Raw genomic sequence first — 72,089 nt, 5'->3', positions numbered from 1 at the left:
TATATATATATATATATATATATATATATATATATATATATATATATATATATATATATATATATGTATATGGATATATATATATACTACACAAAGATTATATACATACAATAGTATATATATATATATATATATATATATATATATATATATATATAATATATATATATATATATATATATATATATATATATATATATATATATATATATATATATATATATATATATAGTTATGTAGGTCATTCTGCACCAATACCAGTTTATTTGTCAAGTATAGTCTGGAACATTCTTGGAGGTAATGTTTACTTAAATTGCAGAATAATATTTTTAGAACCGTAATTAGCAGACAATTGTAGTCTCTGAAAATTTTCATTAAATATTTGGCGGTATACTAGATTAGTCAGCCTTTGGGATTTTCACTTCACTTTTGACTGTCGACAGTTCATTTTGTTCTATAAACTCTGCACGGTTGAGACATGAAACACGCCTGTGGTCATAGAAGGACTCACTTTCACTCATCAGCATTTGTCTGAATTTGACTCCCTGGAAACTGTAATTTAGGAGATTTGTAATGTCCTAGGTAAGCTCAGTTATGTTATTTTTGCACTGTTTTGCATCTTTCAGTTAATTTCCCCTTAACTTCCTTATTAGTTTTAATAATATCATTCTTAAAAAAAATCGCCGATTTCACCTGCCACTTGAAACAGTATATTTTGAATAATATTTTAAATATTTTAATTAAGGAGAGATTACAGTGTGTGTTTATCGTTCGATTACATCATATTTCCTGTTGTCTTTCGTGCTGGAGTGTTAACAACAGGTTCATGAGTTAAGTGCACGCAAGTTCCACTGGGAAAAATGCTTGATGTACAACAATATAGACACGTATACTGACTATGCACCTTTGTAAAAAATACAATTACAGTGTACACTTGGCGTGCAAATTTCTGCATTAAATATACACTTGTTCTGCTTAGATACATGCTACGTATATTATCGTATTGATATGTTCCATATACAAAGATTACGTGTACCACTAATTCCGTGTTCCATATATGTAATAATATATATGTAAATATACTGATTATACATATAGACTTTTGCCCAGTTCCTGCCTACACCATGGCAATTGGTTAAAATATATCAAATTTCCCATTGTTCCAAAAAATTATCGGTGGAAATAGGTTATGATTGGTACTATTTTCCTATTCTCAAATGTTTATCACCTCTGTAAATAAAATCACAGTTGTCATGAAATAAAGTGACCACTTCCATACATACAATTGCTGTACGACAGATTGACTACATTATCCCCGAATCTGTAAAGGTAAGACATTTTCAATTATTTAGTTTGTTAGAAAGATTTGTTCATGATGATCTATTACATGGGTATTGCAATTATTGTAATCAATACACTTACAGACAAGAAAAAACAATAATTTTTTCGAGAATATTATTGTAATTATTAAAATTCTTTGTGCGCTGTCGATAGCTCATGAAATGATTAAGCTTTTAATTCTGCCGCTCTAGTATTGCAAGTACTTGAACTGATCTACACTGATCGATTTAAAATTTGGTTTCCTGTTTGAGTAATCATGTGAATATGATTAATAAGATAACGACAAAATGAAACGAAAAGATCATGACATAACTGCTATCCTTTTATGATCTTTCGGGTGTGTTACCGCGAATGAGCTCTACAAGGGTTTGACTTTGCTTTGGTTGTCTTTGGCATATTTTTTGAAAGAGCAATTCACATAATATTTATATCTAAACAGCTCTATTCAGCGAATATGTTAGCTTATGAACATGGCTTTTATTTGCTTAACAAAGTTTAAAGTTTAGTTCTCTATTAAAGAGGCACTCCCACCTGGTAACATTTTTAAAGCACATTTTTTTAATGCCAATGGTCGATATCTGACATGGCGACAGCGCGCGGATGGCGAGATATCGATAAAAATATGTCATTTCCCGAGCGTATTTTTCACATCCCGAAGTTTTACGATCGTTTCTGATTTTGACCCGCAATCCCCCGAAGGTTTGTTGTTGTGCTGATTGACGACATTTTAGGGAGTCTATAATACGTTCGAACGACGCAATGAATTCACTTCCCACTGCAAAGACATTATATAGAGCATTATGCCTTTACCTCAGGTAAGTTTTTTCAAACGTCTCCTTAGTTTTTGTCGTTTTCATTATTCTAAATTAGTTGTATTATATTTTAACCAATACCACATAAACATCAGTTTTTACATATTAAATATTAGCCGCCTTGGATGACTACATTTTGTCGTCTGCCACACAGTACGTGTGGTTCGCCGCGCGGTGTCTATGCATACCACGCGGCGGCCACTATGTATCGACCGCACGTAACTGTGCTAGTCACATATGGCATGCCAATTCTGGTGGTATCAGCAATTTTTTTTTTCGTTTATTCGCCAAGTAAGTAACACTCAGCTTTCTCCCACGGGGCATGACCGATCACCGACGCGAGTGGTACTGTGACGTACAGCAGCGTCAGCGTAGACTATACTCCATAACTTAGTTGACAATGGCCCCAGTGCCGAACGTCCGATGTTCGAAAGCTGAATTTAGGTGGGCCACCAGAATTCAAACTTTCTCTTTTTTTGCAGACATATTTTTATCGATATCTCGCGATCCGCGTGCAGTCGCCACATCAAATATCGACCGTTGGCATTAAAAAAATGTGTTTTAAAAGTGTTACAAAGTGGGAGTGCCTCTTTAATGATAGCGTCAAAAATAAAATGTTACATAAACCTTTTTAGACAATGATCAAATGGCTAGTTTCATTTAATTTAATTTAATTAACATTACATCTATAATTGATCAAATTTAAGTTAGCATTTCAATTCAATAGACCAATGCTTCTATGAGGCAATGCAAAACAGTCCTTCGATGATGGGAAATTAGTCTTTATTCGAAGAGCAATTTACGTCTTCAGCTATATTCTATCCTAAAGCTGCCTTTGTAAGACATATACAGCAGGAAAATACGGTGAAACAAACTTCAATTATGCCCTGTAATTTCTCTTTTAATAAATAAATAAATAAATGGATACGAAATGTTATATAAAATATAATTTTAGACCATGATCTGTTGGGTAGTTTCATGATTTATTTCAAAATTAGAAAAATACTATAATTTTATTTACATTACTCGTAAAACTTAATGAATGTATGTTTAACACGATTTGAACTAATTTTGGATAATTGGATGGTGAAGTAATGTCGATTTAATCTGCAAATGTAACCTTAACTACTTTTCTTATTAAGTTATACGCTTATTTTTATGAGCAATTTCTAATATCGCAACACTCAGCTATATGGCACCTAACACTTTTCACACATTTTGAAAAATATGAAAATCCAATCATCCCAAATTAGTTCCAATCATGTTGTTTGCATTGTAATGATTATCATACATGTCGCACTGATATGATGACGGAGTCAAACCTTAAGTTTGAGAAAGGCTAAAAAAGGCGCATGCAGCACTTAGCTGATGCTGGTGAATGGTTAAATTTGCGATATACATGATAAAATTTCATGGTAATTTTTAAAAAAGATATCTTGGTTTTGTGATATGACAAAGACATACGCCTGCAAAACATAAAACTAACAATGTAACATAAATCACTGCTTGAGTGAATTTATATGCAAATTTGTGTCAAAATTGACAAATCGTCGTATCTATGCCAAACTTTCTGTTTCTCTTTCTATGCCAATAACCGAAAACTATGTTTCGGCCCAGCAATATGAGATTAACAATATTTGAACATGTCGATTAAATTGAAAGAAAAACAATCGGCAGCATGAAAGGAAGCCTTGATCTTTCACAGAGGAAGTAAAAGTGCGTATTATTTGCTCATCATAATGCAGAATGGAATTTCTCTTCAATTGTCTGACATTGTCGATTATTGAATGATGTCGAACTTATAAAAATGAAGATAATATGGTGGCTGTAAATAAAAATTTAACGCTGAATGAAGCTACGGCATAACAAGTTTTTGTATTCACAATAACGGTACGATTTCTGAAACGCTATCACCCTAGTGTATATCTGTAGCTGAGATCATCAGATACATCAATAAGCATTCTGGTTGACAGAAAGAAATCTTTTGGGATAATGGGATAGTGTAGTAACGTTGGTTAAATCTGAATGTATGACCATCTGTTTTGTTTGCAATACACTTGTTTTTTATGGGTATTTCCAATATTGCAACTCTCAGGGCACATGACACTTTTGATAAATAAGTTCCAATTGTAATAGTCGAGCCAGCGGCTTACGCATGCGCATATTCATAATATACTATGCGAGAAAACGGAAGTGTACCCTACTTTCATGGGCGCCGCCATGTTTTTTTAGTACTCGTAAATAAACAAATACGAAACAAATTACTATTATATAACATGCTATTTATAAAATATACCTCATTTATTAGCCAGTAAATGTTATTATGCACCATGTCGCTGATACAAAATATCGTTAATATTTATAAAGAGAGAAAACTGTCGTGCATGTGAACAGGGGCATGCGCAAAGAATGCCAGGATTGAATTTTAGAAAAGTGCCCCCTGTGTAACGATGGCATAATACGTCCCTTGTTTAACACAATAGGCTGTTATCATGGTAAAAATTGCCAATTTTTGTCCAACGTTTTTACACATTACAGAAAATCTATACCTGCACTGCTAGCTGCTGCAGGGTGTGACGTCGTGTACGTACGTGAACTGCTTTCATCAGAGGGAAACTGGGCATGCATAGTTGTCACACAAACGTATATGAAGAAACAATTAATGCTATTTTATCATGAATCAATACAAATATGATTGCCAATCTTAACCCTGGCGCGACACCAAGGGCTGAGCCCTATATAATATTATTATATAGGGCCTTGGTGTCGCGCCAGGGGTTAAGATTGGCAATGCTATTTGTATTGATTGATAAGATATAATTAATTGTTACTTCATATACGTTTATCTATGCCCACCTTCCCTCTGATGAAAACAGTTCACGTACGTACACGACGTCAAAACCCTGCAGCAGTGCAGGTATAGATTTTCTGTAATGTGTAAAAATGTTGGACAAATATTGGCAATTCTTACCATGATAACAGCCTATTGTGTTAAACAAGGGACGTATTGTGCTATCATTATTATTGCAATGGTAACCTTACTTCCCACCTTCCACTGCAAGCTGAAAACTAGAGCATTCCGTCTAAAAACTGGCAATTTTTGAATCTAGTTATTGACACAGGGGGCGCTTTTCTAAAATTCAATCCCAGCATTCTTTGCGTATGCCTCCGTTTTCTCCCATTTTCAATTTTTTATGCGGGATATTAACGATATTTTGTATCAGCGACAAGGTGGATATTAACACTAACTCGATTATAAAAGATATATTTTATAAATGGCATGTTATAAAATAATAATTTGAACGTTTCGTATTTGTTTATTTACGAGTACTAAAAAAACATGGCGGCGCCCATAAAAGCAGGATACACTTCCGGTTACTCGCATAGTCTATCATGAATCTGCGCATGCGTAGTCAGTAAGCCGCTGGCGCGACTATTTTAACTAGATTACTGGAAAAACACTCTGCAAAATAAATCAAACAAGGTGTTGCGAATGTTTTTATGGGTAATTTGCAATATTGCAACTTTCCACAATAGGGCACCCAACGCTTTTGATAAAAGATCCAATTGTTTTCTCCAAAATAAGTTCCAATCGTGTTAAAACAAAATTAATGGAAAAATTCTTCAAAATAAAACAACTAGGTGTTGTGAATGACACAGTCCCCACCTTTACTTTAGATAACTTGATTAGATTTAACTGAACCTAAGTCAAAATGGTGTAGCACTTCCATTGTTTGACTGTAGAGCATAGGTACATAGAGTCACTGCCAATTCGCTTGGGTTTCAAGCTGTGCCAGACAATCATCGATTGACGATATATTCAGTACAGCTTAAGCCTGCAAATTGGTATGGATTTAAAATTTTGCCAGACTCCCGCCGATTGGCGAGATATTCAGTACAGCCCTAACCTTCAAATAGGCAGGGATTTCAGACTCTTGCCGTTTGGTGAGATATTCAATAAAGCGTAATCCGGCCAATCTGCAGGGGATCTGGTACTGCTAGAAATGCTTGCAAATTGGTAGGGATTGCAATCAGTACTAGACTTTCTGCAACACATGGAACAGGGAAATTTGGGTGTCATGTCCTTGGGAAAATTAAAAGATCTTAGAAAGTAATATCCTTTACACTTTTTATTGCACAATTTTAATAATTTCAGTAGATACAGTGTGAAAAATACTTGCTTGAAGTTCTTTGGTCAAGTTCTCTCTCGCAAACATGTTGAAGAGTAGCTGTATGATATGGCACTATGTCCTTGTACCAAGTGTGAATGAAATAGGCATAGCCGTATGTAATTGCAGCCATATATGACGATAGAATTACTTCACGTCCATATACATGCCATGGTGTGTTGTACTATCTTTATACTGAGTTTGCACGCCATGTCGGCGAGAAAGTGTTTCAGACGGATTGATGTCACTAAGAACACGATTTATCCTCTAACAAAATCATGACAATTTTAGAATGATTTAAGCACCAGCGTTTGATATTTCAAGATTCGATCAGGAACACTACAGGGTTTGTTCAAGGAAAGGAAGATCCATTTATTTTTTGAAGTTTAATTTGACGAAATTTTTAGTAAAAAATATAATGAAGTACACACGATATCATTTGCCGCAATACCCTATCATTCAGAAAATAGGTATTTTAATGGGGTTATGAACTCGGCTGTTTGCAGAGAAATCAACGTTTGCAGGCGTTAAATTCATGTCTTTACCTTTAGTCAATCGATCGTCACATTGTCATTTGAAAGTTGAAACGTACACATTATTTAAATTCATGTTTGTCTATGGAATGATGTACTTTTGTCCTCAGTGTTCTGATTGGACCGTCACAATAACCTAACCTTTTGTTCTGGGGTCCCTGCTATAATAAACGTCATCAGCCAGCGAAGTTAGGATGATATCCCTTCTCATTAAGCATTACCAAAACTTTCCTTGAATACCATGCGTTTGACAATGGTCGGTCTGAGTCCGTGTCATGCAAATTATCCCACTCAAGAAACGGTCGTTCGCGGGACAACATATCAAGCGGCCCCTTTTAAGACCCATGTATCTGTGAACTTGCACAGAAAGCTTGATCCATTTCAAAAAAACTGGAGCTTACTCATCTTGCAATCAGAACTAGACTTTCTGCAACACATGGAACAGGGAAATTTGGGTGTCATGTCCTTGGGAAATGTAATAGATCATAGAAAGTAATATCCTTTACACTTTTTATTGCACAATTTGAATAATTTCAGTAGATACAGTGTGAAAAATGCTTGCTTGTAGTGATCCGAAATATTATGTTAAAAAAAATTTCTTCATACATAGATGGTGACATCATGTTAGTCAGACATCCAGGAACGTACAAGGTACTCAGTTCTCAAAACGAGAATTTGCATTTCTCTAAATGTTGATACGACTCAATCATTTCAACAGATGAAAGAACACTTGTTAAATTTCAAATCAATGCTTTGGTCAAGTTCTGAAAAGAATGTTTGTACCTAAAATTGCCTCAGACATAGAATTCACCAATGAAAGGAAAAATATCCTTAGTTGTGTGAATACAATGATTAAAATGACATACAGTACAATCAAAAAGATTTTTTAAACTTAGCCAGTCTACAGTGCTAGAGATAGCCCTTGTGCACTTGATTTGACGAAAGTAAGTATGACCGATGTACCTCTGCTAACGAAGTGCATTCGCTTTTGATGTCAGGCCTTATCATAGGAAATAAAGAAACAAGCACATGATTTATATCAGTCCAGGTATGCCTACGTATTGGCTCGAGACTAACGAATCTGCTAACAGCTCTCTCTCTCTCTCTCTCTCTCTCTCTCTCTCTCTCTCTCTCTCTCTCTCTCTCTCTCTCTCTCTCTCTCTCTCTCTCTCTCTCTCTCTCTGCCTGCCTCTCTCCCTCGCAAACATGTTGAAAAGTAGCTGTATGATGTGGTACTATGTCCTTGTACCAAGTTTGAATGAAATAGGCACAGCCGTATGTAATTGTAGCCATATATGATGATAGAATTACTTCACTTCCATATACATGCCATGGTGTGATGTGTTATCTTTATACTGAGTTTGAGAAAAATCGATCAAGCCATGTCGGAGAGAAAGTGTTTCAGACGGATGGATGTCACTTAGAACACGATTTATACTCTAACAAAATCATGACAATTTTAGAATGATTTAAGCACCAGCGTTTGATATTTCAAGATTCGATCAGGAACACTACAGGGTTTGTTCAAGGAAAGGAAGATCCATTTATTTTTTGAAGTTTAATTTGACGAAATTTTTAGTAAAAAATATAATGAAGTACACACGATATCATTTGCCGCAATACCCTATCATTCAGAAAATAGGTATTTTAATGGGGTTATGAACTCGGCTGTTTGCAGAGAAATCAACGTTTGCAGGCGTTAAATTCATGTCTTTACCTTTAGTCAATCGATCGTCACATTGTCATTTGAAAGTTGAAACGTACACATTATTTAATTCCATGTTTGTCTATGGAATGATGTACTTTTGTCCTCAGTGTTCTGATTGGACCGTCACAATAACCTAACCTTTTGTTCTGGGGTCCCTGCTATAATAAACGTCATCAGCCAGCGAAGTTAGGATGATATCCCTTCTCATTAAGCATTACCAAAACTTTCCTTGAATACCATGCGTTTGACAATGGTCGGTCTGAGTCCGTGTCATGCAAATTATCCCACTCAAGAAACGGTCGTTCGCGGGACAACATATCAAGCGGCCCCTTTTAAGACCCATGTATCTGTGAACTTGCACAGAAAGCTTGATCCTTTCAAAAAACTGGAGAGCTTATTAATCCTGCTTCTAACTCAAAGCTACGATCTCCCTTGTGCCTCCATTTATCTGTTCTTCTGCGGTTTACAGTGAGTAGATAAGGCAACTTGACAATGGCTTCTTCAATTACATAATCGACAGGCTTGTGGTGTTGGTACACATTGCTGAGTGGCGCTCTAGGTTGTATTAATCAATCGATGAACAAAGATTTTCAAATAACCATCGGTTGTATCTTGCCTAGCTTGATAACTACTCTCTTACGTTCGCTTTCAAAAGTCATACCATTGTTCGGAAACAGATGAAAAAAAAAACATCAATTGCGTAGGTCTGGTTTATCGATCGAAAAAGCTAACAGGAACGTTATTACCGTGAGCGTGTCTTCGTATACCCCTTCAACGACCTTTTACAAATGAAAGTGGCAATCAATAAGTGTTGCAAAACACGCCGATAGGATAAGTAAACATTACCTAACTACAACTGAGTTTACATATACGTTTGTTTTGCACTTAGCTCGCCGTTACAGTAATTTCTTATCGATGACACTACATTAAGGAATTTGTTAAGATGAACATGTTTAGTTATCAGAATAAATTGAGAGTTACTTATTAAAGGGCTACATTTTACACATTTCTTGGAATCAAAGTCAATCGATGTTGTATAATCTGCGAATGTTTAACCAAATATATTGTAAAATGATTGACCAATAATATTGAAATGTTGTACAACAATTGGACACAATCTGTGTTTCATTTAACACAAATATTGGTGATAATTTCTATTCAAAGGTCATCAACAACAATACATAATTTTCATCATGACAACTAAGGTTTGTCATCTGAAGTTACTATTGATTGCTGCAGCAGTTAGACTGATTTTGTGCAGTGATGATGCAATGTTCCCTGGACAGGCTAGACCTGACGATCCAAATGCGTGTTTTTGGTTCGAAGGACCTACCGGAGCCAGGTAAGATACTAATGAACAAATCTTGCCTTGAAGTGACATAAAGTGTCTGCATGCGAAATGTTGACAAGTCTCGAGACTCCTGAAAGTGTTTGTCACAGCTGTCTGGAATACATTGCTATTTGTGGATCTTGACACACTTGTAAACAATATATCTGTGACATCTATAAGATTCCGTCGTGTTTACTAAACTTTTCTGCATCATTAATCATAATAACGTAGTGAAGTTGGAAGTATCTGATAAGGCCTTAAATAATGGCAACCGACAACATGCGTTTATTCTTTAATGGAACTATAAGACATATAATAACTTCTTGCAGAGTGTTTCGATGTTGTGATGGGTACATTAATAGCTTACAACCGACGGAAAATTGCATAGGTAAGTTGTGTGTTTCGATAACGACCGAGTTTTACTATTTCCATCCTGTAATACGGACACACCAAATGATAAACATACCGTGAAACGCAATGTGAAGCTTAGTGCAGTAACTATCCATTTCAAACGACCTACTGCAAATTAACTTCTATAATTTTCTTTAATATATTATAAAAAACCAGAAAACCAGCGTTTTACCGCTTTTCTGGATGTGCCTGTGTATGAGCGTCTCCTCTATGTATCCCTTGCTATTGTCATGTTATGTCATTATATCCTGCGCAGTCGTGGCTGATCTTCTTACAGTTTGTTTATTTACTTTGTGACAGAATGTCCGGAGGGATCGTTCGGCTATTTCTGCAACAAGAACTGCACCTGTGAAAATGGCGGGACGTGCAACAGAGTTGATGGTTCCTGTCATTGTTCAGCACAATATTTTGGAAGAAGCTGTCAATATTCGTGTAATTGTCTAAATGGGGCTACTTGTATGTCTGACGGATCGTGTTCTTGTGCAAATGGCTTTTTCGGAAAGTTATGTGACAGTCAATGTCAGTGTCCTAAAAATAGCACGTGTGATAAAAAGACAGGAAAGTGTATCTGTCGGGACGGTTTCTATGGTGATTCATGCTTGTCTTGTAACTGTTCAAACACTGAACAGTGTGACCCGTTTAATGGTGTCTGTTCTTGTAAGCCTCCTTATTATGGTGTAAACTGTGATAAACAGTGTTCTTGTTTCAATGGAGCTCACTGTGGTATTGATCGTCCGAACGATTGCAAATGCCCTTTAGGTTGGACTGGTTCCCAATGCACCGATTGCGATAAATCAACAAGTCTTTCATATTGTGAGGACAAATGTTTGCACTGCTACAATGGACACACGTGTTCGGTTCAAAATGGAGATTGTGAGTGTTCACCTGGATGGCAAGGTAACAGATGCGATAAAAAATGTGACGTGGGCTTCTACGGCTTCAATTGTTCAGAGATATGTAACAGTCATTGTGAATATGGCAAATGTAATCCTGTAGATGGCTCTTGTCAGTGTGAGAGTGGATGGACTGGTCAGCTTTGCGAGATTCCCTGTCCTGAAAATTGTCTATTGTGTGAAGGGAATGTGTGTACATCTTGTAAAGCCGGATGGATAGGTTACAATTGTGCTGATAAATGTGAACCTGGTTTCTATGGCAATGGTTGCAAAGAAACCTGTCCAGAATGTAACTGTGTCATGTCTTGCAGTCATATCAGCGGAAGTTGTCATGACGTTGTCAGGTAAGATTTGTTAATTTATTGACCCTTGAACAAATTAGCTCTCATAAACTTTGAAATATGGGAATAGAGTTCTGCCCCTGAGTTCTCGCTGAGTAAGATTGCGAAAAGACTTCCTTAGGGCGCCCTCCTCATCCTGCTTCCCTTTTTACATGTAAGCAATGTCAACACTAAAGCTAACCCTAATTCTAAACCTCTTAAAGGTTACGTTTGATGTGCTTTCTCGGAGTAAAGTCTCAAGATTACAGTGATATTAGGTATGAGGGGCCAAAAGGAAGTCTTGCGAAGATTGCGAATTCAAATGCTAGTTACTCGTGATCAATGATTTAACTACATTGACCCTGCATAATATTGCACTCAGAGTGGCTTGTCTCCAGTATCCTCTACGTTCATGCACAAGTACGGTCATCCTTGACACAAGTTACAGGCGCTAAGCAATATTTTGATACCAGCGACGACTGCAAATCATTGCTGAGAGAGCACTGGTTTTACGATTGTGAGTCCGGGTTTGCCTCATGCACATCTATCAGGAAGCCGCTCGCTGCACCGCTTTTCAAATTCATCGTAGTTCAGTCATGGCCATGACTGATTCCAAATTACTGCATTATTTCTCAATAAACATAAAGCGTTATGTACTTAATGATTCAGGTTTTCAAATTTGTTTTGCTATTCCATAGAGAAATAACGACTTTTCTCAATCAACAAAATGTGTTAATGAACTTCAGTTAGTCTTTGCAACGCTAATCACGATACTGTATATTTTCAGGTGCGGAGAACAAAAGTGTAAATATCTAAACGCAAAAACATGTACAGAAAATCCGTTCAAACTCGAATGTCAATATGGGTGGAGTGGACGTTTCTGCGATGTCAAAATAGATAACGGTAGGGAAATATTGGTACAGGGTTTATTTGATCACATGTATTTATTTTTGTGTCAGGTGGAAACATTTATCACATATTACTTCAATCGAAGCCTACGTATAATCCATTAAAATAGAGACCACTATCAGTTTATATGCTGAAGGAATGAAAAATAAGTGATTCTGTTACAGTCATTGGTCAATAATTCAACGGATTTTACAAATACTTGCTTAAGGTTAATAAATGAAAACATGGAATGCTCTCACTGTCAGATTTGACTATTTACATTCTGTCACACCGAACGTTCACATATAGGCTGTGACGAGATATTTCAGATCATGTTTTATCATTAACAGGTATTAACACTCAGCAGTACTCTTCATATCATGACATTCAAAGTATAAATTGACATTTTTCGTGTTTTGTTTCTTCAATGAGGTATTTCTTTCTTCACATCAGGTTTTGATATGACTGATGGACACAACAATACCGCAAGTCCCATGGAAGATGGTTCTCTTTCCTCGCTGGTGTTGGTTGTTTTTGCATGGTCACTGTCATTATGATTGTCCGAAAGAGGAAAACCGTATTGCCGTAAGTTATAATATTCTACGCATTTACTCTCTTATCCATTAGAGGTAAAAAAAATAAACAGATATACATTGAATAAATCTTATAGAACAGTAATAGGAGAGCTGTGTACGAGTTGAGATCAAAATCTTTATTTTTTGCCTTTTACTAGCATACAAAGAAAACGATACAAAAAGGGTAGCTATTTTGTATATAAATATGTATCGATATTGTATAAAGATATGTTTCTATATTTCAAAATTTGTCACAAACAAAGAACCTCTATTCTGACCATAACATATGCGTAGTTAAAAAAATGAACGAGGTTTCCTTAAAAGGAAAAGGCAATAATGTAGCAATATTATTCCTGTATATGTACATGTATGATTGCTGTTTGTAGAACATAAAAATCTTGATTCGTGAATATGATGCCATCAAATAAAAATGTATATCTCTTTATTATAATTGGTGTAGATTAGAATCAGAAATTTACCGTATATTTTTCATTTGAATTGTTTTCATTTGATTGTTTTATTTCTATTTTTAAATTTCCATAGAAATGCGCGCTGTTCTGAGCAAGAGCATGGCACTCAGACCATTGGAAAAGAAATATCTCACAATACTTCAGTAAGGAAAAATAAAAGGTGACTCAACAGAGTGATGCTATTGAAACAAACAACCAAGATACAGGAGCCGCTGAAGCTTATGCTGCAATTCAAGTACGAGAGGAGAGATCCACTTTGAATGCCAACGTTAGTGATAGCAATAGAGAATACGACATGTTAGACGGGCTTAAATATGCAAAAGATTACAAACATAGCAATGCTAGTGGCGGTGCTTATGAGCTTTTACATCTCCCCCGGGCAGCGAAATAAGTTATAATCGATGATGCACTTTCTAATGTTAACTTGAAGTAACTGGTCACACTTTAGCTTTGGGAAACTTTTGACTTTTCATGTCTTAACAATATTTTTAGGCGTTAATCCTTAACGTCAATTATGATTAAATACTCTCAACGAATGCATCCGTAAATGGATTTTCCTGTGTATGTATTTTCTTGTGTTTTCCTAACTTGGTAGAAATGTCTAATAATTTGCCAGTGTATGAAGTTTGCATGAGAACTCTTTGGGTGCAAGAATGGTCTGTGGAATTAAAAAAAACCGCACAAAATTGTTGCAGTGGCCAATATTGGAATGTACCGGAAAATACGGACACTGTTAAACATCGTTTACTTTGCCAAGCTTTAAGATAATTATTTCATTCCTTTCTGAGCTAATACACCGTTTGTACCATCAACCTTTCTGAAGACATATCCCTAGTAACTTAAAGACTAGATATGCCTCTGATCATCATAAATAAATGAAAGCAAATTTCGTATGGTGTTACAGTTTCTTACGGAAAAAAAACTCTCTTGATTAGAACCTCTGGCTGATGCACTGTTTTGAAGGCGGCAAGGCATATGACGTATATGAAATGTTTCTATTAGGCCTTACAATTTTATCATCAGATAACATAACACATATATCTTAGCATGTTAAAGGTGTGACATAAAAAAGAGAAATTCGTCAATGCGATAAGTGAGTTTAGTTTTAACAGTTTTCGAAAAGTATGTCCTCATGACAACCTTAAAGCCCTTTCAGTTAAAAGGAGTGTATAAATGACAGTAAATTAATTTCAATTTTATGTCTGGTTTCCAATTGTTTTTATACCAATCGGTCAATCGCAATCATTGGTCGGCGTTTTACCATCGTGATGGTCAAAAAGCAAATCATCATTTTTACCGTCGATTGATTCTTAGTATGAATTTAGATAGAAATAAGGAACGAGAGATATAGGCAAATCGGAAACTATCGCAGTTTATGGTCTACGACAGGCACCGTGTGTCAATACCAATGTTATACCCGTGTTTTCGCTGATATCACAAATTCCCAGTCCCTCTGCAACCATGGCAAAGCAATTTGAATCCTCAAATGTCGTGCTTGAAGGGAAAAAGTAACCTTTGTAGCCATTACTAATATAAGCCGGACTCACGTGATCAATAACAGTTTTTATATAAAATTTTTTTTTTGAATTTCTCAGCAAATAATTTATTTATCATGTCATCTTTTTTCTTAACTTATGTTTCAGCAACTTTATAATCGTTGTATGATATTGGTAACGTTCAAATTACAGAATACACTTTTACAGAAGAAATATCTAGGCAGAAATTAAGACATTTTGTAAACTTCTGACGTTTATGATAAAATAAGTTTCGGTTGTGACGTAACTAATCGGAATATAGAAATAACTTGCACTGGGCAAAATGCTTGCTATACAACAATACATACACATATACTCATTCTGTACACGTTAAGTATACACGTACGTATACTAATAAAATGCAAAACCACAGTGTACACTTAGTGTGCAAAGATCTGCATTACGTATACTCATGATCTGCATAGAAATACGCTACGCATATCAAAGTATTGGAATGTTCCATATACAAAGATATACGTTGCGTATGCAATTAATATTGTGTTCCATATACGTCAATATACGTAAATATGCTAAGCACATACCAAGCATTTTGTCCAGTGTTGTACGATTTTTTATTTTCATTTCCCTCGTTTAGTCCACTTTATATCATAGTTTGTGCTATTTTATCTTACATAAGGTTTTTTCCATTAAAAGCTACTTGCGATGAACATTCAAAGTCTAAACTTTTAATAGTAACAATTATTTCACTGCTGTAATACTTTCCATTTTAAACTTATTTATTTCGTCACACTGCATAAAAACCCTATAATACTTACTGTATTAACATGGATTATTTCCTGTATTTTAGCTGAAGAGTGCATATACAGATGAATACAGTCAAGAATCCTTGTTTGTATTCAGCACGCGTGTATTCATGTGGATTCATGTGAATTCACGGGTATTATACTATAATACAGGCAACTCATTAATGTGAATTTATCTGAATTATTGGGTTTTCATGCAGTGTCACCTGACGTCACAACTATAAATTTCTTTGTCAAATAATGTATTAGTACTGTATAACGTCATCCAAGTTATTGTATTTTTAGGTTTCAGAAACATGTAAATTTCATGTTACAGGCTCTTTTCGACAAAACAAATCATTTATACGTGTTATTTCAGAATCAATTGAGACTTTGATTATTTCTTTTGATTAGTCTCTGAGGTCTTCGTTAGAATAGATAGTAGTTTATTATCTAGATGTATGTTTACAGAATAGAAAATCCTGTTTTACAGAACAAATCATATATCCGGGAATAAAGACTACTCTCAAATATTTTCTGTCCCTTATAAATATGGCCTATATTAAAGTAGTTCATAAACTTCTCAAAGAAATATTTATCTTCATAATTTTGAAATTGACATCTGAATGTTGGTCTCAGATGTGCTGTTTATATGAATCATATTTGATTCCCTTTGTACATTGAACATCCAGCTAATGCGAGAAACAAATTTCAAAACGGTAATTATAGTATAACTATACTATGTTTTAGGTGATGTCACAGAAATTTGTGATTCATATTTTGACATGACTAGAGTAACTCCGAAACTTTGTCTATTTAGAACACAAAATTGGAAACATTTAATTCTCCTACATCTATTTTTACCACTGACCTTTCTTATAGGAAATAGTTTTAATGTGATGAACATAATTTGTTCATTTTGTGTACAAATATGGACTTACATAATTTGTATCTGGACATACTAAATGTATTATCAAAGAATGTGGTTCCTTTTAAGGTTATATGAAATCTAAACGCCAGAGTTATAACATTCTTAAATGGATTCTAAATATTTGGTATTGTAGATCATTAGAGTTTAAAAGATATTTGTTGATTTTTTAAAGAAAAAAATTATATGATGGAGTTTTTTAAAGAAGATAATATTGATCGCTTGTATTTTTAAAGTTTTACATTATTTGCCTCAGTGTCGTCCAATTTTTCCTCAGAGTGTTTTTTTTCATACTATATATAGGTTATGAAATCAACTCATTTTCGTGATACTAGTGATTAAAAGTCTTTGTATTTTAAGTGTGAGAACTATTCTATATATTTGTAGTAATATTAGATATGATTGTTTTGCTTGTTATGAGAACTTTAAAGTGTTGCTATATTGTATCATTTGATATCTTGTTTTTTTTATAATAATCTTTCATCTTGAGACCACATATGGTAAAATGCTGCATTTAGTAAGATCTTGATATTCCTTAGTGTGCTCGATGGTGTTAAAACGGCAGGCTAACTCCTCTCGCGCAATGGTCACAGCAAATTGAAATTTGAAATTGGCAATTGCCTAAACATACATGTTGTAAGAGGGCGCTCTGGTGTTCCGAGCGACCAGCATGTGTTTGTCTGCCGCTCCGTCTTTTCGTTAGTTTTTCTGACCCCGGTACTCTTCAAGTGTTCATAACAACGTGTTTTACAACAACACACCGACGCAGAAGATGCTATCGTTACTGTCTCAATGAGGCATAAACGTAACAAGCGCAAAAATCGTCAAATTGCGACTTCCACCAGTGAAGGCGACGTGGCAGCCACCCCAGAAAACAAAAGGACTAAGATGGCCACGTCATCTCCACGTACACCTGACAGTGACACAGGTACGTGTCAAATGAAGAGTTATACAGAAAATTGTGTAACAAGATATCCACTTCAACTTGTGAACTTCGAGGTGATATTGCGGACATTCGTAAGTCATTGGAAAATATGGAAGAAATTACGGCCGGTCATGCCGCTAAACTTGCCAGTTTGGAAATCGCAATGGAAGTCGCCCAAAAGCAAGTGGAAAAAGCGAACGAACAGTACAATACAATTGAACAATATACAAGAAAATATTCCGTTGAGTTCCATGGAGTAAATGTCCAGATAAGTCGGTCAAGACATCAACAGAATGTGTGATGAAAATTTGCAGCTTTCTTGGGTACAAATTGGTTGAACGCGACTTCGACATTTGCCATCCATTGAAGAGAGAAAGTCAAGGTTTACGGTCCTTCTCGCCAAATTCAAATCCTGCCATTCAGCCAAATTGATCTACATGTCCAGAACAAAGTTAAAGGATGTCGACGGAGCACGACTCGGTCTTCCAGAAGGTTCAAAGCGCCTATTTATTTCTGAAAACTTGACAAAGATCAACGCTGATATATTTCACTCGGCAAGGAAGATGGTAAAAGACAAGAAATGGCACAGTACGTGGACACTAAATGGTGTGGCCTTTGTGAAGAAAAGCAAAGCAAGTTCTCCGGTGAAATTCATCGAAATTGACTTTATGGACTCGTAATTCAGACTTCACAATAGATAATTTGGCGTTCTCATATTGACAGTATAACTTTGTATCGGTAAAGATATTGCACAGATTTTTTTCTTTGTTGTACACGTGGCTTAGATTGTATCGGGGCAGTTTCCAGTTTTTTCTCTCTCTTGCCTGTTTCGCTTCTTTTTTTTTGTCCTTTTCGCCCTCGCCCTTTGTTTTTCTTTTTTGCTTGCTTTTTTGGGTTTTTTTTGCTTTGTTTCGTTTGTTTGTTTTTTGTGATGTTTCCGTTCGGTTTCCTCTCTTGTCTTTCTTCGCTCTCCCTCCTTGCGTTTTTGGCCTTCTCCCCTCTTTCCTTTTCTTGGTTCCTTCTTTACCCACGTTTATTTATGTTTCGAAACTTTCCCTCAGAAGTCTATGTCTCTCCCTTTTTCTATTGCTTCCCTAATGTACGGGGCTGAACAATACTGAAAAACGTAAAGATGTCTTTAATTGGCTACGTAACAAACGTATTTCAATAATTTTCCTCCAGGAGGTACATTGCCCTCCTGACCAGAAAAAACTTTTGGGAGCTACAATGGGGATTTTCCTGTATTGTTAATTCAACTTCTGGTCAAAAAGGTTGGGTTGCAATTTTGTTTAATAACTCATTTGAATATAAAATCCATGATACTAAATGTGATTTAGAGGGTAGAATTATTGCAATTGATATTTCTGTTAGTGATAAAAGGTTGACTCTTGTAAATATTTATGCTCCGAATGACGACAATCCTCATTTCTTTAATGATTTGCAGATTTCTTTGATTCCTTTGAAAACGAGTCTATTATCTGTGGTGGGACTGGAATGTTGTACGTGACTATCAGCTGGACATAAAGGTTATATGAATATGAATAACCCAAATGCTAAACGAGTTGTTGACGGGTTAGTTGATGAATATTATCTTGTTGACATATGGCGTTCATTTCACCCAGACAAGCATGTTTTCACCTGGCGTCAGAAACGACCTTTCAAGCAAAGTCGTCTTGACTACTTTCTTCTTACCCCTGATATTGAAGCTCGGACAAGTAATTGTGTGATCAAACCAGGTTACCGCACAGACCATTCTTTAGTTTGAGTTTAAATCTGTTCAAGTCTGATAGGGGGAGGGGCTTTTGGAAGTGGAACGCAAGTCTTATTACCGATAATGAATATGTAAAAATGGTTAAAGATATTATAAATGATACTTTATTAGCGTATTCTAAGAATAGTAATGTAGACGATATTAGTTCTGCAGAGTTTACAATTAGCACTTCTTTGCTATGGGAAACTATCAAAATGAAAATTCGTGGAGCTACTATTCAATATACTGCAAGGCTGAAAAGAACAAGACATAAAAGGAAAGAGACACTTGAGAAAGAAATAGATTGTCTTGAACAGCAGGTAAATCTTCATTCAAACCAAGATACTGCCGATGAGCTAGAAAGAAAAAGCTTGAATTAGAGTCAATACGCCAGTATTATATGAAAGGAGTGCTCCTCCGTTCTAGAGCGAGGTGGATCCAAAATGGTGAAAGAGCAACACGTTACTTCTGTAATTTGGAAAAACGTCGCTTCATTCATAGAACCATGGAAACGCTTACTTGTAATGATGGAACGATTTTGACAAGCCAGGAGGACATTTTAACTGAAGCTGCCTCGTTTTATAAAAAGTTGTTTTCCAGTCAGGGGGTTAAAGAATCAATTAACTCGTTTATGTCTGACTTTCGTCTCCACGATGTACCCAAATTGTCGGAGGAACAAAGTGAAAGTTTAGAGGGCTTATTGACGATGGAGGAGTTTAGTAATGCTCTTAAACATATGGATAAAGGGAAAAGTCCAGGTTGTGATGGTTTCCAGGCTGAGTTTTTTAAATTTTTTTGGAAGGACATCAGTAAATTGATTGTAAGATGTTTAAATGAAGCGCTCGATACTGGGACACTTTCGATTTCCCAGCGTCGAGGTGTAATCACCTGTATCCCGAAACCAGGAAAAAACAGACAGTTTATTAAAAACTGGCGGCCAATTACTTTGTTAAACACTGATTATAAGATTGCTGCATCTGTTATCGCTACTCGTATTAAACGAGTTCTGAATATTATCATTAGTCCTGATCAAAAGGGTTTCATCAAAGGTCGTTATATTGGTGAAAATACACGTTTAATTTATGATATTTTACAGCAGACAAATGTTCAAAATGTCCCAGGATTGCTACTGTTAATAGATTTTGAAAAGGCCTTTCATTCTGTTGATTGGACATGTATAGATAATGCTTTAAATTTTTTTAGTTTTGGTAACGGTATTAGAAATTGGATTTCGACTCTTTATAATGATACTAGCAGTTGTGTCCTGAACAATGGTTATTTCTCACCCTTCTTTAATCTAAGTAGAGGAGTAAGGCAAGGCGATCCCTTATCTCCTTACCTTTTTATTATTGTTGTTGAGCTAATGGCAATTGCTTTAAAAAATTCCCCCGATTTTCATGGTATTACTTTGTATAATGAACGATATCTTCTCGGGCAATATGCTGATGATACTTTCATGTTCTTAGATGGTACTGAAAATAGCCTTATTTCAGTTTTGAATATTCTTGATAAATTTTCTGATGTTTCTGGCCTTAAGATTAATGTTGAGAAAACAAAGGTGATTTGGATAGGTGCATCTAGACATAGTAAACGCATCCTTATTCCTTATAAAAAATTAAAGTGGACAGACGAGCCCTTCACCGTCCTCGGTTGTACCTTTGATGTTGATTTAGAGATGTTATACGATCTGAACTATTCTCCAATCATTACCGAGATTGAAAATCTTCTACAAAGTTGGTCTAAGCGTCCACTAACACTGATTGGTAAAATTACAGTTATCAAAACGTTAGCGATTCCAAAACTGACTCATTGCCTCTCAGTGTTCCCAAATTTACTTACTTCGCAGATCAAGAAACTTGAGTCTTCTTTTTACAACTTCATTGGAGGTGGTGGAAAAGATAAAATAAATAGGAGCAGACTTGCTTAAATCTACTTGATGGTGGGCTAAATATGATCCACCTGTTGACTTTTCAAAAATCTTTGAAGCACGCCTGGATACAGAGACTACTAAACCCTGAGAGCAAAAGTCAGTGGAAGAATCTGCTTTCCAGCTTTTGAAATTAGACACCAGAGTCTTTCGTTATCTTGGGAAAAATCACATTAAGACTTTAATCAATTGTAAACTCAAAAAGTATGTTTTTTGGAGTGAAATTTTCTATGACTGGTCGGAACTTTCTTATTCACCAAGCAATGTTAGTGATTATATACACCATGTGTTATGGTTTAACCCGTCCATACGTGTTAACGATGACGTCTTTTCTATAAGTCATGGGCACAGCAAGGTGTTTACTTAATAAGAGATCTTGTGGACGAAAATAGAAATTTCTATCTTTTACCAGTTTTTGCAGAAAATATGAACTTTCAACCGATTATGTAACTTTTTATGGTATTATTGATGCAATTCCCCCAGTTTGGAAGAAGGCAATTGTTTCAGGTTTTGAGCTGGATGACAATTTCAGTCGCAATCCTATTATAAACAAACAGATTTGTAAAACCGTGTATGCTAAATATCTTGAATTAGATGTAAAAGCCAAGATTAAACCACAGCCCTCTAAGGAGAAGTGGTGTACTATTTTCAATGTTTGTAAAGAGAACTTTTCGAAATATTATATTTTACCCAAAAAAATGACAGATGATGTGGCTCTTCAAAGCCTTCAATTCAAAGGCCTTAATCGTATTATTGTAACAAACAGATTTCTTTTCCTGAGAAACCTTTCTGAACACGAGACTTGTACTTTTTGTAACCAAGAGACTGAAACCATTAGACATCTATTTTACGAATGTTCCCAAGTTCACAGAAAAGGAAGTAATTCTTGGGATCACAAATACAGAAATTTTGTTTCAGAGCTGGAATCTTATTTGTCTTTTAACAAAAAGATATATTTACAGTTGTAGATTTGCCAAAATCATTCCAAAGCCGGCCGTACTCTTAGAAAAGCTTAGATATTATAGAAAAATTATCGAATATAATAGCAACAACCGTAAGACTAGGGATTCTATGCAGGTGTTAGATAGAATCTTAAAAGACTTGTAAAATTTAATTACTCATTTTTTGTAGTTTTCCCCGTGGGTTTTGTCTTTTCCTTTCCTTTTGTTTTTCTCCTTTCTGTTGTGCTTTCTTCTTTTTTGAAATAAAAAAAAAAAATTAAAAAAAAAAACAAAAAAAAAAAAAACATAGATGTTGTAAATTGCTTCATTTTCTATCCATATTCCATTATTCAAAACCATGTTGTTTTATGGTTGTGTATACATTTTGTTGCATTGTTATTGTTTCATTGTTTTCATAGTCATAAAAATATAACGCTGTGTACGGTGAAAATTTAACCCGACCGTGTAGTTACACTCAATGCCCTAGTCAACTGACTCCATGTAAAAATAAGTTCCTCTTAGGTAGAAATCACGCGCAGCCAATTTCAAATTTCAGTTTGCTGTTATTATTGCAAGAATTCCTAAAGTCGTATTCCCTGTTATCATTTCCGGTTTAAGATAATAATATTGGCAGATAGAGATACCGTGCAGAAAGTTTTATTGTTATTCAAAAACTATGTGCTTCAAGAGGATATTAAAGGTAAAATATCATGCAATCTAATGGAAAGGATTATGAGATTCTTTACTGTAGTAAGATGAATGAAAATTTGCCTTCGATAAAACTGCCATTCTTCGGTGTTAAGGTCAAACCATGGTTGGCCGAAAAATGTTACTGATTCAGTATGAATAACAATTGATTGTTATGACATTCCACCCTAACAGTTGGCAGAAGAACAAAGTCCATAAAGTAAATGCAAACATATCAAGTAACTGACAGTATTTTTTATTCCTTAAGTTGTATAATGACAACACAGCTCTATACATTAAATATATCGGTCTACTGTGGTGGAGTTTTTTAAAAGCATACATTTAGCGTTTATATTTCATCGCTGAAGTATTCTTTATTTCATTGCTGATATTATCATCAGATATTATTGTTTCCCTTTCTATTGAACTCTTTTATAATATTAACTGTCAGATTTTGATCAGTTTAGCCAATCCCTGGCTTCCACTGTTCTTCAACTGGAACTGAAACTTTGCAGTTGAAAAGTGAGAAAGTGATTGGAAGAAAGTGTAATTATTTTATTTTAACGGTATTAATATGTGAGTACCATAATTACATTGCGTCAGTGTCTTGTGTACATCGATTCGGACGTCTTTTCGGCATTTTGTCGGCACGCTTCGTATGGTATGACGCGTGTCCGGTATACATTAACATATCATTTTCGAGGTGTGGACAGCATAGACATCGCCAAGTGTGATCACCACTCGTTTCGTTCTCAGAGTGTCCACGACAAAATTTCTCTGGAGGAGATTCGATGTGTTGACCAAAGCACTTTACCTGTTGTTATAATCCGTCTAAACGTTGTATTGTCTCGCCATTTGGGGGATTAAACAGGATTTGAACCTGCTATGGTTGCGCTGGTCTACATTGGCATTAATGCTGGCTCTCTATCTCTCTGTCTATCAATCTCTGTCTATCTCTGTCTCTGTCTCTGTCTCTGTCTCTCTCTGTATCTCTCTCTCAATTTATTAGTTTGTCTATCCTTTCCGTGGGAAGAACCAAAATATTGGTTGATTAATGTATGTACTAATTTCGACGACATTAATAACAGTTTTAATATGCGGCTGACACAGTGTTAGTAAGTAGTTTCTGAACGATGTGTATTCATTGAATTCATGTTACAATTATACCTATTGTTGAAGAAATACGTTCGTCATCTGTTGACAAATATCTCACTTGTTAATATTTGTGATAATATTGATGGCAGGCGCCAAAAGGGGCCTTTCTCCATCTTCTTATTTTCGCCCTATGGATGCCATGTTTAAGCAATTTACAGCTTATTGTTATAAATTGTACAATAGTAATATTTTAGTGAGCTGCAATAAAAACATCGTATAAACGTAAATGACGCTCGAACACTTTTAGGATATTGCAGGTATTACAAGTCTCAGTAAAAAGCTTCTCATTAGTGTGAATGACAGTTTCACTGCCCTGCTTAAAAAGTACAATTACCATTTGTTTGTTAGCAGATAAGGCAGAACAATGAGACTACATTTTCATAGTTCCCATTGTATGAAAGTATTTACTGCTAGGTTTTTTTTTCTACGTTAGGGTCATGAGTTAAACCTGAACCCATTCCCACTCAATTGGTAAGGAAATAGGTAATTTCACTTTGGCATAAAATGATCTACTGAAATATGTTTTGATCACCTGTTTTCATTGTCCTTTGTTAAAATGCCTGACAATAACAGTTGCCATAGTTGTGACTGAAGTGGCCACTGTATCACTGAAAACTCGTAGTAGAAAGACAAGCTACCCTCGAGTCCCATTCTGCCAAGGTAAGGGACAATCTTTTAATTCTTACGATCAAAAGTTGTGACTTACGTGTAAATTTCATAAAAGTTAGTTGTATTAATAGGCTCAGACAAAATTCAGCTACTTTGCAAATTTTTAGTCGTCATTTTTCAGTTTGTTAGAAATATGGCGGTTCGTATTTGTGTAACTGTCCCCGACAGCCTACACGTTCAACGCACAAAAGTACTTTCCTGCCGTAAATGAAAAGTTTCTGTAACAACGGGATCGAATGCTTTGCCCCATCATGGTGTACTCCCAAAGAAAAGTTCGCTAAACACTGATCACATAGGAGTTCCCAAAAGCATACATCATGTCAGGAACAAAGGAGTTCCAATACTTCAAGATAACCTCGACATGCAGTATCAATTACCCTCTCCATTTGCTGCGAAAATCTCTAACAACTGATCATATTTCAAAAATATTTGTGTTAGGATATTTTCAACTTGGGTGGCACATGCCCCTCCCAAAATTTAGGGAACACATCTTCTGCAGGAGCTGATGAATCCATCAAGAAATCTCTCTTTGTTTTGTAAAGATAAACAATATTTTGTCTAGTGCATGTGATAACCCCTTTTTTCTACGTTTAGCGAGGGAATATACTCTTGATGAAATGAACATGTGACATGGACGTTAAATCACGAGTATTTTCCGAAAAATATCAAATTATTCTGTCATCTTTCAGTACAAGAGTTTAGTTACAGGGAACTGTAAATTGGTCATCACGTAAGGTATTATATTAGGCCAAATATATTAGACCAAATATCGGTCTGTCGAAACCCTCCCCCCGAAGGATTTTTGCAGACCGATATCTTCTGAAAGCTTATAGTCCAGTCAAAATAGGGTTAGACCCACCACAAATTGCAACAGAATTTTTTTCTTCAGAATGCATTTTAGAGAGGTACCTAGAACAACATATTAAAAGTTTACTCGAATCCACCTTGGGGAAATATGTCTAATTTGCATAAACCAAATATGGCGGCCAACCTCCCAGCAAAATAACATAATTTGCTATATATCACATATTAAACAAGCTATTTCAATGATTTCAAAGTCTGACACCAGTAATTTGGCCCAGGGAATTATTTTGGAGGTATAATGTTCCTTATAGGTACTTCATTAATTTGCATAATTCCAATATGGCGGCCAACATTCCTACAAAAAACATTTTCGGTCATATACCACGTATTAAACAAGCTATTTCAGTGATTTTATTAAAGTTAAAAGTATATTTTTTGGCATGGACAAACGATTTTCGAGATGCTATGATTTGCATAGGTAATTTATTAATTTGCATAAATCCAATATGGTGGCCAACATTCCTACAAAGGACATTGGTGGTCATATACCACGCATTAAAGAAGCTATTTCTTTGATTTTAAAGTTTTAATATTTTTCTTGGGTATGAAGAAACACTTTTAGTGGCTCAATTTTTACAAAGGCCCTTTGGTAATTTTGATAAATTAAATATGGCTGTCATATTAATGCCCCATGACTTAATAGCTTCTTATATAAATAACGGTTTTTGTATAGTTTTTAGCACTAGGAAACTATCAAGAAGAACCTGTTAAGTCCTTGGACATTCATTTTTAAAAAATTTTGACTTTTCTGTATATGACTAATTTTAATGAATGTTAGTCTTCTGAATGATACATTATCTTTCTAAATATAACATTGAATTCATCTGTGTGCGGCATTGTCGTAATTTGTAAGGGTGTTTAACACTCTACAGTGTCAAAGCATGTAATCTGTAATGTTTACTGTTAAAAAAAAGACGTGTTCAAAATCTTTAGTTTTTAATTTAGACTGAACCCTTTTCTTATGGATGGGTGCATCTTTATAAGATCCCATAGATGATAGGCAAGAAGTCATCACACATAACAGCAAAATACAATAAACACAACAAAGCTAAAAAATACCGCAATTATACGATGTCGCTCAAATTTGATCAGAATTGGTACATACCAAAGATCAACAATAAGTGTTATTTCCATCTGTTCAGTGCAGGAAAATTATACGTTGATGTTATGACAATTTCTGCACATTACAACCAAAAAAACAACAAGAAATATTTAAACCAGAAAATTAAGAATGACAAAAGTAAATAAGGTCTGAAACTTTAGGTACTGAAGGTCAACTTTAGCAACATGCATAGCAGAGAATCTTTCTACCATAGACGTACAAAAATAGACATCAATGGTTTCAGCAGATCTGTTAATATGTCACAGTTCATAAACAATGACAGGAAATGACCAATTAGCTGTTTCAGTTACTGCTACCACTCCCAAACATAATAGGTACCCTGCATACAAATAGGTTAAAGGTCAAAATCCTCTTATTCAGATGTGTGGGCTGATTCAGTTCACTGCCACCACTCCTGCACACTTGCAGTATTTCCCTTTTTCTTACCTCATTTGCACATTTTTGACACTGATGTGTTCATTTGAACAAATTCACATCTCAACCCCTACATCTACCTGTACACCAAATACTGAGACGGTAGCTTTGGCGGTATGGGAGCCTTTGTGTGTGACGGACATACATCCGCACATACATACCCACAAATATACAGACACACAGACGCCACTCAGACTCATCATATAAGCTCTTTTTGGTATTTATATATAAAACCAAATATGAGCTAAAAACAGAAAAAATATATGATCGAAATAAAAAATGTCGTAATACACACAAAGTGAAACTTTGCACTATTGCAAACAATATCAGATTCATAAAAACTTTATGGACACACATACTCAAAAAAAATCTGACAAGACTTACAATTAATCCAAACACAGAATCCAACTATTACACAATACAAAGAAGTACATCTTGAGTCATTTTCCAAGTGTCATTTATCCAGATGTACATGTTTGTATCGTGTAACAGTTTGATTCTGTTGGGCTAATGAGTTGTTTGAATTAATTTTAAGTCTTTGCTAAGCATGCAATTTTCGATTTTTGTGAGTTTGTGTGTTGATCAAGTTTTTAAGAGTCTGACATTGTTTGCATCAGCGCTAAGTTTTAATTTGTCTGTATTGTACGTGGCATGTGTTATTTTTGGTCACATTATTTTATTTTTTGCGTTTTTATTTTCTTTGTTGTGTTTATTGTATTTTTGCTGTTATATGTGATGAATTCTTGCCTATCGTCTAGGGGTTTGTACCAAAGATGCACTCGTCCATAAGGAAGGGGTTCAGTCTAAATTAGAATCTAAAGATTTTGTCCATGACTTTTTTAAAACAGTAAACATTAAAGATAACATGTTTTAACACTGTAGAGTATAAAGCACCTATAAAAATCACAAATAATGCCGTACACAGATGAATCCTAACAATCATTAACGGTTGTCATATTTAGAAAAATCACAAATAATTAAAATTGCATGACTTTCTTACATCTCAATAGTAAACGCACATCAACAGATACGTACTTTAATCCGTTCGGAAGTCACTATGTAAGTCTACCAAATTTGCTTAAACATTCTTTTCAAAATACAATATATTTATGGGGTATTTTAACTAATTCAGGTATCACAGACACCTATTAAAATAAACTTTATTCGTTAATGGATCGTTATTGTAAGTAAATTTATTGTATATTTTCCACATTTTAAAAAATAAATGTCCAAGGACTTAATAAGGAGCTGCATGTTGCCTACACAGTTTTTTCAAAGGAATATTTCTCATCTAAGATAACAAGGAAACCCGTACAAATTATTTTGTGAAATGTAATATTTCACTTGAAACAAGAGTATATCCTCATTCTAGAATGGCATGGGCTAAACGACTGACACTCAAAAAAGTGCTTAATATCATGATGAGCAAAATAAAAATGCCTCTAATTCAAAATGTAAAAGTTTTATTGCAAAACAAAATAGTTGTTTTGTTATATAGCATTTAAACACATAATGTGAACATTTCAGAAAATGTGACACAGCCGGAACAGAGTTACATTCTTTGGAAATCTTGAAATGCGGATAAAAGGCAAGCAGGAATTCGGACGATTTGCAGATATTTGCATACATTAACCCTTCTATATCGTGTAACTTACGACTGCTGGCCAAGCTAAAAGGTGAACCTAATCAATTTTTAATCTTGGGTTGACAAATTAATCAAATACAGTGCGTTGGGTGCAGTGACAGTTTTTCTTGATATTCCTATTCCTAAAAACTCTACCATAACCTTATTTATATTAGAAGCTATTTGGGCATTAATTTGGCAGCCATATTTAATTTCTGAAAATCATCAAAGTCTCTTTGAAAAACATTGAACCACAAAAGGTGTTTCTTCATGTTCAAGAAATATTATTAAACTTCAAAATGGCTGAAATAGATTGTTCAATACATTTTATGACAGAACATTTCTTTTGTATTGGATTTATGCAAATTAACGAAGTGCCAACGCAAATCATTGCACCTCAAAAGTCATTTGTCCATGCCAAAGATATAAACTTAACTTTGAAATCACAGAAATAGCTTCTTTAACACTTTGACTGCTGTAATGTTTTACACCAAAATTTTAATGCAATTTCTATGAACTTTTCTGTACGGTCTTTTCATAATTTTGGACCAAATATATTTCAGCAGCTACAGATTTTAATCAAAATTTTAGCATAAAGCAGAAAAATTGACTGTGGTACTTTTTAAAAAGTTGACAAAAATAGACTTTGGCGCCCATAGGGTTAATACATGGTATATGACAGAAAATGTCTTTTGTAGGTATGTTGGCAACCCTATTGGATTTATGCAAATTAAAGAAGTACCTTTGCAAATCATTGCATCTCGAAAATTGTTTGTCCATGCCAAAGATATAAACTTTTAACTTTGAAATCACAGAAATGGCTTGTTTACCCTTTGACTGCAGTAACTTTTTACACCAAAATTGTAATGCAATATTTTACCAATTTCTGTGAACTATTCTGTACGTTTTTTTCATAATTTTTGACGAAATGGATATCAATTTTAGCAGCTACATATTTTTATCAAAATTTTTGCAAAAAACAGAAAAATTTAATGTGGTACATTTTATAAAGTTGATAAAAATAGACTTTTGCGCCCAAAGGGTTAATACGTGATATATTACAGAAAATGTCTTTTGTAGGAATGTTGGCCGCCATATTGGAATTATGCAAATTAATGAGGTGCCTATATGAAACATTATACCTCCAAAATGATTCCCTGAGCCAAAAAACTAGTGTCAGACTTTGAAATCACTGAAATAGCTTGTTTAATATCTGATATATAGCCAATTATGTTATTTTCTTGGAAGGTTGGCCGCCATATTTGATTTATGCAAATTAGACATATTTCCCCTAGGTGGATTCGAGTAAACTTTTAATATGTTGTTCCGGGTACCTCATTAAAATGCATTCTGAAGAAAAAAATTCTGTTGCAATTTGTGGTGGGTTAGGTGCCAAAATCTCGTAGATTGACTGGACTATTACCTATCCAACTGTCGGTATCAGGTTGTTCTGCAGTCATATGAAATATGCGTGAGGCTGTGAGGAGCTGTTGTCATGGTAACGGCAGCAAAATTTAAGGGTGTGCATAAGATTAGAAAATGTGATATTTCAGAAACTGAGGTAACCGATAAGGTCAAAGGTCAAGGTCACCTTGAAAATTGAAAGGAAAATAGAAATTTCACCTTTTTTGACAAATATGACCAGTTATAGTTTCCGTCTATTTCAAAATTAATTGCCATAGGAATCTGTGAATTCGTCATCACATAGGGTATTATATTATTTTAAAGAAATTTAAGTTGGTTTACTTATGTGTTATTGCATGATATCAAATTCAGTTACCATAGCATCTGATATGAAATTTTACAAAAACCCTGAAGATTAAAATATGTGATATCTCAGGAACTGAAAATGATAGAGAAAAAATTCAAACACCCTTTCTTACATATTTTGACACGTGCTATTCAATGGTGACACGACCGACAAGGTCAAAGGTCAAGGTCACTTGAGGTCTTTACAAGTAATACAATTCTTTTCATGATTTTAAACATTTCAACCTCGTCTGCTGTGTCATGTCGTTAGGTAACGCTATTAATCGCGAACAATGCGTATGGGAGTTCTTTTCTTCAATCAGCGCCTTAGACGCCAAAATACTGAACAGGGTCCTTTTCAAGATTGGGCGTACGTTCACATGAGGGTCTTTTAATTTGTACAAGTGATTAACAACGTATAAAACTAGCAAAAGATGATAATAAAATACAATATTTGCCACAATACCCGAGCTTTCAGAAAATTGATACTTTGATAGGCATGGTTTAGTCATCCCTTTACCTTTAGTCCATCGATCGTAACCTTTTCATCAGTGAAACGTTAAAACTAACAGAATATTTATATCTGTCTTTGTCCATATAATGAAACATTTTATCCTCAGTGTCGTTTCCTGATTGGACCGTCACAATAACCTATTCCTTTGTGTATCCCTGCAAGAACAAAACATTTAACATTATTCGTAACAAAACGGTCGTTCCCGGGACAACATGTTAAACGGCCCTTTTTAGGACCATCATATCTGCTGACTTGCACGGAATGATTTATCCATTTCAAAATTCCTGGAGGCTTCTTCATCTGACTTCTAACTCAAAGCTACGATCGTCCTTGTCCCTCCATTGATCTCTTCTTCTTCGGTTCACAGTGAGTAGATAAGTCAACTTGACAATGGTTTATTCTATTACATAATCGACAGGCATGTGGCGTTGGTACACACATCACTGAGTGGCGCTCTAGGTTGTATAATTCATTCGATTGACAAAGATTTTAAAATCACCATCGGTTGTCTCTTGCCTAGCTTGACCGCCGACAACTACTCTCTCACGTTCGCTTTCAAAAGTCATACCATTGTTCGATAGCAGATTTAAAAAAAACAATCGTTTGCTTAAGTTTGGTTTATCGAGCAAAAACGCCAACGGGAAAGTCATTTTCGGGAGCGTGTCTACGTATGTTAACCCTTCAACTATTCTTTACATAATAAGAGTCGCAATCATAACATATCTAAATTAGGACTCTATTATCAATAAGTATTGCAAAACACGCCGATAGGATAGGTAAATATTACCTCACTACAGCTGAGCTAAAATACGCTTATTTTGCACTTAGCTTGCCGTAATTTCTTGTGGATGACACTATATTAAGGAATTTGTTACGACGAACATGTTAAGTTATCAAAATAAATTGAGATACACTTAGAGGGCTACATTTTACATATTCGGGGGAATCATAGTCAATCGATGTACGTATGATCTGCGAATGTTGAACCAAACTTTGTATAGTAATTGACCAATAATATTGAAATACCGCATGATTAATAGACAAAATTTCCCTTTAGTTTAAAACAAAAATTTGTGAAAATTTCTTTTCAAAGGTCCTTAATTTTTATCATGACAACTAAAGTTTGTCATCTAAAGTTACTATTGATTGCTGCAGTAGTTAGGATGATTTCGTGCAGTGATTGGGAAATGCTGTCTGGACAGGCTAGACCTGACGATCCACATGCGTGTTTTTGGTTCGAAGGACCTACCGGAGCCAGGTAAGATATTGATGAACAAATCTTGCCTTGAAGTGATATAAAGTGTTCTTCGTGTTAATGTTGACAAGTTTCGAGACTCCTGAAAGTGTTTGTCACAGCTGTCTGGAATACAAACCCATTTGTGGATCTTGACACACTTGTAAACCATATATCTGTGACATCTATGAGATTTCATCTTGTTTACTGAACTTGTTTTAGTATGATTAATCATAATTTACTCACTGAAATTGGTAGAAGTAATCAACAAAGCCTTAAAAAATGGCGACCGACAATATGCCTTAATTCTGAAATGGAACTATAAGACATAATAATTTTTTTCAGTGTGTTTCGATGTTGTAATGGGTACATTAATACCTTACACCCGACGGAAAATTGCATCGGTAAGTTATGTGTTTCGATCACGATGGAATTTTACTATCCCATCCTCTAATACGGCTATACCAAATCCTTAACATACTGTTAAACGCTAAGTGAAGCTAAGTGCTGTAAACTATCCATTTCAAGCAGCTACTGCAAAATAAACTTTTAAAATTTTCTATAATATATTATAAAAAACCAGAAAACCAGCGTTTTACCGCTTTTCTGGATGTGCCTGTGTATGAGCGTTTCCTCTGTGTATCCCTTGCTATTGTTATATTATGTCTTTATGTCTCGCGCAGTCGTAGCTAATCTTCTTACAGTCTGTTTATTTACTTTGTGACAGAATGTCCGGAGGGATCGTTCGGCTATTTCTGCAACAAGAACTGCACCTGTGAAAATGGCGGGACGTGCAACAGAGTTGATGGTTCCTGTCATTGTTCGGCACAATATTTTGGAAGAAGCTGTCAATATTCGTGTAATTGTCTAAATGGGGCTACTTGTATGCCTGACGGCTCGTGTTCGTGTGCAAATGGCTTTTTCGGAAAGTTATGTGACAGTCAATGTCAGTGTCCTAAAAATAGCACGTGTGATAAAAAGACAGGAAAGTGTATCTGTCGGGACGGTTTCTATGGTGATTCATGCTTGTCTTGTAACTGTTCAAACACTGAACAGTGTGACCCGTTTAATGGTGTCTGTTCTTGTAAGCCTCCTTATTATGGTGTAAACTGTGATAAACAGTGTTCTTGTTTCAATGGAGCTCACTGTGGTATTGATCGTCCCAACAATTGCAAATGCCCTTTAGGTTGGACTGGTTCCCAATGCACCGATTGCGATAAATCAACAAGTCTTTCATATTGTGAGGACAAATGTTTGCACTGCTACAATGGACACACGTGTTCGGTTCAAAATGGCAATTGTGAGTGTTCACCTGGTTGGCAAGGTAACAGATGCGATAAAAAATGTGACGTGGGCTTCTACGGCTTCAATTGTTCAGAGATATGTAACAGTCATTGTGAAAATGGGAAATGTAATCCTGTAGATGGCTCTTGTCAGTGTGAGGAAGGATGGACTGGTCAGCTTTGTGAGAGTCCCTGTCCTATAAATTGTGTACTGTGTGAAGGGAATGATTGTAGATCTTGTAAAGCCGGGTGGATAGGTTACAATTGTGCTGATAAATGTGAACCTGGTTTCTATGGCAATGGTTGCAAAGAAACCTGTCCAGAATGTAACTGTGCCCTGTCTTGCAATCATATCAGCGGAACTTGTCATGACGTTGTCAGGTAAGATTTGTTGATTTATTGACCATTTAACAAAATAGCTAGGGCTCTTTTGCCAGAATCGCGCAGAGTAAGATTGCCTACTTTGATTTCTAATTCCAGTTCAAATTTCGCAATTCTTAATGTCAAATCGTTTGTCATTTATTTAACTTACTCTTGTTTTCTTTTTAATTTTACTCTGATCCCACATAATGTCACATTCGGAACCCTTTTCCACAGTAACTGTTGCGTTTATTGCGCAAATATAGTTACCCTTGGCACGCGTATCTACTCACTACTGTGGATGATATTGTATAGTGCATCCTAGTCCAAATATAGATGTTTATGGGTTTACTTAAAATTATTTATGATTCCTGATTTCAATTGCTAGCAATATATTAATAACACTACCAGCGGGCCAGAAAGGCGGTCGCAAACGTCTCATCGAAACGTACGTATCGTTACAAGACGATAAGACATTTCCTCGACACACACATAGTCGCCGCCTTAGAAATCACACAATGCACGTGTTGCGACATTGCCCTAAGCTTGAACATTTTTGTTTGATAAAGATCTGCAAGCAACATAGTTATCAACTCACGAAGATACATTAAAATGGAAAAAAATATAAATATATTCATAAACATATATCGTTTATCAGCGGCTTTTTATACACAAGTGTAAAACTTATATAGTCATAGTTATATAGTTATTAATTCATTCACCCTTTTTAATAAGATAAATAAGCCAAAAATGAACCCTTGAGTGTCTGTGCAAGCATAACAATTAATATTAGGGTACATTCAAATAATATATCGGCAGAACAAAGTTGTAAAAATATTAAAAACAGAGGTGTGATAAAGGCTATTGGTTTCTTGGCCACTTTGTACACGCGAATGTTATGTATAATAGTTAGACAGGCAACATTGTACCCTAGATAAGCAGGAATTATTGCCGCGATGAAAGGAACGAATTTTAATAATAAATTGTGTGTTAGTCTTTCCTTTCTTGATTTTGTGTCGGGTGAAGGGAAAAGTCATAAATTTGAGGTAGCTGACTTTGCTAGCCCACGCTCACTCCGTTCCAACAATGTGGTCATTCAACCCCCATTTCTGGCCCCAAATGTGCTCCACCTGACACAATCACTAACCAGTCGGACATCTTTGAAGTGGTTCGAAGAAAGAGAAAATTCATATGTTAGCTTTATTTATTAGTCACAGCCTCTATTACTGGGTGTCTTGGCGTCATCACTTTGTGGCTATAAAATTTCGTAAATACTGTTCGATCAGACCATGTTTAAGATACTCTTCTTCGTCACACGCGTTGAAGGCCGTGTCGGCGACGGGTACGTTGGCTCATTGAGCCCAATAACCTAGTGGAAGGACGCTGTGTAATCGGGCCAAGTGACCTGCCTTACGCGTAGCCAGCTAGGCGCAACACCTGTGATGAAGAAGAGTATCTTAAACATATTCTTAACAAAATACAGTTACTATAGACAGTAACTGTCACTTTCAAGTGATATTACATTAAAATTTAAAATCTTATTCTGCGAGAGGTGATCGACTCCGTCTCATCTTGATATGGGAAAAATGCAATAAGGAAGTTGGTGTTGTGCTTGTGACAGGCGCTCAGGAATATTTTGACAGCAATTATGGCGATGACAGCAAATTATTTCTTGAATAGCACTGGAATTGAGATTGTGATTCGAAGGGTAAAGTTGTGTATTCAAGGCTTGCCGCATGTGTACGAAGAATCGGCTTTCGGCCACCTTTGGCCGCCCGCTGAACCCTATGTTAAAGATTACCGTAGATCGGTAAGGAGTTTCGAACAGCAATTCTAGTTCATCACATTATTTCTCAATAGAGTTAAATAGAGTTAATACTTTGTACTTAAAGATTGTGATATAAAATTATCCCACTATCCTGTACTGAAATTACGATTTTTCTAATGTTCATGAGCCTCATTTGCCTTTGCAACGCAAAGCTCGATACTGTGTATTTTCAGGTGCGGAGAACAAAAGTGCAAATACATACACGCAAAAATATGTACTGAAAATCCGTTCAACCTCGAATGTCAAGATGGTTGGTGTGGACGTTTCTGCGATGTCAAAGTAGATAATGGTAGGGAAAATATTGGTACAGGGTTAATTTAGTCACGTGTCTATATTTTTGTGTCAATGGTAACAATGGTTAAATATAACTTTAACAAAGCCTACTTAGAATTCGAAAATAAAGGCCACTATCAATTAACATGATAAGATAACTACATATGAGTTATTTCATTTCAGTCATTGGTCAATAACTCTATGGATTTCAATATTATTTGCTGGTTAATGATGTGCACATGATAACAATGTTCACACTGTCAGATAAAAATCTTAGCTTTCTGCCACACTGCACTTCCATGTAGACTTTCATGAGATATTTCATGCTGTTTGTTATTCGGTATTAGCATTAGCACGTAAGCTTTGTGTTCATATCATCAAATTGTTTGGATAAATCTATATTTTCCAAGTCTATTTCTTCAAAGAAGTATTTTTTTATTTTCACCTCAGTCGTTACTATGACTGTTCTACAAAACATGACTGTCAGTCCGACAGGATATGATTGTCTTTCCACCCTTTACTTGGCTATAATAGTTACTGTTGTTGTCAGCGTTTGTATTGCTACGGCCTTTGTCATCATTAAAGTCAGAACGAGACAACTGGCACGACGGTAAGATATAAAGTGATACACGTTTACTCTTATATCATTTTGACATACTAAATGTGGATAGAGATGCATTAAGTCAATCTTATTGTACAGCGATAGGACGATTGTTTAAGAGTATGCATATTGCTGTGTTCGAGGTCAGATCAATAGTTCTAGTTTCCTGTATGTTTGCTAGCATATGGAGAAAATTGTAGCTATACTGTACAAAGATAAACTTAAACTTGGAGGACACATTTTCCAACAGTGTATAGGAATTCCCATGGGCACTAACTGTGCTCCCTTACTTGCCGACTTATTTCTGTTCTCATACGAGGCAGAATTTATCCAGAAGCTTATTAAGCAGAAAAAGTCTCTGTAGCTCGTACTTTCAACCTAACATTTAGATACATAGACGATGTTATTTCATTGAATAACTCTGAATTCAGTAAATATCTCGCTATGATTTATCCTCCAGAATTGGAGATTAAAGAAACTACAGAAACGGCCTCTTCTGCTTCATATCTGGACATTTTACTTGAATTTGACTCCAATGGTCACCTTTCTACTAGGCTATATGACAAGAGAGATGATTTCAACTTTAGTATAATTAATTTCCACACCTCATTAGTAATATTCCACTCTCACCTGCTTATGGGGTATAAGTTTCCCAGCTTATACGATATGCAAGAGCATGCAGTTCATATGGTGATTTTGTAGAGACACATGGCCATCTCTCTGACAAAGTGTTAAATCAAGGTTACACCAGAGCAAGACTGGTCTCTACATTCAAACGCTTTTTGGCAGGTATCGCAAGCTGGTAGATAAATACAATATCTCTCTTCGACAAATGATCACTGATGGCATCGGTGACATGGGGCCTTAGCTAGTGACCACTACCTATTAGACTTATAGATTGATATATGGCGGGTGCCACATGTGGGGCAGGATGCGCTTACTATTTTCGAAACACCTGACATCACTTCTTGGTCTTTTGGCCAGAGGTCCATATATCTTTCTTTCATGAATTTGACTTTGTTTGTACCGTCTATTTACTGTCTGTTCTATGCTGTTTTGTGTCTATGTTTACAACTATTGTCTTACAAATTTTGACCTAGTGTTATTGGATTATGGATTGGTATGATTGCGATTATTTTAGATATAACAAAATTTCTCAAACATATACTCCTATACTCACCGTAACATCTTTGCAGAGAAAGAGTAATGTTTTATTTTCCAAGACTATAATGGTGTAATATAGAAATACCAACTATATATATTGTACCCAGAAAATCATAGAACTATTACTATTGTCATAATAATTCAATGATTCCTGTTTGAAGAACTCAAAAATCTTGATTCACGAATTTGATGGCATCCAATACAATAGTATATCTTTCGATTACAATTGGTACATCTAAGAACCAAATACTTACTTTTATGTGTCATTTGCAATGTGCCGTTTTATTAGTTCGGTCATGACTGTTTAATTTTGTTTATTTTTAAATTTCCATAGATATGCTCGCTGTTCTGAGAAAGAGCAAGGCACTCAACAAAGTGATGCTATTGTGACTCAACAGAGTGAAACTATAGAAACAAACAACCAGGCTGTAGAAGACACAGAAGTTTATGCTGTAATACAAGGACCAGAGGGAATATCAACATCTAACGAAGGTATGACCCTTGCACACTCTTGTAAAGGTCCATATGCAATAGTTCCTTTAGAAAAATCTCCTTTGAATGCAAACGTAAATGATAACGATACAGTCGACGACATGTTGGACGGACGTAAGTATGCAAAAGAAACAAATATAGCAAAGTAACTAGTGCTGCATATGAGCGTTTACGTCATCCTTCGGCAATCGAACAAATTATCATCGATGATGTAGTTTCTTGGTTGCATACCACAGTCACTAATCCTAATTGTCTTGAGTTGACGAAGCAGCCTTTGGTATTTTTTTATCTGAAATTCAATTCAATTCAATATGAATAATTTCCCGTAAATGTTATACCGTTACTTTATATTGGCTGCCTAGTTAAGGAGACGTTGCACTTAATCAGCACAATTTTTCAAAGCAATATTTTTTGTGCAAGATGACAGGAAAACCCGTCAAATTATGTTCAAATCGCACTACACCTTAAGTCTAGTAGGGCAGAAATAGTCTACTCGAAGGATAAGGGGTTTCACACTTAGGGTAGAAAACCTGATTTTCGGTATGATGCTACTTTATAATATGTAAATCGCATTTGAAACTAGAGTATGTGGAAGTGGCAGTGATTAAAAAAACTGACATTCAAAAAAATCAAAATCACAAGGAAAATTGAAATGACTCGTTTTCAAATATATAATTGTTAATGCCAAACGAAACTGTAATTTTCACTGGACAAAATGCTGGGTATGCGCTTAGCATATTTACGTATATTGACGTATATGGAACACTTAATTGCATACGCAATGTATATTTTTGTATATGGAACATTCCTATGCGTTGATATGCGTAGCGTATTTCTATGCAGATAATGAGTATACGTAATGCAGATCTTTGCACACTAAGTGTACACTGTAGTTTTTGTATTTGACACATGTACAGAATCAGTATATGTGTATATATTGTTGTATATCAAGCATTTTTCCCAAAGTTTATTATATGGTACCTAATAAAAATGTAAAAAAATCACGCAATTTGACCCAGCTAAAGTAGATTATATTTTAAGTACTGAAAACCAAAAAAGAAGACAAGAAATGAGGTGATTTGCATAAATTTTGCATACCCTTATACTTCTTATCATCAAACTTACGACTGCTTTGCAAACTAAAGGGTGAACAAATCAATATTTCGGTCTTTGGTTAACATATTAATTGAAATCGTACGAATCTTTGTTTGTTTAAAGCAAACCTCGCTGTTATTTTTAACGCCACGTAAATGACCATGTTTTGTGCATTAATTACTGTACTGCTTCTTTGATAATGTCATTGTTTCACAATGTGTTTCCTTTGCTGTTTTTTGCTTTTCTATCAACAATAGATTATTTGTCATGTTCACCGTAGTCCCTGTACGTCTAAACATAGTAACCAACACAGCAATATTCGAACAAAACTATATCAGGCAACAAAGTAACAGAACAAAAATATGATAATGATAAGGTTAAGCATTCCAAGATGAACTTATTTCCCCTATGTGCCAAAAGTTGCTTAAGCGTTTCGGTTAAAGTGCAAGCTTGATAAAGCAATTTGGAATATTTGGAAGCATTGACAACAAATTTGCGGGACTCTTGTCACATTGCCGTTATAATAATCAATATTCAATACTCTTATTTCCCCCTTTGTCATTTCAATTTACCATCACGATTCATACATTTCAGATCTTCAGCAAGGCGGACGTACTTCTGACTATGAGATTGTTCTCAGGAATGCAACAAACGGAGAAGATTATCAACAACTACGTGACTTTACACACTCTGAATATCAGATGCTCGACTTATCAGACACAACATTTTAAAGTTAAAGTGTGCAAAGCCTATAATTGATATTTTGTAAATTAATTGTTCTTCAAAAGATTAAAGAGGCTGGTATAGCGATTTCCCCTTTATTAAGAAAACAGTGGTATTCTTGAGAGACATTTCTGCAAAACTTGGAGCTTTAAGGAATTGGTAACGAGCATTAGATAAGAAAAAAGAGTTTGTAGTTATGCACTGATGTCATTACCGCATCTCTCTGTGATACTCAAACAATCTTAAAGGCCCGGAAACACTTGTATTTTGTCCAAAAACTGGCCGGGGATAATTCAATGTTGATAGATAGATGTAAACTCTGTTTTAAACAATTATTAAAAGCATTTTAACATTCTTTCTTATATTGGACGCAAAACCTGTCAGTCAAAAAGAATTGTTCTCTTGACGACATTTTTGCCATTACTTCTAAAGTGATTGTTGTTACGCAGAGAACAAAATAATAAACGCATTTCAAGCCACGTTTTCAGGGAAGATCATTCAATTCTATCATGTAAAAGTCACTTTATATCTTCAAAGTTTTACTGCATGTCTTCAATGCGACATTGTAAGTCTCCGACTTGCAAGTCGAATTGACGAAATATTCGTATATTCCAAATACAGTGCGTAATTTAAAATATTACTGCCTTTGTGCATAGTACCAGTACTCAAATTGTATGTATATTGAGGATGGCCATCTTACGTCTTGGTTTTAGGATGAATAAAGTAATATTAAATTGAATTTAATAATGTTTGGTGTTCAAAATTATTTAAACTAGTGAGCCGTCATTATGAACGGGTTGGAGGGGGGGGGGGGGGTCGAAGGCATTAGTCGGCAACTAAGAAATTTCTAGTAACCCCCTGCCAACAATGATGAATTTGAGTACCCCCTCTCTAACACTGAAATTTTGACTGAACCCCTTTTAAAAGTTAAATATAAATAGACGCATTAATATTTTTTTTCAAAAATACAGCAATAATAAAGGCCTTTAAAATCATGGCGTACATTGTTAGATTGTCATCGGTTATCTCATTACATTTGAGAAAAAGTGAAACAAACAAAATGACAGTCAACATTATAGCGAAATGTAAAGCTCACGTTGGAACCTGTTTCCAACCATATATTATAGTTTTATTAGGTTGGGAATCATGACAGGGGTTTCATAAGAATATCTGATTAGGTAGAATTTGAAAGTACAGGAGAAAACGCCAGAGGCTGAGGGGGACAGAGTCAGACGGGTGTCGCCAATCTTGCATGGAAATTTTGAAAAATTATGTGTGCAAAGGTGTAGCCTGTGCAACATGTGAGGTGTTTTTAATGTGTTTTGTACCAATTAAGACTGTTTGAACACCCAAAGGGGAGAGCACGGGGAAAGTCCCCCTTCTTGCATCGACAATTTTGAGAAATTGATTTTAGTACTGGTACAATCTGACAGGCGTTTCAAATTATTATGCACTCGGTATAACCGCTTCAATATGACCATCATTTATGTCAATGGTTTCCAAATTAATTAACCAAGTGGGGACGTCATTAACAATGACGTGTTTGATACTATTTTTCAGCAAAATACTGTATATAGACCAAGTAACAATGAAACAAAAGAAATTATTCGAGAGACGGAAAGACTATCACCTCATTGACGCCCCTTGAAGTAATTCACTAATTGAAAATGAGTGCCTTCATTAATTGGATATGAATGTCATTGTAGTTACGATTTTTTTGGTACTATGCCAAATTATACATCACAGCTCAGTTATTTTTTACACTAGTCGTTTTCACAGTGTGTAGCTCCGCATGAATGTGTGCATGGCAACTTTTTACTACACAGATTTAGGCGTGTTGGCTATTTGGTCGAAATCGGCCATACCCACCACGTCTATTAAAATTCATGAGTTTACTTTTCTTGTTTATGTACATATTTATTTGCATTTGAAATGTGGGGAATGGCTGTTACATCAGGCTAACAACCCCAACATGTGGGCAGTGAATTAAGACTACGTTTTGTCACGTGTGAGACAGTTACGATTCCGAATAAAGCAATATAATATTTTTGATTTCACAAATTTCCCTTCAAATACAACAATAATGTTCATCGAACAGGGAAAACTATGCAGAACTAGCTAAGCCCTTTTTAAGCACATTCAAAACACAGTGAGCAGGTAATCACCAAGTACACAAAGCTTGCCGTTCAGTATGGAGGTACTACTTCCGATCCTGGCTTCATGATCGTAGCGAGCGACAAACCATGGAGGTAGAAGAGAACTTTCTACCTCCATGGACTAACGTACGCGTGACTGAAAAATAACACAACAGAGGTTACTTCTAGTATTTACTTAAAGTAATTTTCTGTCATGCATGATGTCAACCGATGTGCGATGGCCAGTTATTAGGCCTAATAGGCGAGCGGCGAATCCACAAAAAGGGCCTTATTTTAGGAGTTTAATGTACCCACCTTACATACGGCCACATCATACGTCATTCGAAAGCTTATTATCTCTACTTTACGAAAATTGACGATGTGGAGCTGCCAAGTAGGGCCATAACCTCCTAATTTGCATAATTAACAAGGGTACCCAATTTGCATAAATGCGATATAATATTTGAAATTTATTGTTAACTTCTCTAACGATACGTTTAAACTATCGAGTGATATATCAAATGAAAGGTCTTTCCATGTAGAATACAAAATGGACATTCAAAGAGATATTCAAATTGATCATACTGAAATATTTCATGTTTATATGGAAAGCAATATTTTCCCCTTTTGAATAACAATATTTAAAAATTTTAACACATACAGCCACAACACACAGCCACATCATACGTCATTTAAAAGCTTATTATCTCTACTTCACGAAAATTGACAATTTGGAGCTACCAAATCGGGCCATGATTCCCTAATTTGCATAATAAACACGCATACTCAATTTGCATAAATGCGATATAGTATATAAATTTATAATTAACTTTTCTAAACATACGTTTAGACTATCGAGTGATATATCAAATGAAAGGTAGTTACATGTAGAATACAAAATGAATATTTAAAGAGATATTGAAATTGATTTCACTGAAATTTTTTCATATTTATATGGAAAAAATATTTTCCCCGTTAGAATAACAATTTTTTTAAAAGTTAACACATAGAGTCATATCATACAGCCACATCATACGTCATTTGAAAGCTTATTATATCTACTCGAAGAAAATTTACAATGTGGAGCTATCAAGGAAGGCCGTACCCCTTTGTGTGCATAAATTACACTGGTAAGCAATTTGCAGAAATATGGAAAAAATATTTTCCCCGTTAGAATAACAATTTTTTAAAAATGTTAACACATAGAGTCCTATCATACAGCCACATCATACGTCATTTGAAAGCTTATTATATCTACTCGAAGAAAATTGACAATGTGGAGCTATCAAGGAAGGCCGTACCCCTTTATGTGCATAAATTACACTGGTAAGCAATTTGCAGAAATGAGATATGAAATTAGAAAATTCATTGTTAACTATTCTAAACACACTTTTACACTATCGAGTGATATATGGTCTGTGGTAATGGTATTTGCATGTAAAACACAAAATTGATATCAAAAGTGATATTTAAATTAATTTACGGAAATATTTTCATATAAATAATTCCTCTTTTTAATAATGGTATTTTAAAAAATTAACTAAAGTATCAATGCAACAAAAAGATCCACACGAACGACACTATTGTAGTTGTTGAAATGTAGCTCTGTAGCTGAAACAATGTGTCAGAGTAAGCTGCAGTCAAAGTAATGGCATGATTCATGATCCAAATCATTCATGTCACTTCCAGTAAATCTAGTAATTGTAGGAATTCATCATCCTCTTCTTCACCAGCATTGTCATGAGTAAAAGGGTTGCCACAGTTATCGCTGCCTTGGCAGGAACAAAGGTCTGTGCAGGGAAGATTAATTCGACAGCAGACACAATTGGTGACATGTAATAAGAGAAAGCAGCTCCGCAAATCGTTCATATCTTAGTTGTTTGAATTTTGTGTATGGTACATGTGTATATTGTAAGTGTATATTATGTTATGTTTGGCCATTTTATGTATAGTGTTGATTCGCCATGGCGAGACGTAACCCTAATCTACGTGTTCTGCCCTATGGGGTAGCAAGACTAATGTGACACTGCGATATCCTTTGATGCTACCTTTCGAGAATAGAGTTGTCTTCATCAGTCTTTCATTTTTTTGGGTGAAACATGTGCACTGATTGAATGATTGTAGGTGTTACCAATCGAGTTGTTCCACTGAAGTTCAGTTTGTTCAAGTACGGAAGCTAGAATGTCTACTGTTCGTTCAGGCTGTATTTGTGTACGCTCATTTGAATCGGAGATCGGACTGTTGTAGGTTTTGTGAAGTTTGGCATCATCGTAACGCTTATATTTCCGTTTCTTATGTATGTGATTAGGCTACGCTCACAAATAACGGTGAGAGGCAGAGGAATTCGGGTTGGATTCGAAAATTTTGGGAGATTGTAGAGGGGTACTTGGAGATTTTGATCTGCATATAGGCGACCTGAAAATGTTTTGGTTCCCTTTTACTATTTACGATTCCAAGGTTTTGAAATTAATTTAATGAAAATTTAATAACATTTAAATGTCATCCGATTGTCCAAATTTAGTAATAATTAAACAAGATTTAGAATCGTTTCGTCACATTTCATTACTTTTATCTCGAAAATATCTTGTATTCTCTATTGCCTTGTTGTTGCATGATTGTTCTAATGTATCGTAATGTTTCGCGTTTAACAAGGCCCTTGAATGTTGCCGTTTGGTTTCGTGAACCGCAATGTATCTGTTGGTTTTGTGTGTGTTTTGCAGTCGAGAATGTTCTCTTTGTTCCACCGATGACCTTTATAGATAATGAGGTCTAACGATATGATTTATTGAGAAGAGCTTTCGAAAATTTGAAAGTATGATGCATTTGTTCATGTTTGAAATGAATTCATTAAGCTCGTATTGAGTTCCAACTGAGAATCATACATCGTTTCTGAATCTCAGTCAGAGCGATATTTGTTCAGTGTGTTGCTGAATTATTCTCATTTTGTCTTGTGAAATGTAATGTCGGGAATTTCTGGTAAAACTGGAGATCTCGTACCGCAATTCACTGTTGACTTGAAAGTGTTGTTTTTCAAGATTATTTTCAGCATAGCTATCATGTATTTTGTTGTTGGTTGTTTGATTATGCAATCATTTGATGATCTCTGTCAACTGATTCCATTGCTTCATTGTGCGTTGTATTAGTGTACATTGAAACAATGTCTAGTGTTACCAATGTCGCATTGGCCGGAACTTTTATTGTCTCAATTTTCCGTGTAAAATCAGTCGTATCTTTGATGTATGTTGTTTATTTCTTCACGATTTATTTGAGAAAATAGTCAATGAATTTTGATCTGTGAAAGGTTGGACTGCATCATCCACTTATAATTGGGCGGCCCACGAACTTTCCTCGTGGGCGTCATTTTGTTCACTTGTGTTTTTAGCATGAGGTACTAAATTGTAAGTGGTGCTAGTATTTTACTCTCAACTATAATAATCGCCATGGCTAATTAACACTTTATATAAAACAGCCAAACATAACATACACTGACAATATACACAGTATCATACACAAAATGCAAACAACGAAGATATGAACGGTGTGTTGAGTTGCTTTTCCTTCATTATATAACAATAAATACGATAAATGAAATATGGTGCCTTCCGTCTACATATTCCACATAACTGAACTGAAAATACAGATGTAACACAGATGTAGTAGCCAATGATGTCTCCATCAAACAAGATTTCTGGAGAAATTGAAACAAAAATGACATCAATAATACAAAAGGGTCATTCAACACACAGGTATTTATAACAAGATTGGAACTTAATTTGGGTTAATTGGATGGTGAAGTAATGTCGGTTTAATTTGCAAATTTAAGCTCATCTGCTTTTCTTTTTACTTGTTTTTAAGAGTAACTTGTTATATTTCAACACTCAACTATAGAGCACAAAACACGCTTTAGAAAATTTGCAAAATATGAAGACCCAATTATCCCAAATTAGTTCCAATTGGTTTTATGTATTCTTGTTGTTCAGCTATATGGGAATTAGACAGGAAAATGTTCCAGTTTGCGTATCCTTAATAAACAAAAAATCAATTGCAAAACAAATTCAGATATTTATCCCCATAACTTTAGCATTATTCGTTATTAGTACACAATATTTTGAATATTAAAAACTAGTCAAGATGTTTACGATTTAATTGAAAATATTCAATAAGAATATTTTGAATACACGTTTGGAGTTCATGATTCTATTCAACATGCAATACCTATCATTTGATATATCACTTGATAGTTGAAAAGTAAGTTTAGAGTACTTTACAATTGATTTTTGTAATTTGATATTGTATTCGTGCAAATTAGGTACCCGTGTGCATTATGCAAATTGAATCATTACAGCCCTATTTGTCAGCTGCATATCGTCATTTTTCATGAGGCAGAGATAATAGGCTTTCAAATAACGTTTGATGTGGTTGTGTGATGCGGTTCTATGTGTTAAAATTATTAAAATATCGTTATTAAAAAGGGGAAAGTATTGTTCTACATAAGTACGACAAAATTTTAGTACAATCATTTTAATATCTCTTTGGATATCCATTTTGTATTCTCCGTGCAAATACCTTTCATTTGATATATCACTCGATAGTTTAAAGTATGTTTATAGTAGTTAATAAATTTCTAATTTTATAACGCATTAATGCAAATAGGGTACCCATGTAAATTATGCAAATTAAGGGCCACGTCCGTACTTGACAGCTCCATTTTGTCAATTTTCTGGAAGTAGAGATAGTAAGCTTTTAAATAACGTATGATGATGCTGTAAGATTTGGCTTTTTTGTATTAAATTTTTTTAAATATTGTTATTGAAAAGGGAAAAATATTTTTTCAATATAAATATGACAATATTTCAGTAAAATGAATTTAAATATCTTTTTAGATGTCATTTTAGTATTCTACATGCAAATACCTTTCATTTGATATATCACTCGATAGTTTAAAAGTATTTTCGAGTAGTGAATAATAAATATTGTTATGTAGGTCATTCCCCCCACACTCATCATGACCTGAGTTCAATTAGTCTAGAACATTCTCAAGGTCACTGCCCTTGATGACCTCACAACCTTGAATTCAATTAGTCATGTTTGGAATGTTCTGGAAAGTTGATTAGTTGTGTAAGGGAGATAATTTTAGAACAGTAATTAGCATGTCAATAAAAGTTCTAGATTGTTCTTATATGCCTTTATAAAGGGACGTGCACAGCTTCCAGTCAGACTTTTGGGATCGTGTCTCTTGTGTGTTACTATAAACTCCAGCAGTAGTCATTCTCAAGACTTTTCAAGACCTTCACTGTCAACGCTGGATTTATACTGTGGACTTTGTGCAGCTGCAAGCCTGCAAGGACTGTTCATTCATTCAACTGACTGTTACAACTCTGAGACTGGAGCTTTGCCGTCCCAGCTGAGATAAGTAGTCTGTACACTTTTAAAGCTTGTACTCTATCCTGACTTAGCAATTAGTTTTTTTTTCGTAATAAATTTTGTTTAAACGTTAACTGCTGAGTTCACCCTTTTGTTCGTTTTCTCTGCACGTAACAAATTGGGGGCTCGTCCGGGAGACGAATATTTTGAGCCGTTTGACAACATTTTGACAGCCTTTTCAAACTACTGTATACTGTGAACTCAGCGAAATTCAATCATGGCGGAATTCAAGCCAGACGAATTTATGGATGACCTTGATCAGGACACATTTAATTCCCTCAGAAAAGACAACCTCATAGCACTGGCAAATTTCCTTAAAGTAGATGTCAAAAGATCTATGCGCAAGCGAGAAATTCAGTTCAAGATTGCAAAACATTTAGTTAATTCTGGCCATTTTGAGGAGTCTGCCTTAAAAGATTATGAGCCTGAGTCTTCCTTCGAACTCAAAAAATTAGAATTAGAAATACAGGCAGATTTGGAGCTTAAGAAATTGGAATTAGAAAAGGAAAAATTGCAAATGGAAGAAAGGGAAAGGCAGGAAAAATTACAAATGAAAGACAAAGAATTACAAATGAAAGACAAGAATTACAAATGGAAGAAAGACAGAGAGAAAAGGAGAGAGAATTGGAAGAACATCGACTACAGTTAGAAATGAGACGTTTAGAGCTTGGAAAGTCAGGAAAATTCTTCCCTTCAGACGGTTTTGACATCACTAAGCATTTCAGGCTAGTTCCCCCTTTCCAAGAAAAGGATGTTGATAAATATTTCCTTCATTTTGAGAAAATTGCTCAGAGTCTGAACTGGCCTAAGGAGTCCTGGTCTATGCTTTTGCAGAGTGCTTTGGTGGGTAAAGCCAGAGAAATTTACATTCAGTTGTCAGTAGAGCAGGCTTCAAATTATGATTCTGTGAAGGAATTAATTCTCAAGGGCTATGAGTTGGTGCCTGAAGCTTACCGTCAGAAATTAGGGATTGTGAGAAGGTGAAGGATCAAACTTATGTTGAATTTGCTCGAACAAAAGAACAACTGTTTGATCGCTGGTGTTCTTCTGAAAAGGTCAGTCAGAATTATGACAAATTACGACAGCTTGTTTTGATTGAGGAATTTAAGAGGTGCATTCGGAGTGACATCAAGACGTTTATCAATGAACAAAAGGCAGATACATTGGAGGTTGCTGCACGTTTGGCCGATGATTATTCATTGACCCACAAATCTTCATTTCTCAGCAAACCATCCCAGTCCTTTTCATACAGAAACAATGCCGTAAATTTAACTCCTCCTTTTCATCCAAGAATTTTTCAAAGGACAGTAGAAAATCAAATGACAACAGTTCACAGAGTTTAAGTAACACTTCCACATCATCAGATCCCAAGTCTCAATCTCCTTCTGACAAACAGTTTGGTACACTTTCTTGTAATTATTGTAAGAAAGACGGCCATTTAATGTCAGAGTGTTTCAAATTGAAAAGAAAACGTGAAGGTCAAAGTGGTCAAAGTGGATCTAAGCCCACGGCTTTATTTCTTCATCAACTCAATTAGAGTCTAATAATGTGTGCAACACATTTTCTGAGGTTAAACCCCTCTTATCCCCAATTAATGAGGTCAAGGTCAATTCTTCTCAAGATAGCATTATGGGTATTTTCGAGCCATTTATTCATAATGGTTTTATATCACTTTCTAGTGATTTCTCTTCCGCTACCCCTGTCAAAATTTTAAGAGATACCGGGGCGTCCCAGTCTCTTTTGTTGGCAGATACCCTGCCGTTTCTGAAAAGTCATTTTCAGGTTCTAAAGTTCTTATTAAGGGGGTAGATTGTAATGACTACATTCCTGTTCCTCTCCATAATGTCTATTTGTCTTCGGACTTTGTTTCTGGACCTGTGGCTTTAGGTATTAGGCCTTTTTGCCTTTTGAAGGGATTCACCTTCTTCTTGGAAACGACCTTGCTGGGGACAAGGTCATTACTAATCCACTTGTGACTGATAATCCTAGTTTAGATCAGATTCCAGAGCCAATTGAACAAGAGATACCCGATTTGTTTCCTTCGTGTGCAATTACTCGAGCCATGTCAAAGAAAACTTCCGAGAATCAAAATACTCTCAAGAATAATGTCACAGATGTTGACTTAAATGACACCTTTCTCAGTCAGGTGTTTGACACGGATCATTCCGTTATCCCTCGTGGATTTGAAACTTCCAGTAAAACTTCTGCTGACCAAAGTCAGACATTTTCTAGATCAAATCTCATTGCAGAACAACACAAAGACCCAGATATTTTGTCTTTGTTTGACAGGGTAGATGATGAAGGTAAAACTTCAGATAGCTCTGTTTCCTATTATACAAAATCTGGTATTCTCATGCGTAAATGGAGACCTCCAGATGTCTTGGTTGATGACGATTGGGCTATAAAACATCAAATTGTTGTTCCAAAGCCCTATCGTGCTGAAATATTGCGCCTAGCCCATGAAACCCCCTGGGCTGGTCATTTGGGAGTAAGGAAAACTTATCACAAAATTCTCAGTCACTTTTATTGGCCTAATCTCAGGCAGGATGTAGCACATTTCTGTAAAACCTGTCACACATGTCAAATGGTAGGAAAGCCAAATCAGACCATTCCAAAGGCCCCTTTACAGCCAATTCCTGCATTTCAAGAACCATTTAGTAGGATACTAATAGACTGTGTTGGGCCCCTACCAAAAACAAGATCAGGAAATGAGTACATGCTGACAATTATGTGTACATCAACTCGGTTCCCAGAAGCCATACCACTGAGAAATATAAAGACAAAGACTATAGTGAGAGCTTTAGTCAAATTTTTCACTTTATTCGGCCTCCCTAAATGTGTCCAGTCCGATCAAGGCTCCAACTTTATGTCTGGTATTTTTCAACAAGTAATGGATCAGCTAGGCATTAAACAGTATAGGTCATCCGCCTATCATCCAGAAAGTCAGGGTGCTCCTGAGCGATTTCATCAAACTTTGAAAAACATGATTAGGACCTACTGTTTTGACACAGAGAAGCAGTGGGATGAAGGAATTCATTTTCTGCTCTTTGCTGTTAGAGAGTCAATTCAAGAGTCTCTTCGTTTTAGCCCATTTGAGCTTGTATTTGGACATACAGTCCGTGGCCCACTTAACCTCGTTAAAGAGAAATTCCTATCAGACGATGATGATTGTCTGAATATTTTGCAATATGTGTCAGATTTTCGTACAAAACTCTCTAAAGCATGTGAATTAGCCAGAGAAAATCTTGAGTCATCTCAGCAGTCAATGAAAACCAAATACGATAAAAACACCTCAAAACGGAAGTTTGAACCAGGTCAAAAGGTTCTTGTTCTACTTCCAATTCCTGGAAAACCATTCCATGCTCGTTACTTTGGGCCTTACCTAATTGATAAGAAATTGAGTGATTTAAATTACATCATAATAACACCTGACAGGCGAAAACAAAAACAGCTATGTCACATAAATATGCTTAAGCCATATTTGGATAGGGATAATCCTACTATAACTCAGCCTGTCAGTGCAGTCAGTTCAAACCATTATGAAGATAGTGATACTGAAACTGACTTGAGTGAAAATACTCTAAACTCAAAGCTGGGCTCGGTCAAGCTTCAGAACTCAGAAATCCTGGAGAAGCTGGAGTCTACAAAGTTGGCACACCTCCAGCCAGAACAACAACAACAGGTGAAAGAACTGCTCCATGAATATAAACACCTGTTTAAAGATGTTCCAACGAGGACAAACATCATCCACCACAACGAAGATGTCTGCGACAGTAATCCAGTGGAACAACATCCAGACGGACTGAATCCTGCGAAAGCGGAATATCTCCAGGAGGAAGCCAAGTATTTGCCGAACAATGACTTTATCGAACTCAGTAAAAATAACCAGACTTTGCCGTGCATACTTTATGCCAAATTCAGTGCCATTTCAAGTTTTCCAACAACAAATTGCAGGAAGATAGTCATGGGACATCCTGTTTGCTACTTTTCACACAAATTTAACAAATCCCAGAGAAACTACTCTACAATTGAAAAAGAGTGTTTATCTTTGATATTAGCTTTACAGCATTTTGAAGTTTATGTTACTTCTTCAAATCAGCCAATAGTGGTTTATATTGATCACAACCCTCTTGTTTTCTGCAGAAATTTAAAGGCAAAAATCAGAGATTGCTTAGATGGAGTTTAATGTTACAGGAGTTTAATCTTGACATTAGACATATCAAAGGCAGAGACAATTTAATTACAGACTGTCTCTCTCGTATTTAGAGTTTATTGTTGTTCACTTTCAAGAAATTTTACTTTAGAGTAAAACAAAATTTGAGTACTTAAATCCTTTTCAAGATTACATTTGTAAAAGAAAGATTTTTCTTTGAAAAATTTCTTTTTTTTGAAGAGGGGGTGTGTTATGTAGGTCATTCCCCCCACACTCATCATGACCTGAGTTCAATTAGTCTAGAACATTCTCAAGGTCACTGCCCTTGATGACCTCACAACCTTGAATTCAATTAGTCATGTTTGGAATGTTCTGGAAAGTTGATTAGTTGTGTAAGGGAGATAATTTTAGAACAGTAATTAGCATGTCAATAAAAGTTCTAGATTGTTCTTATATGCCTTTATAAAAGGGACGTGCACAGCTTCCAGTCAGACTTTTGGGATCGTGTCTCTTGTGTGTTACTATAAACTCCAGCAGTAGTCATTCTCAAGACTTTTCAAGACCTTCACTGTCAACGCTGGATTTATACTGTGGACTTTGTGCAGCTGCAAGCCTGCAAGGACTGTTCATTCATTCAACTGACTGTTACAACTCTGAGACTGGAGCTTTGCCGTCCCAGCTGAGATAAGTAGTCTGTACACTTTTAAAGCTTGTACTCTATCCCTGACTTAGCAATTAGTTTTTTTTTCGTAATAAATTTTGTTTAAACGTTAACTGCTGAGTTCACCCTTTTGTTCGTTTTCTCTGCACGTAACAATATCTAATATTAATCGCATCTATGCAAATTGGGTACCCGTGGGACTTATGCAAATTAGGGGCTACGGCCGTACTTGACAGCTAAATGTTGTCTATTTTCTTCAAGAAGAGATAGTAAGCTTTCAAATGATGTATAATGTGGCTGTATGATGTGGCTGTATGTGTTCAAATTTTTAAAATATTGTTATTCAAAAGGGCAAAATATTTTTTCAGTATTTACATGAAAATATTTCAGTAAAACCATTTTAAATATCTTTTTGGATATCAATTTTGTATTCTACATGCAAATGCCTTTCATTTGATATATCACTCAATAGTTTAAAAGTATGTTTAGAGTAGTTGACAATGAATTTCCTAATTTTATATCACATTTATGCAAATTAGGTACCCATGGGAATTATGCAAATTAGGGGGTTATGGCCCTACTTGGCAGCTCCACATCGTCAATTTTCTTGAAGTAGAGATAATAAGCTTTCAAATGATGTATGATTTGGCTGTATGTAAGGTGGGTACATTAAGTGTGAAAAATAGGTGAGCCTGCCGCTCGCCTATAAGGCCGGTATGGGAGCCAAGAGTGCTCGCCTATGACTAAGCCGTAGTCGTATCAGAGTTGACGAGCGCGCGTGTAGGCGCCGGGGTACAGTAGTCAAGACCTTTCTTTTATTGTACATGTAGCCTTTGGTCCTGGTAAAATTTAAAGCCACCCACAGTACAATAAATTACCCACAGTGCTGTTTGATTTGTACCAACGACGTTAGTTTTCTTATAACTTTTTCAATGCTGCATGAAAGCAATAATATCAAGTCTCAAGATAATTGATTAATTATATTTATCAAAAGTACGTTGAAATATTGTAGTATAAATTTCAAAGAAACCATTAAATAACCATAAAAGTCACATTCTGCAAGTACTACAAGTGTCACAATTTTGGGAAGAACGTCATGACCAACTGAAGGGGTCATTCTCTGAAAAAAGTTAGCATGTAACTTTCTTTTGTCTTTTCTATTTGGAAAAATCAATATCCTTTTGTTTCATAAAACAGGTGCAACTAGTCTCCCTACTTTCCATCACTTTATTCTGTATGGCTGAGGACACAATCAGTGGAAAATTTACAAAAATCCTTCCTCTTCTCTCAATCAAGCACAATTTTCTTAATCCTTTAAAATAGGAATTGAGAAGAAAGGTTTTTTTAAAAGTATGTTTTCAGAATTTTAAAACTAGTCCAGGAATTTGCCTACACATGGGAGACATGGTAGAGTTCACAGGGGAATCCACGTTGGTACAAATCACGATGTATTATGGGAAATCTCTAGTACTGTGCCACCTACGTCTGTCTACAGTGATTTTTGTTCGTCCACTATGTTTCCCTCCATTGTGGTGAGGAGTAACGCAGTGGACGGAACATGTACACAGCTCAACACAGCATCGTACCTAGCTATGGTGCACCAGCTATGTTGACAATAGCCCACGGTTACTGGAAAACACCGAGAGTAGCCTAACCTGACCTTTCATACATAAACGTCTTTATTTTCTGAAGTACACGGCAATGTTGCTTTCCACTACCCAACCATTTAATAGGGGTGATCAAGAGGGCCAGAACAGCCAATTTTGACCAATTAGTTTCAAGAATCTGGAAAAAAGTGCTAAAAACGTGCGACAGATATGTAAACGAGATAAACATTAGACGAGTCGGATTAAGATATGTGTGACTGGTACAACCTGTTCAGTTTGTGTGTGGGGAAGCGTTTGAGTGGACGTAGCGATGCGGTTATGAACTGTTTCTGCATTGGAGACCTGTCACAGTTAGCGGCTTTAACAGAAAACCAGAACATGGATTGTTGCGTAGGATTTTGATATAAAAACTACAGCAAGGTTGTAGATAAGAGGGATCCTCACTTTTTATCGCAGTACATAAAGATAATTTAGATTCAGTGTTTGTCAGTTTTCGGTTTTATTGAGACCGCTTGCTAGTCTTACAGCAAAGGCTGTGTTAGTGATTTAATGTTTGATATTTTTACATATCATACACAATATGGGTTATGAAACTCAGCAAATATCAATAACACGAAACGAAATGTGATGACATACGGCAAAGGTCAAAATCCTATCACAGTCTCAAATTTCGCAATTAGTCCGTACTGATAAATTTAAGCGATACGGGCGGTCAAACAAAACTACTGAGCTTTGTTTAGCTCAACGTTCGTATTATTTTGTTTAGATGTCTGTCTCACGGCCTGTCTCTTCATTCTCCGTCCTAGTCACGAAAGTGAGGGACCATTTTTCCTGGTAGGCAGTGGTTGCAAATAGGAGATGTATGCAAGGTGAAATTGCTTATTTTTCTAGTTTCAATACTTTCGAAAATAAAGCACTCGACTGAATTTGGAAAAAAATATGGAATTCTTTAAACAGTATGTATACTCTCCGTCTAGTCAAACGAAATAATAAGTAGGGGAAGATTTATTTTTGAAAGAGTCATTTTTTCAGAGTATCGACTCAAAAAATCTGACTGTTTTCAGTCACACTTGACTGTAGATATTAAAAGTGTGTGTTGTAATGATGTAATTTCCTGTATACAACATGCACTATGTTATTATTTGTTTCGGTACATAAGTACTGCAGTAGTCATTGCACTTCTAGCAGACGAATATCATACCAGTGTACCTACGAGAAGATGATTTTTGCTAGTAACAACTGAGGGCGTGCTTTTCAATCGAACACAAGCTCTTTTGTAAAACATTTTCATAACGTGTCACCGATCTCATCATTGGTAACATTGCTTTCCTTAATTCACACTTAAAAGTCGGGCTAAGTTTACATGACAACATGGAAATGTAAGCTCTGGGAATAATACACGCCATTGCAAACTTATAGATATCAGGGGGCAAAGAAACAATGAGTTACCTTATGATGAAAAGTTTATAAAATTTACCATACACAACTGAAGTACCGTCATGGTTGTATTCTTATTACGGTAGATCGCTCCTCGGGAACAGATAGTCGAAATCTCAAATTTCTACAATTCTTTTCTGATCTACCATTATTCAGGCAATATTTTTTTAAATGCATGCCTCTTCACAGTTAACGCCATATGACATTTAGTTACATGCAGGGTATTCTCAAACAATTTTTCCATTATCGACCAGCATTAAACAGACTTTAACGAAAGTTGAAGAAGCAGTGCGCGCATGGATATTTTACATCTGGCGTTAAGCGTCCACTTTGACGTCCAAAACATCGAAGGGCTTCACTGGACCAGGTAACTATGGACACCGATCCGTACATCGTTCCCACGGCCCGCTAACTTTCCGGATTTTCCTATTCAAATAAAGGCACTGATTAGCACTCACAGTTGCATTTACGTTACTTTCAGTCTCCATGTTGTGTTATATCATGATACGTACAGGTTTTGTAGTTATGATGTACTTGTTGTTATAGCTAGGTAATACAAGTGACACGCAAAACAGAATGTGTTCGACGGTTTCACAGCAAGGCTAGATTGTTTCGGGAGAGACTGTAGAGCTACAAGCAACAATAGTGTCCCATGGGGTTCATTTGGCGCCATCTTTGCCGCCATCTTGGCCGCCATCTTGGATTTCAACAATGGGGTAGGGGTCACGTATTTACCGCTCGACGGAAACAGAAACAATAAAATACTATAAACGTTACATTTTAGAAAGCCATTATCATGGCCTTTTTATTGATATATAACTTAACAGGAATAAATTAATATTCGAACGTCGATTAGACTTTATATCGGCCATTGAACGTAAATCGTAAAATTTGCTAAATTTCACACCCAATAATTAAGTTCCCGTTCCTCCAAACAATTTTTCATAAGGTATTTATATATTTATATATGTTTTGAAAGAACTCAGTGCAATAAACAAGAAAAACAACATTAAAAGTATGTGTTTTGAGATTTAGTGGGTGCATGAGCTTGTTTTCTTATTACGCGGTATGCAATATATCCGTGTGTAACATAAGGGGTAGGGGTAATGTTTCCCTTTCTGTTTCAAATCATGAATGATGAAACCATAAAAGTGTTACATTTTTTGAAAGTGCTGCATCAGACCTTTTTAAAAATATATAGATTTATGGGGAAAAGTTGCATATTTAAAAGTTACACAGCTTAAACCTTTCGGTTTTTGTCGATTTTAAGTAATTTTTTAAGAACGAAATTACAACATATAGGGTAGGGGTAATGTTTCCCTTTCTTCCTCGAACCATGAATTATGAAACCATATAAATGTTATACTGTTTGAAAATTCTTAAAATGGCCTTTCCAAACGTGTATAGATTTATGGGGAAAAATTGCATATTCAAAAGTTACACAGCTTAAACCTTTCGGTTTGTGTCGATTTTAAATGATTTTAAGAACGAAATTACAACATAGGGGGTAGGGGTAATGTTTCCCTTTCTGCCTCGAACCATGAATTATGAAACCATATAAATGTTATACTGTTTGAAAGCTCTGAAAAAGGCCTTTCCAAACATGTATAGTTTTATTGGGAAAAGTCCATATTTTAAAGTTACAAAGCTTATGCCTTTCAGTTTGTGTCAATTTTAAGTGATTTTTTAAGAACGAAATTACAACATATGGGGTAGGGGTAATGTTTCCCTTTCTGCCTCTAACCATGAATTATGAAACCATATACTGTTTGAAAGCTCTGAAAAGGGCCTTTCCAAACATGTATAGTTTTATTGGGAAAAGTCCATATTTTAAAGTTACAAAGCTTATGCCTTTCAGTTTGTGTCAGTTTTAAGTGATTTTTTAAACAAAATTATAATATAAGGGGTAGTGGTAATGTTTCCCGTTTTGCCTTGAGCCATGAATTATGAAACCATGTAAATGTTATACTGTTTGAAAGCTCTGAAATAGGCCTTTACAAACATGTATAGTTTTATTGGGAAAAGTTGCATATTTGAAAGTTACAAAGCTTAAGCCTTTCAGTTTGTGTCAATTTTAAGTGATTTTTTGAACAATATGCACAAAATAGTTAGTCCGTTGGCCAGGTATCGAAATCATCCCCTCTAAGGCATTTTACCCACTATGATTTTCTGTTAGCTAGTATTGTCAGCTGTTATAATCTGCTTATTTTCCATTTAACTGATGGTGTGTGAGAGTGTAACGACTTGTTTATGAAGGGCTGTCACGTCCTCAGTAGTAAAATAGGAATTGGTTAGGGTAACATATTTACCGCTAGTCGGAAACAAAAACAAAAAGCACCATAAACAATACACTCTTATATGCCGTTCATACACAGGCCATTGAAACGTCTCTGAAACGGTTCTGGGCCAATACTGGCACAAAAAGTCATGTATGGACACTCCGAAGTGGTTCTGAAGCGTTTCAGATTTGAGACGGTTCAGTCGGCCCGACCTGAGCCGTTGTAGGGATTAACTCTATCCGCAAATCGCTGTATGGACAGACTGAGACGCTTCAGAGGCGTTTCAAACGCCCTCACGCGACAGGTATTTGTAACATAAAACAAACAACAACCAACATACAATATTCACTTTCGCAATGGCTGCCGAACACAGTACTACATCTCGTGGTAATAACTGGTCCGACGACGAGATAAGCTTGCTAATTTCAGTCTGGGCTGACGAAAGTATCCAAAGAATGCTAAACGGGACGTGTCGGGACAGCCTCGTTTATAAAAAGATAGCAGAAAAGGCTCTGCAGAGAGGCCTGAACCGGACAGCAGACCAGTGCCACCGCAAGCTGAAGGCACTGAAGCTGAAATACAAGGAAGTTGTAGACAGCAACAGACGGAGCGGCAGAGGCAGAATTTCGATGCCTTTCTTTGAAGAACTGTCGCAGATCCTTGGCAATCGGCCGTCTGTCAACCCAGGAAGAAACACTGTCATGGAGAGCCTTTCAATTGGACACCATTCAGACGAAGACAGTAATGGTAAGACATTTTGCCTGTACCGTCTATCAAATTACGAAGCTAAGTAAGGGATCATCTGTAGAGAGGTTATGCGTAATTCTAGTGATGGTCTATTTTATAACCAGATGAGTGTCCTTACATCTGTTTTGACGAACAGAATGCCCGAACTGCTGTGGTTGAATATCAATAAATGAGGCATAGTTTCGTTCTTGGCTCAAATAAATGAGGAAAGATCGCTTGTACTGTTACTGTTTAACAGGACAAGTGTTGAACAACCCTTGTAGGAACATGCACTTAGCATTTCCTGTCCTTTGTCTCATGCTTGTATGCTACCTTTGTTTCATGTCCTGTATTGAATAATGAATGTGTTGATCTTTACAGGAAGTGACGACAGTAGCCAAATTTCACCAGATCAAGCAACAGCCCAAGACAAAAGTGATGGCACCAGTACAATTGCAACGGATGTGAATGACAGCAGAGGTAACATTTATTACAACTTCTTATTATTTTCTTATATTGAAATAATATGCCATTATTCCATGTGCCATCATGTGGATGTCTTTGAAGAAACAGGCTCAAAATATATAATTTGAATTTAATGCTTTAGGTGTCTAGTGTTGCTCTCTGTAACTCAGAGTACAAAGTGCAGAGTGTATCAATTATACATGTGTGTTTCAAGGAAACTAAAGATATCAATTTTGGGGTTTATTTCCAGTAACAACACCGATTGGAATGCCCTTGAAGAAACGGCCCCGAAGAGTTCTCACTGATGTAGAGGAAAACATCTCCCCAGACAGAGGAGAAGAACCTGAAGGTGAGAGTTAATTTCGGAGGAAAATTTCAGCCTAATATAAAACTGCAGAACACTGTGAAAAAAGTCCAAAGGGGAAACTAGTTTGTTGTAAATTGTTACGATTATAGGTCTACAACAAATTTAACATGCAAACACTGAGCAATACAGCCAGCACCATCATTTCCATTTTTAGATGCATATTCCTTTTGTATCCTTGTAGATTGTTCGTCATGTCACAGAAATTTTAAGTAATACAATTTTCTGTACTTCTTCCAAATACATAGATGCTGAGACCTGTGAAAGACCATCTCCCCAGGATGATCCTGATGATACTGCGAGTGCTGTTGTCAAAAGAAGAAGTAAGTTTCTCTCTACTAATGATACAAATGTACAAGTGTTATGATTGTTTTGGCTTCATTATATTCTAAGGACAGAACATGTAGAAAGAGTGGTATTCATTATTTTACTTGTTTTTTCTGGTTAACAAGTGGATGATTTTACACTACTTCGTACTGCAAAACATTGTGCCAACAAGCGGAGGTTCCATTGTATAATATATTTCCTCTATGAACATTTTCATATTTCAAATACATAGCGTTGGAACATATTTTTGTGGTCAAGTAGTCCAGAGAGAAAATTGCTAGTGAGAAGAAAAATAATAAAACTATAATAAGAACCTCTTCCACAACAACTTCCCATCATTTGAGCAATTTTACCTGTGCTGGTTGTACAGATGTTATGATTGCACATACTGAAAAAAAATTATTGTCGGCTCAGTTATCAAGTGTTAATTATCTATTTTTCATCTGACAGCAATGAGAATTAAAAAAAAAGAAGAACGTGAGAACAAAATGCAGAGAGGGCTAAACTCGGTGATGGAAAAATATTTCACATTCGAACAGCAGAGGGAAAAGAAGCGAGAACAGAGGCAAGCAGAACTAATGCAGAAACAGTTAGAACTGGAAGAGAGACGTCAAACTTTGGAGGAAAGAAGACTTAGAATGGAAGAACAACAGCAGCGGCAGGACAGCATGCTGTACGAGGCCTTCTTTGGATTCCTGGGTCAAATGAAAAGACCAGAAGTTACACAGCCGCACCATTTTCAACGACCTCACAATTTCCCAACCTATCAGCGGCCACCAGTTGTCCCAACTTTCTCCAACACACCACAGGCAAGTCATCAGGGACAGCCTTCCTCTTCTGCATCTGTAGCTGCAGAACAAGATACCCCCAGTACATGTCACAGAGAACCTGGTCAATTGCTGCCTACCAATTTATTTACAAATTCAATGCATATCAGCAATGGTTTTGATAATTATTAAATGTTTTGGGCACTCTATTTTATGTGCTGAGATGCCTATTTTCATGTTCATTTTTTCTATCTCAAGTGTTATTATATCTTTGGTGCCATATTATCTTCACTTGTGTCAGAATACGTACTCATATGTAAAACCGTACATGGAGTATATCAATGTTATATTTTTTAAAAAGTTTCAGTTCAACATGATATTTACATACTATTGACAGCAGCATTTACATGAATTCATACTTTACATGTGCAGTACTCCTGTTTGTCATTTATGCCCATTTACAATATCCACTGAGGATTTAAAGTTCATTTTAACAATTTTAATATTAGTACTTTTGAAAAGTCACTTTGAATGTAACATTTACTGCAGCATTTACATGAAACCATACTGTACACTCATAGTAATTCTGTTTGCCATTTATGATTATTTACATATCAATCCAGCGTTTCATTTAGCAATTTTGGATTCAAGCTCTCAATTTTGCCTTTTTATTACATTGAATCCTATGTAAACCTAAAATGTGTGATAAAAAGGGACTGTGTCAATAGTGCCAATTATCCAAGGTTTTTCTTAGTTTCAAACAAGGCTCATTCTTGGAAGTATATTACCATGACTTGATGAAATAAAGTTTGTCAGTTAATTAGTTTGGAATTTCTTGTCTGTGGTATGTTTTGTGAAGTTTTTGTGGTGTGATTGTTTCAAAGGACAAACATACAAAACATCTTTCTCATGGCTCCCAAATCTTTCTTTAGCCCTTTAGGTTGTACACATTCCTGGTTTGTCAGAAACTCACTGACTCTATAAATTATACATGCATAAAGTTTTTGCATAATTGAGCTTTATAAGTATTTTTAAGGACCATTGATTGACACGTACAGTTGATTTTGTACTCACAACTATCAGAAATTTAGGCACTGATTTCAAAGTTAACAAATATGTATAATATGAATATAAAAATATGTCATCAGCTTTGATGTCATTGTCTAACTGTTCATTAATGGTTTCCATTATTCGGGTATGTTAAACATAGGGACACTGCATCCCAATGCAATTTCCTTAGGGGACATGTCAGTTGCCGATCAAATCTTGAGTAACAAATTACTTGCACAGAACAAATAAAGCTAACTAGGCTGAATTGCTATGCTTTCATTTCAGGCAAGTAATTGTAGGTCTGTGCCATATCTAAAACTAAAAAGACGGCTCAATCTTACCACAACCCAGTTATAATGTAAAGTGCAGTGTTTAATTACCTCTATCAAAGCTCCAAAAGTACATAATTATATGCTTCAAAAGTTAATTATTTTCTGCTGTAAAACAAACTCCCAGTCTTTTGGTAAAAATTAAATTGAATTCAGATTACTAAGCTTGTAAACACAAAGAACTGTGAACAATATGCAATGTTATTGTTGACATATAAATCCTCGTGTGGACGGATATTCAAATCCTAGTCTGGATGGATATTCAGTTGTCAATATTATTGGACATTGGTGTACTGACAGGTTGAACACTAGGAGCAGTAAAGAAATTCACACTTCAGCAACAGTACAGAATATCTGAGAGTACATCAGAAGTTGAAGTTACAGTTAATTGAGTAGTATTGGCTGCTACTGCCACATCACCTGGCTGAAGAGAGGATGAGAGAGTCATCACAAAATATAAGTTTCATGCAAAGTGGATTTGCAATCACAAATTTGATATCTGGACAGTAAAGTTTGAGATTTCACATTGAAGATGTAACAATTTTAATGATACAGTACTAGTGGAATTGAATACTATCTGCAGTCCCTGCAGACCATCCCACCTACTTGACTTTCTCCATTCCAAACTCAATGGGGTTGTGGTATGTTGACAGTGACACTGAAATGAGGCATCATCATCTTAACAAATTTAACTAATAAACAAAATACAAGTTTTAGAAACTGTCAGTGCAAAGTTCCCACTTCTTGTTGTAATCTACCACTTATTTTAGACAGTCTACTCTTATTGGATTATAGTCTATTGTCCTGACAATATTGAACAAGGGCTCTTCTAACTTGTGCAGGGAAACCTTCATCCCTGTCATCCACTGGCACGTTGGGCACATCAAACACATTATTGTTATCTAGCCACTGTTCATAAAAGGGATTCCCTTCCCTCTCACACAAATTGTGCAAAATACAACAAGTTGTTACAATTGTCGGGATTCCCTCCAGTTGACAGTCGTTCCGTTTCATCAATGAACGCCAGCGGCCTTTGAGACGACCAAAGGCATTCTCTACTACCATCCTTGCCCTACTTAGTCGTCTATTATAGTAAACTTCTTCTTCAGTTAGTCTTCCTGTATCAGAATATGCCTTCATTAAATGCTTTTGTAGGGGATACGCAGGATCTCCTATCAACATGATAGGGATGTCAACTCCACTGATCTGTCTAGTTCTGTTTGGCAGCAGTCTGTTTTCTGATAATAGTTGATAGAGCCTCGAATTTGAATAAACCCTAGCATCGTGAACGCTACCAGGCCAGCCAACACACACATCTGTGAAACAGTACTTGTCATCAACAACAGCCTGCACGAGCACAGAATGAAAGCTTTTCCGGTTAAAGTAGTCATTGGGGTAGTTTTCTGGTGCAAGAATGGGAATGTGTGTTGCATCAATGGCTCCTGCGACTTGTGGGAAACCCCAACGTTGTTGAAATCCATCAACCACTCTCTGAAAAAATAGGAAACATGGTTGTTTTAACTGTTATACAGAATGTAAAATAAACAACATAAGTTCACAAAGAACCTTTTGTATTCCCCTTAACAGAAATGAAACATTTCTTGTTAATCTGAAATGTATCTCTCCTACTACTGCAAGAAAAATTCCTTTGTATATAAACCCAGCAGTAAACCTATTTCCTTTAAACAGGACAATTTTTTTTTCACTATCGATATCATCATTTGTGCGGAACTGTACTCTCAAAGATAATTGTCTTGAAATAACTTTAGTATAAAAGCATAACGGAATCAACCTGCACCTAAAATGTTATGACACACGACCATATTGCGACAGAGGATACATACCTCAAGCTCATTACCAGTTGGAAACCTGATGACAGATTTCAGAAATACAGCAATTATTTGTTGACACGTCTCATGGACAATTTCACAGGCGGTTGATCTTGCTATACCAAAGAGATGGCCAATTGTCCGATAATCACAGTTGGTGGAAAGCCGCCACAGGGTTATTCCCACACGTAACTCTACAGAAACAGCCCTTCTCATTCTGGTATCCACTCGTTGTATTCTCCTTCTCAAACGTGTACATATGTACATAAATGTATCCTTTGTCATCCTAAAAGATACAAAGTGAATATTGGTCATCAGTATTTTCGTATACGGCTGCTCCTGCAGTTCTTCCACTGTTGGGAGTTTGTGCTTTGAGCACAATTGCAAAATTGTACCACAAATATAAATCCATAGTCTATACTCAATGACCTTTATATGCTATTGCTACAGAGGATGATATTGATTATGTTGTGTTTTGTATACATATACATGCTACGAATCACAAAATACGACTGTTGAAAGAATTGACATTTCAAATCTAAAAATTACACCACATCCTCTGATATACTGACATTGAGTCACTTGATGTAAAAAATTCTGAATATCACTAAACATGCAGCTGCAATTACACAATAGCGCTGATCCCAAAAGAGGACTGTCATCAATATGCATAAATAGATATTATAATGATCTATTTGTCATCATTTTCTGCAGTAACGACGAAAATAAAACCAGCGTGCAGCTATAATTAGTACAAACTTGAAATCAAGATCATCGTAATTCATTAAGGCCACCGAGTTGTCCGGCAATGAGCACTAAGTTCAAGTCTTCGTCTACCCACCTACACTCCGAAGTCTAACACTTACCGTAATAGCCGGGGTACATGTAATTTGTCTTGTGGTCACTCTAAAGCAAACTTATACGGTACATACCTGAAGTTTTCTATCCAGTCTCTACTGTTCCATGACCGCATGACGATTGTACGCCACCAATAATCGGAGCGTTCCCTAGTCCACACGGTTCTGTGTATTGGCCTCACACTGGCATTTATGTGACCGAGTACAATCCATAGCAAATGCATGTTCCCGCGCTCGGCAGTTCTGAACGCATCAAACTCAAGGGCTAAATCGGTTAACGATTGCATTTGGTCTGCATTCAGATCATTAAGGCGGCGACGACTCCGTCTGGACCGCATATGCAGCAGGTAAAAAAACAGAAGACAAGCCAGTACGACGTCGTTCGTTTCAGCCATCTTGTTATGCAGTATGCTTGGCCATACACACCTTTTGAACTCGAGAGGGCGCATTAAGACGTCTTAAATATCAAAACAATGGCTTAATTTTGTGAGTATGGACACGAGCGGACCCAAACTATTAATCCCCTGTGTTGACAAATCACAAATAAAGTCGCTGAAACGTTTCAATTTTTGCCTGTATGAACGAAGTATCTTAGAAAGCCCAGATAATCCCCTTACCATAGGTAAACAACTAAATGGGGATAAATTGGTATTCAAACATCGATTAGATTTTATATCGGACATGAAATATAAATTGTAAAATTTGCGTAATTTCAAACCCAATAATTAAGTTCATGTTCCTCCAAACAATTTTCACAAGGTATTTATATATCATTTGAAAGAACTTAATGCAATAGAGAAGTAAAAAACATTAAAAGAGTGTATCTTCTTGAGACTTATGGGGTGCGTCGATTGTTTTCCTAATATATGGTATGCCGTACATCCCTCTATAATATACATTTAAGGGATAATGTTTCCTTACCTACCAAACGCAGCGAATAAGGAAGCCACATAAATATCATATCTCTTAAACACTAACGCAGTTGTTATTCCAACAAGATATGGCTTGATGGGGTAAACTCAAAAATTATGCAGTGACAATGCCTAAACTCAAAAGTTTGTGTTACTTTACTGACATTTACTTGTTAAAAGGAACATAGAAAAATACTCTATAGGCATTAAATAGCACTAAAAAGTTAAACTGGTGGTTAATAAAAGACGTTTCACTCATTTCAATAACTCAAATTAGGGAAAGAAAGTTAAAAGCTATAATATGTCAAAAATTATATATTCCAAACCCACAAACACTAAATTGGATGTCATAGTCTTCATGCTAAGTTGATATGACAGCAACAACAATCAATCCCTTTTCTTTAATTGTATCGCGAGAGATATATAAGCAATAAAGCACCACTTTGAAAGGATACCACACGGTTTCGACCGGTAAACAACATATACGCACGAACTTCAGTCGTGTGTATAAGGAGTGAAATGGTCAAAACCGAGCTCGAGTGGTGTACCCAACTTATAGGGGTTGTTTATCGCTATATTATATCAGTATATTGAAACTTGTGATGACAATAAAAACAATGTGAAAGAAACCCACTTTGGAGATAGGAATGGCCAACTTTACAGTATATCGTAAATATATGCACAGTCACGTGACCGTCTGGGCAAATCAGAGCTCACTATTAATAGTGTTACTTTTAATACCACACGGGAACACGAGAGAATCTTTTATCGCTCAAAACCAATCACCATTAATCCACAATATAGGTTCTCCATACTAAGATAAGATGGATCGACAACACTTTACCTTCCTTACCAGAAAACAAGAGATCATAACCAATTTTTCGAAATTATTTTACAACGCAGAACACTATATACTCCCAATGAGGATTACATTTTCAACTGGGTACTAAAATCAATAGCAAATAATTCTGGAACTAAAACCCGAAAAGCCAAATGTCACAGAACGCATTCAAATTACGCAACGAAATAGTAAACAGAAGGCGAACAAACACTCTCTATACCAAGCAATAAGAAGGCGAGACAAACCTCAGAAAATGACTAAAAAGGCTTATATTCCCATTGACACCTCAATGTTTAAAATGCCTTGTGAGTAAAATCTATCATTAGTTTCTTATCATTGATGACATTTAACCAATGTTAGACCCTGACGTCTTTGAAGCAAAGACCCTACAAACGGACGTTTTAGGGTCAATGCTTGAAGATACCATTCCACCAGCATGATCGAATCAGAGAGACTAGATTGATCTAACTTTCGAGTTAGATCAGCCACCAGCAGCTGAGAAAAAATAAATCAACATAATCATCAGAGTCAAGCGAGCTAGACAACGGATTTACACATTATACTCCACAGAGAGGACATTCTTACACAATTCACAAAAAGTGTTCAAAATCTTCGTTAAAGCATTGTTCGCGATCCCAGGGACGGGCATGGCTGGTTGCGTGGCAAATGCAAAATATTAGTCATGCTGAATCAAGGTGTAATCAAGTAATAGCTTATTTATAGATTTGGAAATCTTAATCCTGATAGTAATGATGGAATATAAACTTTGTGAAAAGTTGAGAAAATTTGCCACGTCTTGATTTGTACGTTTTACTATGGAAAGCCGTAAGTGTCTTAAGTAAAGCAAATTAATTATGTGATGCGCAGTTGTTATACAGTGATGGGTATTTGTTATATGGTGCTGTGCGTTTGTTATATAGTGATGCACGTTTGTTAGTATGGTGATGTGCATGTGTTATATAGTGATGCACGTTTGTTATATGGTGATGCGATTTGTTGTATGGTAATGTGCATGTGTTATATGGTGATGCACGTTTGTTATATGGTGCTGTGCGTTTGTTATATGGTGATGCACGTTTGTTATATGGTGCTGTGCGTTTGTTATATGGTGATGCACGTTTGTTATATGGTGCTGTGCGTTTGTTATATGGTGATGCTCGTTTGTTATATGGTGCTGTGCGTTTGTTATATGGTGATGCACGTTTGTTATATGGTGCTGTGCGTTTGTTATATGGTGATGCTCGTTTGTTATATAGTGATGCACGTTTGTTATATGGTGCTGTGCGTTTGTTATATGGTGATGCACGTTTGTTATATGGTGCTGTGCGTTTGTTATATGGTGATGCTCGTTTGTTATATGGTGATGCGCGTTTGTTATATGGTGATGTGCGTTTGTTATATGGTGATGCTCGTTTGTTATATGGTGATGCACGTTTGTTATATGGTGCTGTGCGTTTGTTATATGGTGATGCACGTTTGTTATATAGTGATGCACGTTTGTTATATAGTGATGCTTATTTGTTGTATGGTGATGTGCGTTTGTTATATCTTGATGCGTATTTGTTATGCGGTGATGCGCATTTGTTATATGGTGATGTGGATTTCTTATGTTGTAATGGTGATTCATTATATAGTGATGTGGACTCTTCATGAAGTGATGAGGACCATACAACCCCTATTAATCGGATGCAAATAAGTGTTTGTATTTTAATGAGAAGTCTAACATCTTGAAATTTAGTTTTTAAACGTTAACTATACATGTGATACGATGTAATGAAATCAAGAATAAGTGGTCTTATTACACTTTGTGAGTTTATTGATAAAAAAGAGTTGGTCTCTAAATAAACGCCTGTAGGCATAATATGAATTTTCCTGTAGGCATGGGCCAACAGATTGAGCATGCGCATAATGCTTTCACTGTTCATGGGGAGCAAATGCGTGCACCCTTTTGAGCCTTCCTTTGCCCTGCTGCCTGCCATGCACACAGCTTCTTACACTTAAAATATGGAGAACATTCTGACAAGACTAGGTCTGTCGACCTTGTGGTCTGTTTTCAACGAAAATGGCATCACCCCACGAATGGTCGACAGAATGTCCGATGATCAACTCAGACGATTCGGTGTGACCAGGTTCGGAGATCTCTTCAGTCTCCGTGAAATGTGTGATGAATATAATATGGCTTCTACGTCGGGTTCTTCTGAAAGTGCAGCAGCAAGAGTCAAAAGAGAGGCTAACATATTGTTTAGCCCGGCAAACAGACAGGGTGGTGATAGGTGGAAGGGGCGAGGGCGAGCAGCCGGGCTAGAGCAAAGAGAGCAAGAACGTGGACTCTGCGAGTCATGTGCTTGTCTGACAAACTAGCGAAGACAATACCAACGAGTTTGGAGCGGCAGGTACTGTTCAAAGCTGGACTGGGCGAGAAGAAAGTAATTTTTTATGAGAATGATGAGGAACAGGAGGTGATGGACAAAATCGTGTCTGCATATCCGCAGTTGAGGGACTGCGGCGGCTTCGAAATATTACATTGCATCTTGAACTGCCGGGAGTTGCACGAGTTGAAGTGCCGCTAGAGCGTGCCGGAGTTGAAAGGGCATCTTGGCGCGCAAGCAAAAGTATACGTAAGACCGATCCAGAAAAACTTAAGCACCAAAGCTATCGATGTTGATAGTGCCGCTACTGTTTTCACCACAATATGGGAATTCCGTGGTCAGCTGCCTGATGTTAGCGTCAAGTTCATCATCACATATATCAGAAAAATCCATTTTACTCAGATTATACTGCCTCATTCTGCGGTAAATGGTGCTCTCAGAAACTGACAACATTGACGCTACCTCTGCAATAGTAAAGCCTTCACCAAGAAGATGCTCTAATACACATTTTGGAATGGTAAATAATGGTGAACCACCATTGGGTCCTAATGTTTTAGCTGGCGTTCCTCCTCCAAATGTGGTGCAAGCTACCCGTAGTGCCATCATATCGGCCCTATTATGCAGTCCGAGTGTCTCCATGTCTACAGCTGATAGTTTACATACCATGTTGGGGGTTATTTTCTCAGAAGTAAATTTATCAACGAGGTGTCCCAAACCTATAGCATCCAAAATATTCTCCATACATGTAGTTGACACCATGATGTGTGGTAATCTCACGTGCTATAAGTAATATAAACTGAGCATGTGCATGGCGAGGCATTATGGTAGTCATTTTGGTCAATAATTAACCTTTAAAATTCCCGTTATTATTGTATAAAAATGCGCATCACAGTAGAAAAAATGCCTGTTACTGTATAACAAAGGCCCAGTACTATATAACAAATGCGCATCACCATATAACAAATATGCATCACCATATAGCAATTGCGCATCACAATATAAAAGATTCCCATCTCCGTATAACAAATGCCCATCACCATATAATAAATGCCCATCACAATATAAAGGATTCCCATCACTGAATAACAAATGCCAATCACCACATATCAAATGTGCATCACCATATAACAATTGCATCACCATATAACAAACGCACATCACCATATAACAATTGTGCACCACAATATAACAAATGCACATCACTATATAACAATTGTGCACCATATAACAAACGCACATCACCATATAACATTGTGCACCACCATATAACAAATGCACATTACTATATACAAGCGTGCATCACCATATAACAAACGCGCATCACCATATAACAAACGCGCATCACCATATAACAAGCATGCATCACCATATAACACATGCACATCACCATACAACAAATGAGCATCACCATAAAACAAATGTGCATCACGATATAAAAGATTCCAATCACTGTTTAACAAATGCCCATCACCATATAGTAAATGCACATCACTATATAACAAGTTTGCATCACCATATAACAAACGCGCATCACCATATAACAAACGCGCATCACCATATAACAAGCATGCATCACCATATAACACATGCACATCACCATACAACAAATGAGCATCACCATAAAACAAATGTGCATCACAATATAAAAGATTCCCATCACTGTATAACAAATGCCCATCACCATATAGTAAATGCACATCACTATATAACAAGTTTGCATCACCATATAACAAACGCACATCACCATATAACAATTGTGCACCACAATATAACAAATGCACATCACTATATAACAATTGTGCACCATATAACAAACGCACATCACCATATAACATTTGTGCACCACCATATAACAAATGCACATTACTATATAACAAGCGTGCATCACCATATAACAAACGCGCATCACCATATAACAAACGCGCATCACCATATAACAAGCATGCATCACCATATAACACATGCACATCACCATACAACAAATGAGCATCACCATAAAACAAATGTGCATCACTATATAAAAGATTCCAATCACTGTATAACAAATGCCCATCACCATATAACAATTGTGCACCACCATATAACAAATGCGCATCACCATATAACAAGCGTGCATCACCATATAACAAATGCGCATTACAATATAAAAGATTCCAATCACAGTATAACAAATGCGCATCACCATATAACAAATGCCCATCAACGTATAACGAACGCGCATCAAATCATCATTTTACTTCACTTAAGACAGCTACGGCTTTCCATATTTTACTTTCCATGTTGTACAGTACTGCCTGTACTATACATAAACAGTTCATACATTGGGCAAGTATTATGTGCTGTTCTTTCATAGTTAGGTCCCTGCAGTCCGAGATTAATAGAATCTCACACCCCCAAGGACCTGGGATCAGATTTCTCACACGAGTTGGGGATATTTTGTCTCACACGAGCCGCAGGCGAGTGTGAGACAAAATATCCCCAACGAATGACCACAAAATGCGTTGAATTCACATTGGACATGTACAACATTATCCAAAATCGTGACAAGTCTGTCGTCTGCCACTGTACTTTGACCTGCTTACTTTGTAGTTCTGGTCTGTGTGTTACTCGTCGTGCCATTGGATAACATTTTGCGCGTGGAACAAAACAGACTGTTTATCATCCAATCAGAGCTCGTGTAATATTTACTACAGAGTGTGGGACGGTTTCTGAGAGTGTGGGATCGATTTTTCCCACACTGTCGATCCCGCACTCCCAGCGGCCAGGAATGTGAGAAAAGTCTTTCTATAGTGTCAACCATTCTCTTCGATTACTGTAATCTACTCCAATAAATTCCCATTTAACTCATTTGTATGATTACAGGGAAGCCTAAGCCTATCTCTTACAATCTAAGATTTGAGATATTTGACAACAACATGTATGCAATTTTCATATTTTTCATAGGCCTAAATAACACACAGAAGAAAGTCATACTCAATGTTTTGTCCAATTGAAAGTCAAATTTTCACCGAATCAAGTAGAGGTGGCCATCTGTAAGCCAAACGAGAATTAATATTAGCAAAGATGGATATTAATTGAGCCTTTCTCATTTCCGATTCAGTTACTCATACAACGGGGTATAAGCGAAAGCCAAGAGTATCGAATGTGTTGAAACCTAAGTGGGCCCTATTCAGTACCACGTAGCCTACAGGTACACCTTAAAGAATACTTACCAGGCCAAAATACCGAGTGTTGAATTCCTTCAAAAGTGGCAACACCTGGAAAGACACTGCGGCAACCAATTTATCACCCTGACCTCTACACCCAATAAAGCACCGGGACTCAAGACAGTTGTACATCACAAACTTAAGAGAGCGATCGAAGACACTCGCTACACAGAACGCATGATGGAAGGTTGCAAAGATTCTTCAAATAGGCAAAAAAGAGCTAAAAACAACACAAATATTCACAGCAACGACGATAGGTCGGGTTTTCTTCTTATACTACGGTACAAAACCAAACCAAAGG

General features: G+C 36.1%; 2 protein-coding genes across 2 annotated transcripts; one reads left to right on the top strand and one right to left on the bottom strand.

Annotated features, from left to right (window-relative positions):
- Positions 1-57,819: 57,819 nt before the first annotated feature.
- Positions 57,820-61,227, top strand: LOC139125116 (uncharacterized). Its single transcript, XM_070691228.1, has 5 exons — positions 57,820-58,494; positions 58,855-58,953; positions 59,189-59,287; positions 59,551-59,625; positions 60,080-61,227. Exons 1-5 carry the CDS (start codon positions 58,104-58,106, stop codon positions 60,586-60,588), a joined length of 1,173 nt encoding a protein of 390 aa, XP_070547329.1. The 5' UTR covers positions 57,820-58,103; the 3' UTR covers positions 60,589-61,227.
- A 175-nt stretch (positions 61,228-61,402) lies between these two features.
- Positions 61,403-65,008, bottom strand: LOC139125115 (uncharacterized). The gene is made up of 3 exons (XM_070691227.1): positions 64,537-65,008; positions 63,620-63,890; positions 61,403-63,266 (listed from the first exon to the last, which is right to left on the bottom strand). The coding sequence occupies exons 1-3, from the start codon at positions 64,908-64,910 to the stop codon at positions 62,565-62,567; spliced, it is 1,347 nt and encodes a 448-aa protein (XP_070547328.1). The 5' UTR covers positions 64,911-65,008; the 3' UTR covers positions 61,403-62,564.
- Between the last annotated feature and the right edge of the window lie 7,081 nt (positions 65,009-72,089).

The sequence above is a fragment of the Ptychodera flava genome, assembly GCF_041260155.1.
Source record: "Ptychodera flava strain L36383 chromosome 23 unlocalized genomic scaffold, AS_Pfla_20210202 Scaffold_24__1_contigs__length_23054250_pilon, whole genome shotgun sequence".
Classification (NCBI taxonomy): Eukaryota; Metazoa; Hemichordata; class Enteropneusta; family Ptychoderidae; genus Ptychodera; species Ptychodera flava.
This window is presented reverse-complemented; position numbering and strand designations above follow the sequence as displayed.

Excerpts from the sequence above, each read along its gene's own strand:
- LOC139125116 (XM_070691228.1), top strand. The coding sequence starts at position 58,104 with ATGGCTGCCGAACACAGTACTACATCTCGTGGTAATAACTGGTCCGAC. Across the intron at positions 58,495-58,854 it reads TTCAGACGAAGACAGTAATG|GAAGTGACGACAGTAGCCAA; the intron begins GTAAGACATTTT and ends TGATCTTTACAG. Across the intron at positions 58,954-59,188 it reads GGATGTGAATGACAGCAGAG|TAACAACACCGATTGGAATG; the intron begins GTAACATTTATT and ends GTTTATTTCCAG.
- LOC139125115 (XM_070691227.1), bottom strand. The coding sequence starts at position 64,910 with ATGCGCCCTCTCGAGTTCAAAAGGTGTGTATGGCCAAGCATACTGCAT. Across the intron at positions 63,891-64,536 it reads GACTGGATAGAAAACTTCAG|GATGACAAAGGATACATTTA; the intron begins GTATGTACCGTA and ends TGTATCTTTTAG. Across the intron at positions 63,267-63,619 it reads CAACTGGTAATGAGCTTGAG|AGAGTGGTTGATGGATTTCA; the intron begins GTATGTATCCTC and ends CTATTTTTTCAG.